At 34.9% G+C, this 65,309-nt stretch overlaps 12 protein-coding genes across 15 annotated transcripts in view; 9 read left to right on the top strand and 3 right to left on the bottom strand.

The window, feature by feature from the left end:
• The first annotated feature begins 64 nt into the window (after window positions 1-64).
• On the top strand, window positions 65-1,884 carry LOC148578863 (uncharacterized). The gene is made up of 5 exons (XM_088503235.1): window positions 65-338; window positions 408-565; window positions 659-735; window positions 847-1,309; window positions 1,393-1,884. Exons 1-5 carry the CDS (start codon window positions 65-67, stop codon window positions 1,882-1,884), a joined length of 1,464 nt encoding a protein of 487 aa, XP_088359361.1.
• A 7,565-nt stretch (window positions 1,885-9,449) lies between these two features.
• On the top strand, window positions 9,450-11,116 carry LOC107640712 (PLATZ transcription factor family protein). The gene is made up of 3 exons (XM_016344216.3): window positions 9,450-9,542; window positions 9,788-10,171; window positions 10,452-11,116. Exons 1-3 carry the CDS (start codon window positions 9,534-9,536, stop codon window positions 10,833-10,835), a joined length of 777 nt encoding a protein of 258 aa, XP_016199702.1. The 5' UTR covers window positions 9,450-9,533; the 3' UTR covers window positions 10,836-11,116.
• A 6,639-nt stretch (window positions 11,117-17,755) lies between these two features.
• Window positions 17,756-20,319, top strand: LOC107615351 (uncharacterized). Its single transcript, XM_016317423.3, has 7 exons — window positions 17,756-17,889; window positions 17,980-18,337; window positions 18,426-18,716; window positions 18,805-18,863; window positions 18,951-18,987; window positions 19,084-19,155; window positions 19,583-20,319. The coding sequence occupies exons 1-7, from the start codon at window positions 17,790-17,792 to the stop codon at window positions 20,229-20,231; spliced, it is 1,566 nt and encodes a 521-aa protein (XP_016172909.1). The 5' UTR covers window positions 17,756-17,789; the 3' UTR covers window positions 20,232-20,319.
• A 7,333-nt stretch (window positions 20,320-27,652) lies between these two features.
• On the top strand, window positions 27,653-29,299 carry LOC107640704 (uncharacterized). The gene is made up of 2 exons (XM_016344210.3): window positions 27,653-28,615; window positions 29,126-29,299. Exon 1 carries the CDS (start codon window positions 27,775-27,777, stop codon window positions 28,393-28,395), a length of 621 nt encoding a protein of 206 aa, XP_016199696.1. The 5' UTR covers window positions 27,653-27,774; the 3' UTR covers window positions 28,396-28,615; window positions 29,126-29,299.
• A 4,625-nt stretch (window positions 29,300-33,924) lies between these two features.
• Window positions 33,925-34,548, top strand: LOC148578862 (uncharacterized). The gene has a single exon (XM_088503234.1). It carries the CDS (start codon window positions 33,925-33,927, stop codon window positions 34,546-34,548), a length of 624 nt encoding a protein of 207 aa, XP_088359360.1.
• Window positions 34,549-43,199: 8,651 nt separating this feature from the next.
• On the top strand, window positions 43,200-45,744 carry LOC107640686 (protein NUCLEAR FUSION DEFECTIVE 4). The gene is made up of 3 exons (XM_016344193.3): window positions 43,200-43,826; window positions 44,010-44,899; window positions 44,986-45,744. The coding sequence occupies exons 1-3, from the start codon at window positions 43,503-43,505 to the stop codon at window positions 45,473-45,475; spliced, it is 1,704 nt and encodes a 567-aa protein (XP_016199679.1). The 5' UTR covers window positions 43,200-43,502; the 3' UTR covers window positions 45,476-45,744.
• Window positions 45,745-45,835: 91 nt separating this feature from the next.
• LOC107640695 (uncharacterized) lies at window positions 45,836-47,258 on the bottom strand. Its single transcript, XM_016344202.3, has one exon. It carries the CDS (start codon window positions 46,915-46,917, stop codon window positions 46,054-46,056), a length of 864 nt encoding a protein of 287 aa, XP_016199688.1. The 5' UTR covers window positions 46,918-47,258; the 3' UTR covers window positions 45,836-46,053.
• Window positions 47,259-48,056: 798 nt separating this feature from the next.
• LOC107640672 (calcium uptake protein, mitochondrial) lies at window positions 48,057-50,512 on the top strand. The gene is made up of 7 exons (XM_088502199.1): window positions 48,057-48,556; window positions 48,647-48,714; window positions 48,797-49,020; window positions 49,137-49,220; window positions 49,363-49,570; window positions 49,698-49,994; window positions 50,083-50,512. Exons 1-7 carry the CDS (start codon window positions 48,271-48,273, stop codon window positions 50,287-50,289), a joined length of 1,374 nt encoding a protein of 457 aa, XP_088358325.1. The 5' UTR covers window positions 48,057-48,270; the 3' UTR covers window positions 50,290-50,512.
• Window positions 50,513-50,642: 130 nt separating this feature from the next.
• LOC107640679 (protein ALP1-like) lies at window positions 50,643-52,245 on the bottom strand. Its single transcript, XM_016344186.3, has one exon. It carries the CDS (start codon window positions 52,204-52,206, stop codon window positions 50,905-50,907), a length of 1,302 nt encoding a protein of 433 aa, XP_016199672.1. The 5' UTR covers window positions 52,207-52,245; the 3' UTR covers window positions 50,643-50,904.
• Window positions 52,246-54,273: 2,028 nt separating this feature from the next.
• On the top strand, window positions 54,274-57,617 carry LOC107640661 (uncharacterized). Its single transcript, XM_016344171.3, has 11 exons — window positions 54,274-54,753; window positions 55,140-55,262; window positions 55,355-55,451; window positions 55,538-55,573; window positions 55,734-55,921; window positions 56,006-56,108; window positions 56,204-56,385; window positions 56,488-56,565; window positions 56,637-56,739; window positions 56,819-56,912; window positions 57,001-57,617. The coding sequence occupies exons 1-11, from the start codon at window positions 54,449-54,451 to the stop codon at window positions 57,366-57,368; spliced, it is 1,677 nt and encodes a 558-aa protein (XP_016199657.1). The 5' UTR covers window positions 54,274-54,448; the 3' UTR covers window positions 57,369-57,617.
• Window positions 57,618-60,134: 2,517 nt separating this feature from the next.
• PHOX3 (Octicosapeptide/Phox/Bem1p (PB1) domain-containing protein / tetratricopeptide repeat (TPR)-containing protein) lies at window positions 60,135-64,123 on the top strand. Of its 3 annotated transcripts, XR_015902614.1 has the most exons (4): window positions 60,135-60,503; window positions 60,804-62,942; window positions 63,046-63,286; window positions 63,755-64,123. XR_015902614.1 is itself a non-coding variant. In XM_088502200.1 (2 exons), the coding sequence occupies exons 1-2, from the start codon at window positions 60,893-60,895 to the stop codon at window positions 63,192-63,194; spliced, it is 2,199 nt and encodes a 732-aa protein (XP_088358326.1). In that variant the 5' UTR covers window positions 60,158-60,892; the 3' UTR covers window positions 63,195-63,396. The 3 variants fall into 3 exon arrangements, 1 of the variants encoding a protein (XP_088358326.1); XR_015902613.1 differs by having other exon boundaries at window positions 60,135-62,942; XM_088502200.1 differs by lacking the exon at window positions 63,755-64,123 and having other exon boundaries at window positions 60,158-62,942; window positions 63,046-63,396.
• Window positions 64,124-64,407: 284 nt separating this feature from the next.
• LOC107640645 (uncharacterized) overlaps window positions 64,408-65,309 on the bottom strand; it is a 6,802-nt gene continuing 5,900 nt past the window's right edge. For both annotated transcript variants that reach the window (XM_016344156.3, XM_088502201.1), the window contains 2 exons: window positions 64,995-65,141; window positions 64,408-64,913 (listed from right to left, as the gene is read on the bottom strand). In XM_016344156.3, the coding sequence (XP_016199642.2) occupies window positions 64,729-64,913; window positions 64,995-65,141 (332 nt within the window). In that variant the 3' untranslated portion in view covers window positions 64,408-64,728. The remainder of the gene's footprint in view (window positions 64,914-64,994; window positions 65,142-65,309) is intronic.

Below are 65,309 nucleotides of genomic sequence, written 5' to 3'. Positions count from 1 at the left end.
TAGAGCTGCAACCCAAACCTGGACCCTTAGTAAACTAGTACCGAAGCTTAGAAAACACCCTACGATGAAGCATCGAGAGGTTTATGACTGGTTTGTCAGAAAGTGCAACGTGTATCTCAATAGCACATGCATTACAAGAGCTTTGAAAGCTGCTAGGAAAGTAGTGGAGGGTGATGAGATAGCACAATATGGGTTGGTGTGGAACTATGCCAATGAGTTGCTGACTAGCAACCCCGGATCCACAATACAAGTAGCTGTTATTCCCATGCCTCAGAGTACTCCCCTGTTTGATCATTTCTATGTTTGTATTGATGCCTGCAAGATGGGGTTTAAGGCAGGTTGTAGACCCTTAATTGGTCTTGATTGAGCATTTTTTAAGAAACTACATGGGGGTCAAATTTTAACAGCGTGTGGACAAGATGCTAACAATCACATCTTTGTGATTGCTTATGCGATTGTCAATGTCGAAAACAAAGACAATTGGAAGTGGTTCCTTGAGTTACTGCACAGGGACCTGGGAGACTACAGAGAGAACAAATGGTGCTTCATTTCAGACATGCAAAAGGTGAGAATGTTATTAACTCACGATAATAAAATGTTAGGACGTATTTGATTTAATGAATAACATTTAAGGACCAATTTGATTTAATGAATATAGATGTGGGACTATATTGATTTAAAATCTTTTCGTGTGTTTGGTTCCTTGCAGGGTTTAATACCAGCTGTTCAGGAAGTGTTTCTTAGGGTACACCATTGATTCTGCGTGTGGCATTTGTGGCGCAATTTCTCAAAACAATGGTCAAGCACTGAACTAAAAGATTTGGTATGGGAATGTGCTCGGTCAAGGACAACAAATGAGTTCAACCGAAACATGAACAGAGTTAAGCTAATCAATCAGAAAGCTTGGGAATATCTCGATAAATGGCCTAAGGATACATGGACAAAGGCGCATTTCAGTGAAGTTCTAAAGGTGGATAACATATGCAACAATGCTTGTGAGTCTTTCAATGCAAAAATCAAGCATGAAAGGAGCAAGCCCATCCTGACATTAGCTGAGGAAGTTAGAAGAATCATCATGAATAGTATTGTTGACAATAGGAAGAAGTTACAGAACTATCAAGGGATTATCCCCCCTGTTCAGCAGAGTAGACTTGAAGCCATGACAACGTTGTCTATCCACTGGGATCCTCAATGGTTCAGAGATGAAAAAGAAGAACTCTATGAAGTTCATGGCTGGCCAACTGATATGGTGGTTGACCTGGGAAAGCACACATGCAGCTGTCGCTTTTGGCAACTCACAGGTAACAAGGTCAACAGTTACTTATTTTCATCTACATTCATGCATGATTCTTAAATAATCATTTAATTGTCTTTGTAAGGGATGCCATGCAGGATAAGAATGACAACAGGGCTGAAGAGTATTGTCATGACTGGTTGAAGATGGAAGCGTATAGGAAGACTTATTGTTTCAATGTCAATCCAGTGAAAGGACAGGATCTGTGGAAAAAAACTCCACACCTAGCTCCAGTCCCACCACCATTTAAGGCCAAGCCTGGAAGACCAACGAAGAAAAGGAAAAGGGACAAAGATGAGCAACCAACTGGGTCAAAGACAAAGATAAAGAGGAAGCATAACCCTATCAGATGCATGTATTGTGGTGAGATAAGACACAACAAGAGAAGCTGTGCAAAGAAGAAAGTTATGGAAGCTGAGGAGCATGCCAGGCAGCTGCAGCTGCAACTAGCTGTGGTTTCCCCTGCTGCAGATGGGGCTAAGCCTGAAGTAAACTCTGTCCCAGATGAACATAATCCAGCTCCAACAATGATTGACATTAGCCAATCTGAAAGCATTCCACCAACCCAAGATACACAACAGGTTGTATAATAACATCTCAACTATTAAACATATGTGATTTCTTTTATAATCTAAATCTAACAAATGCATCTGCCATTAAATTATGTAGGAATAAGTCATAGCTAGGCCACCCAAGTTACAGGTCATTAAAAGGAAAGCCAGACTTAGGTCCTCTCCTAAACCTACTGTAGCCGCACCAGTGGCTATCTCTGCTGAGACAATCAAGGGGACTAGTTCAGCCACTGCTAAAAAGTTAGCCAACTTTATGACCTTCGTTCCTACTCCAGGCTTCAAGCCCCCAAGAAAGACTGATAAATGACTTTGATCGGTGTTGAAATGTATTCTGCTTGAATTTTTTTTTTGTGTGAGGATACTTTATGTTTTTTGCACAAGGCAATTGAAGTTCCATATTCAACATTATGGTTATCTATGTAATTGAAAGTTGTACTATGCCCTTTTATTTTGGTCTAGCCTACTTTTTAGGTTTGTATCCTCATGTAAAACCTTATGACTTTGCTGTGATTTTTATCCTTAAGACAATGTGATATTTAGCCTTCTATGACAACTCAATGTTTAAGAGTACTTTGACTACTGATTATATTCATGCCTTAATACATCTTACTGTAACAGTGATTCGAATTGGTTTGGAATATTTGATGGATTGTGTTGTCTTAATCTTAAAAAACCAAATGCAAACATCTATTCTCATTCAAGGCATTCATCTCATTACACCATGACATATCAACAGAATTTGGTTTACTTGGAACTACATAACAAACAACAAAGGATCACATTAATGACAACTACCACAAACATAAAAACTATTAACAGTTTCAATGCTTTAACTTCAGCTTCCAAGCAGCCCAGTCTCCATGCCACCTTCAACCTCCATTCATCATAGTCACTTTCAACCTGCAGCTCAGCCCCATAATCTTTCTTTGTTCCACCTTCGGCCACCCATTCATAGTCATCATCGTCAACCCACTTAAAGTAATTGCACTAACTGCCCTTCTTCAAAAATCAGAAAACAAAAAATTGAAAAAAACCCAACAACACATTTAACTTCTTCCACAACACTCACTCGGTACCTTGAACATGCACGGAATAGTCTATATGGGTTCTCTGCTGTTAAGGGTGGCAAGCGGGGAAGCCCGTCCCTCCCCGCTCCGCCAGAAGCCCGCCCTTTGGCGGGCTGACTCGCCCCGCCCCGCCTAGTGAGGCGGTCCCAGAATCCCAATCCGTCCCGCCTAACGGCGGGCCGGCAGGCTGGCAGGCTAAGCCCGCCAAATATCATTTTTTTTTTACTTTTAACTATTAAATAATATATATAAATACATAAAAAAATCTCTTCTGTTTTTTACTTTTAACTATTATAATTTCTAAAAATATAAACAAATTATAATTTTTATATTCACAAACATTAAAGTCTTTGTAATTATAAATATCTAATAAACATAATTATAAACCAAGTTTTCATCCAAAACATAATTATAAATATTTTTTCCAAAGCAAAATAAACATAATCCAAAACATAATTATAAATATTGTCTCTAAAACAAAATAAACATAATCCAAAACACTCAATTTTCATCTTCATTCTCTTGTAAGTTGGGTTGGGGGATGTTGGATTTTGGCAAAAAAAAATTGTAAAAATACCTCTTGCCAAAAAAATACTAAGCTCGGCGGAAAATCCCGCCCCGTCAAAGCCCGCCAAAGCTCACGGTTTAAGTGGTGCGGATTAGGCAGGCTTTTGCTATTTGGCGGTCCCAATTTTCCAGCCCAACCCGCCTTTTTTGGCGGGTTACGCGGGTCGGACCGGCGGGTTTAGGCCCGTTTGCCACCTCTATCTGCTGTCCTAGATTTTTTTATCGCAGCCTTTAACCCACAGAAACATTATTCCTCATGGATTTTCCTCCTGGTTCACATTGAAGCGCTGGAACCATTACTGGCGTTCGACGGAAACGACACACCACCGCCACGGCCTCCATCGTCGCCCCAAACCAGCAATTTCAACACTTACCCAGGCATATGACCCTCTTATTGTTGAATGCGACGTATTATCATCGAAATTAGGATTAAGTTTCAAATACTGAGGGATTGATTTGAACTGTTTTTCCAAAGTTACCTTATCAGCAATAGCTTACGACACGTTGGCCTCTGCCACGGTGGCAGCTAACGTCACACGTCAGCAGACGTGAGCCAAGTCATCAAGGGAGTTGACGGAAGGACGAACGTGATTAACTCGGGTATCTTTGGGGGACTCTTTTGATTAAGTTTATCGTTCGGGAACTAAAATGGAGATTGAGGTATCTTTCAGGGATGATTTAGAATATTAACTCTTATAATTAATATATGTATTGCCCACAAACAAATTAGGAAATTAAAATAATTTCCTAACAATCTTCCACTTGAGTTATATTCTCTCATTACCTTAACAATCTGGTCCGTCTCATTCTTTCGATCTTTCTCAACCAAAGCCTTCTATATCCTAGCGGCTGAATTGTAACTCTTTTGATGGGGAAAGAGCAACAAAAGTGAATTTTGGTATATTGGGGACCGAAACCTCTGAAGGCACTATTTATATTTGAGCATGGTACCTATTAAACCCTAAAATCCAAATAAAATAATATCTAAAGTCTAAAAGATAATATTTCTAAAATCCAAAAAGATAATTATCTAAAGAATAAAAGATAATATCTAATTTTATTCTTATTTAATTTCAAATTAAAAGTAATTATGACTTATTCAATTTAGTATTTATAACAATAAATGAAATTATCATTATATATGTTATTTAATTTAAAATAGCATAATTTATAATTATAATTAATATATGTATTATCTACAAACAAATTAGAAAACATTAATCACATCGTTTGATTTATATAATTGATTTGACACAGTGGAATAAAATTATATTGTTATTGATGTTAATTTAAAATTTTTCGTTTTCATTTAAGAGTTTAATTGAGAGACAATATTTATAAAATTGAGTCTAATTGTTATATTATTAGCTAATTAAAGTGAGAAATTGAGCGATGGACGTATGGGGTATTGAGAAAAAGGAGAGGGTGGTGCATGTGACTGACATGTGGAAGTGGCAAAAGGGTATTAAAGAAAGAGTGACAGAGCGAGTGGCGAGGTACACAGATCCCCTCGTGCGGCTCACCCGCTGACCCACACTTTGTCATTCTCTCCTTTGACCTTTGACCGCCACATACACCTATCTACTATAGAGACCCTAAACTTTTTTTTATAGTAAAAATTTATATACAATTATTTTTATATAAAATTGTTAATTAAAAATAATTATATAATTTAATATATTTAATTAAATTATTATTTAATAATTTTTAATTATTAATTTTATATAAAAATAATTATATATAAATATTTATTTTATTTTAATATTTATATATAATTATTTTTATATTAAATTAATAATTAAAAATTATTATTTAATAATTTAATAAATAATTAAATTAAATAATAATTTTTAATTATTAATTTAATATAAAATTAACTGGACGTTAGTTTTCATCTGTAGTTCTGTAAATAAATTCTCACCGGGAGAATTAATGTAATCATGTACATACATTAAATTATGTGCCTAAAATTATTCTATGATTTATAATCACTAGAGAAGTTGGGTTTAAGGAGAAGGGGACGATGAGTCCATTAACATAAATGTTAAAATTTGTAAGGTTCTTGGATACCTTGCACGTGAGGTCCTCTGTTACTGTTAGGATCATAGATACCATTCTGCTTTTCGTGGCACGTGGGGGTGACAATTCTTTTCTTTTCTTTTCTTCCATCATTTTTTTTTTCTGTTAACGTAGAGTTTGTAAAAATCTACACACTATATTTTGCTTTGGAGTGCTAAGATATTAAGCATTCAGATGCAGTGTCCTGCTTCTGTTGGTCGGTGCTGATTTCATTGAAACTGTTCTGGAGTTATGGTTAAAACTTAAAAAGTCCATTCATCACTCCCATTAATTATGGATTTCTAGTTACGAGGTTCATAGTTCATCATCATTAGGATCAAGTTCCTGCAGTTTTTAGTGGCCTGACACGCTTATGTAATTTTTTTTATCTATTTAATTTCTAAATTAAAGACGGTTCATAAAATTTATTTAATATATTTTCCCCCTTAACTTCAACTAATGTGTTTGTTTCTGAGAACATAAGACACTAAAAATAGAATAGGATAAGACATTAATCAATAAAAACACAAAATTTTATATTTTTGTATTCTATTTGATAATAAACTAGAACAAATTATAAAAATTTAATTTATTCTTATTTTTTTTCATTCAAAATATTTGAGATGTAAAATATAATTATAAAAAATTAACAAAAATAATGAAAGAAAAAATAAAAAATAAGTTGTCTTTTGTTAGTGTCTCCGCGTCTTTCCTATTAGAATGGACACAAAATACACTAATTTAATGTCTTTGGACACATTATCTCTATCCATATCTTTCCTATCAAACACGATTTTGTGTCTCTGTGTCCCTGTGTCTTGTCTCAGTATCTTGTCTCTGTGAACAAACACAGCTTATGTTAGACTTGTTACGGTGTTGGAATAAAGTCTAATAACTTTTAAATAAATACTTCAAATAAAAATAGATAAACTAAGTTTAAAATATTAGATAATTAACACTTTCTCCTTGTTTTTATCTTATATTTAAATTAACATTAATTAAATTTTTTATACTAAAAATAATATTAATCCCTGACATTTCTAATTATATTAATAAAGGAACACTATATGGGACATTTGTTTATCATAAGATGAACTCACAGCAGTAAAACGAATTGAGACTGCAAAAGTTTGACGATCCACATTTTTGAATTAGTATGACTTTTGTTGCTGCATAAATCATGGCTCTAGAGTTATTATGTCCTTTGCAGTAAATACTTTTTGTTTTCTTTCTCTACCAAGCATTGGGTTAGATACTTTATTTGAATTCTTTTTTATGCATGTGCTAAAGTAAAAAAGGAAAATGGGAACACAGATAGGCATAAAAAAAATTCAAAATATACGATAGAGGGATTTTCATAATTGTTATTAACGATTTTGTTGAACTATACCAAGAAATTAAATATGTGTGCACCAATGTTAATTGATACATCAATACTATATATATAAGTATACTATTTCAAGTTTACAATTTTATAATAATATCCTTTTAACAGTATAAAACTTCTGAAAGCATTCTTATTCTCTTATTCTTCTTCAAATATTACTGACAAAACTTTATTAACAGATCTATTACAACTTTTTTCCTTTAAAATAAAATTGAATATTTTAAAAAGTTAACTGTTTACAAAGTCGGTTCTGTATTCTCAAAGTAATAGTGATAATAAAACTGTGCAGCAGCCTCAAATTGAGTTTAGAATAATGAATAGTGGTGAAAGCTAAGCTTAGGAGCTATATATATATATATGGTGAACATTCAAAGACAAATTAAACTGATGAATAAACTTCATTTACTCAAAGTCCAAAAGTGACACTAAGCATATATAGTCAGCTCTCACGCCAAGGTTAAGGATCACGTGAACAGGATCTACAAAAACCATGTGGGCAAGGTAAAGGAGGGAGGGTAAAAAGGGAAAATCACAAAGATGAAAATCTCCTATACTATACGGCTATTAGTATTTCAGAGCCCAAGACCAAGTCTTGGTTATTAGAGTCTAAAGTCACAACACAACAAGCAAAGCTCCTCAAAATTAGCACTAAATTAAGCCATTAAACAATTTGTGTCATTAATTTTGATGGCTAGTAGTGCTTAATGAGTTGTGCCTGTCTTGTCCACTCAAATGCTTGTTTGTTACCACTACTAATGCAGTTAATTATTGACTTGCTTAGTGATTTGTACTATTTAGTGGAGTGGTTGATGGACTATTTAGATTTTAATGTTGGCCACATTTGATTCCCCAAAAAACATGGGACTTCATATGATTCATGTCTTGTTTCCAGATTTTTGCTCTGCCTCTTTAGCCCATTCTGTCATTCCATATGCACACCACATATATACCACTATAACATTCATTTTTCTCTTAATAATTTTATTTTGAATTCAATTCCTATATTATTGGTCCCACCAAATGGTTGTTATTAGTTGTTAGCAGAAGCAACATTTCATGCATGATATGATTGATAAGGCGTTTTGTATGTTACATAGTCATAATAATAAACATGTATTTTTGAGTTAATGTCATAATCAATACCAGGAGTATATAGTAGTGAACAGCTTGGTCGGAATTGTTGTCCAATTAACTAACTTTCTTCAATTTTAAGTTAGAATTGAACTATGCTCAATAATATTATTACTTTAGTCTTCTTGAAACTGCCAAACTGCTTCTATATATATATATATATATATGTCCTTATCCCTTCATGAAATTACTTGATGATAGGGTTGCCTTATTCTTCTTTAGATAGTTCTTAGACAGAACCATTTTAACTTTTACTACTTATTAATAAAGGCAGAAAAACAAAAAAATAAACATTTTTGTAACATAATAATAAGTCAATTTGAAATTCTGAAATCAAATTAAAGGGAAGTTAAGTGCTGTATGTATATCTCTATGGTCTGATCTCATTGCTTAGCTTTGAAGTATGATTTATGCAATAAGCTAATAAGGTAGTGATCAGTTATCAGGGATGTAGAGAAATCTAACATTAGCACAAAGGAAATTGAAGGAAAAAAAAAAGGTGTTTGGAGAAAAAGGGGATGACTCCAAGTTCTGTTGTGCTTTGTCAACTAAAATGTCTGGTTTTGTTTAATTTTAATTAAATTTCTGCTAAGCAACTAACCGACTCCTTAAAGTATTATTAATAAGGCAAATTCAATGATTCCATTTACACTACACTATTATTATTATTATTATTATTAACCTCATTAAGTAGATCTAATCACCAAGTAAAAATAAAAATTTTTCTTCCACCATTCTATTTTTTTTCTTCCATTACAAACTTTGGATTCAAATTCTAATATGAGAGGTAACATGTGCCGAATGACTTGGATCAAAGATTTGCAATATGAAATCATGTAAGAGAGAAAATAAAATAAAATTACAGCAGTAACACCTTTAAAAAAACGCCTACATAAAAGACTAAAATTAGTATTAATATAGGAGTTGAGGTATATAGGTAGGTATGTGACAGCACTGTATTAGTTGCACACCACAAAAAGAAAATAAAAATGATATTTCAAAGTCCAAAAGCAAGTTGCTATTAGCAACTGGTTAGTTTTGTTTCCAAGGCATATATTGAATCAAAGCCAAGGAGGTGAGGATTATTAATAAACATAAAATAAGTAGTGAGTATTGGAATTGGAGCTTGTTTAGGGAGAGAGAATAGTGTTTAATTTGTTTAGGAATAGAGCTCTTAAGCCAAGGAGATGAGAGCAGAGAGAATAGTATTAATAGTTTAATTAATTTTTAGAGAGAATGGGAGACACAGAAACAGCGCCCACGTTCCCCCTAATTTCTTACCTTAATTGTTTCTTTAATTTATGATATCATATCATAATAAGCCTCTTATTATTTACCCTATAAATATAAAAATGAATCTCTTGTGAACCTCCACTCCATAAATACCTCTTTATCTCACTGCTGCTCACCTCCTTCTCTTTGTCCTCTATCTTTCTGATCACACACCTTATAATTTGATGATCATGGTAGTGTGAATAATTCTCCATCCCTATCTTGTTAATTAGTAATTGAATTGTAAGTGTAAATTCACGTGCAGTTATCTTCATGTGAACCTGATATTTAAGAATAGTCAGATGATTTGACAAGTTTGACTAAATTATCATCTGACGATTCTTAATTATAAACTTCACGTGAAGGCAACTGTACTGGAGTTTTCATTGGAACTGTAATATATAGTTTGAATTAATGAGATATGTGTTGAATTGAATAGGGATACAAGCCTGCATGGTTGGAAGCACTATACAGAGAGAAGTTCTTTGTGGGATGTTCGTACCATGAGAAGGCGAAGAAGAACGAGAAGAACGTGTGCTGCTTGGATTGCTGCATAAGCATATGTCCACACTGCTTCCCTTCTCACCGCTTCCATAGGCTTCTTCAGGTTCGCCGTTACGTTTACCATGACGTCGTCAGATTAGAAGATCTTCAGAAACTCATTGACTGCTCCAACGTCCAACCTTACACCATTAACAGCGCCAAAGTTGTCTTCATCAAGAACAGGCCTCAGAACCGCCAATTCAAATCCTCCGGCAATTACTGCACTTCCTGTGACCGTAGCCTTCAAGAGCCTTTTATTCATTGCTCTCTTTCATGCAAGGTACCCTACAAAACTCAGTTGCAGTTATCTTCGTGTAAAGTTGATAGTTGAAAGTTATTAGATAACAATTTAGTCAAATCAGTCAACGACTCTCAACTGCACCTGAGTTTTTACCTAATTGTATTTATGTATTTGCACTTTGTTAGGGTTTGTATATAGTCAAAATTCACATGCAGTTGTCTTTACATGAAGTTAATAGTTGAGAATCGTTAAATAATTTGATTAAATTGTGATTTAATTAAGATGTGAATGAATGAATTACCAATAATAATGTGTGTAGGTGGAATTTGTGCTGAAACACTACAAGGATCTATCACCATACTTAAGGACATGCAAGACCCTACAGCTAGGTCCAGACTTCTTGATCCCACAAATTCAGGAGATGGGGGAGGAGGAGATGACAACTACTGGAGGTTCATCATCAACAATTGTGGACAGTGATGAGCCAATGAGTTCTTGCTATTCATGGGGTTCGTCATCAGGATCAGAGAACATGAGCATGGGTTGCAGTACTGATCAGAACATAGTGAGGAAGAAGAGGAGTGGATGGAAGGTGTGTGCAAGGCTAATGACAAATTCCAGCACCAACAAAGTTTCGGATGAAGACATGGCCACCAGTATCAGTAGGAGAAAAGGCATTCCTCATAGATCTCCTCTATGTTAATTAGTTTCTTTTAATTACCACTTTTATGCCCCAACAATAATGGGGAATAATTAAAGAGATTACTTCTAATTACTAGTATTAATTTTATGATATCATAATTTTGACTCGACTACTCATGTTGTTCAAACTCTCGAGAAATTGAAGTGTTTTTTTTTTAATCACTTGGTCGGGGGTTTTGTCTTAATGGCATCACGTGATTCCCAATTCCAAGTTATGGTCTGTACATTTTTTTACATATCATATCCTATGGTCATAATAATAATGTGCTACTGGTTAAATTCTGCTTTTGACTTACCCCAAACAACTAAATTTCAAAATAACAACAAAACTTGTAAAACTGAATAGTACTATTTTCATTTTAGCCAACGGTCCTTTAATAGCACTGCTCATATTTAGAATTCCAAGTGTTGAACTAAAATTAGACGACAAAATAAGATTGATCATACAACTAGAAAATCGAAAATAAGAAGCACATATATACTTTCTAAGTATAGATGGGAAACAAGTCAATGACACGAGAAAGATGTGTGTAAGTAATGATGATGTCCATACTTTAACTTTCTCTAGTTTGGGAACTAAGCAACCTAAGGTGAGGAATTATTCTCCTTTCATCGCAAGAATAAGTCAATAATAAACAATCCCATTCCTAAAAAGAACATAAATTCTGCGAAATTTCTGCACCTTACTGCCACTGTAGCCGCACAAAATCTGCCACAGCCAGCGCAACCTATATTCACTACTAAATTCTCAATATTCCAAAAAATATCTAACATTTTTTTTGATATAGTGGAAAAATACGCTTTTTTAATTTGAATATGGAAGCAAAAGAAGTGTTGGACTCGCGTATGGGGAGGATGGGTGCTTCACCTTGTTATGGGATCAGAGGAAGCAGAACTCGACCTGCGAGTTGTGTTTCTCAAAATGTAAAAAAAAATTATCCATAATAAGAAAAATAGAGGGTTCGAATTCCACGTTTCAGATTTCAAATTCCATCCGCTGCAAATCGGACCATGCGATTTGTGAAGCAAAATTTTATGATCAAAGAATTCGTATGGTTCGAGTTGTGTACTCTGAATTTTTTCAATTTTTTTTAACACAAATCGGAGGGTCCGATTTGTGTACTCCCACCATTTTAAAAATCACCAAAAATTACCATGTTAAAATATATCACTCATTTTGTTTCCATATCAAAATTTTTTAACCAGAAAAATATCTCACATTCAAACATCAGTTTGTCACGCATAGCGATATTCAGACTATAAGATAATGGTCACGCTCACGCATAGCGGTAGGAGAATGAATCAATTGGTCCGAGATCGAAACTCCATTTAAATGTTTTTTTTTATCAACAAAAATTTTATCGATGGACCACATTCCATGAGACCGAGCTGAAAATTGGGCCAGCTCATTGTTCGTCGCGTACTGAGTTATTGGTCTGATCTTTACCAACAAACACTGTTATTAAGTATTCTGAAGGGGCTTGGTTAGAAAAACATGAAAACGGGCCCAAAGCCCAAAAAAAAGCTTACGACCACAGTATACACCCTTATTTTGGGCTTTGACCCTGTCTTAACACAGACTAAAACTATGTATTCCTATGACCCAAGAGATAATGCCAAGGAAATCCATCAGTATGCAAGAATATTTTAAAGAAAATCATTGTCTCAAGTCAATTTACATAGACAAAGAGAATTGGATTTGGTGATTACCTTTTAATTTCTAAAAATTATATTGAAAATATAAGTTTAATTGCAAAAATGGATCTAAATTATTCTTAAATAGATGTTTAACATTACTCTAATCCTTTGAAAAACAATATTGAATGAAAAGGTAAAAACATTTATTTATTTTTATTATATGCGTTGAAAATGAATGTATAATACATTAATACTACTTTCTAATTGAATAGTAGAGAAAAAAAAAAGGAAAAACCAGTGTTAAGAATCATCAAAAACTTTAATTAACAAAAAAATCAATTATATTAAAATTATTAAAAAGACTAAATAGATATTATATTAAAAAAGACCAATAAATAATATTTGAAATGATAAAATTATTCTATTATTCTCTTCTCTTCTTCCTGTTTCTTGTTCTATGTTTTTTCTTCCTCCATCATCTTTATTGCTGTTGTACTTTTTCTTTATCTTTGCCGCCATATCTTTTTTATTTTTATTGGCTTTATCTTCTTGTGCACAGATGTCTTTGTCATGCTTAGTTAGCTATGTTCTGTCTTTGCCACTACTGGGACTCTTTCAATAAATTCTTCTTCGCTCTTGAGTTCTCCATAAATCTACTTTCTCAAGTATACTATGTAATTTTTGCTAAAATTACTAACTTTTTTTTACGTTATGGGATTGGATGAATGCTGTGTTTTTATCATTTGTTTAAATTTAATGGAAGTACCTAGGTTTACTTGATTGTCTATGATAAACAGAATGAGATATCACCAAAAATCTATATATATTTCATTTTAATCTTATTTTGCTATTGTAAAAAATAAGTAATTTACTTTATTAAGTACATTATCCGTTCGCCTTGGTTATAAATTAAAACAGGCATTTGACTCAAATTTAAATTAGCATTTAGCTAGTGTTCCAAAAGATCCTTTGTGTCTTGTGCTATATTAGGAGAATTTAAAATTTTCAATTTCATGTTCTACTTTTTTTTGTATTAATAATCTTTTATCCAAATTAAAAAACATTATCTTACTTATGAAGTTTGCATAGTTTTATATTTTGTCTAATATGTATACTGGATTGTAACTTCATAGTTTTGTTTTTAAAATTTAGAAAATGAAAAATCTTTTAATATAAGAAAATTCATTCCCAAATTATTTTTATGCAGTCCAATGATATTCCATACACTAGATAATTATGACTGTATCAACTGTAATTCAGATTTATTTTATGCTTGAAAGATCATTTTTATTTATATATTGTTGAATAATCAATTATAGTATATACTTTTATTGTTAGCCTAATTGTTTTATTTTGAGTTTAATAGAATTTTATTATACTCATTATCAAGTGGCTCTTCACTCTTATTTATTAATTTTTTTATTTTTATCTTATCTTTATCTCTGAGACTTAGTTGTTATGCTAATAAGTTAGAAAATTTTTGGATAATATTTTAAACCAAAATTTAAGCTCAGCCAATTATAAGAAATGTTAATTACACAACTAGCTCAAAGATTTAAAGTAAAGCTCTTGGTCTTAAATGTGAATGAGTTGGTGGCCATGATTTAAAGTTAACTACTTAATAAAAAATGCTAATAAACTTTGGCAGTAGCCAATAGGTAGTATTTTCTTTAACTTCAGTAAAACTCTAAACTTTAATTACAGCAGGTATTTTATTAGTAATGTTATGCTCATTTTCTTTTCAAATTATGTAGATACGTATGCATTATCAAGATATGTCAATGTCATACTTTCTGCAATGAATTCCGAAGATTTTTAAGTAGTTGAGTTTAAGCAAGGTGATGTCAAATCAAAAAAAGATGATATTGAACATGAAAAATTTAAACTAAGGCATACTTAACTTCAACATTAACTTCACTCGAATAAATTTAATGCACTGACATTATCTACTTGTATAGAAGTATAAGAAATAGTAGTATAGAAGTATTAGAGTTGTCTAACTTTAGTTAATACACAATTATTCGTTGGATCTTTGACTCAATGAAATTATATCAATTAAAAATATTTATAGAAAGGTGTTCTTTTTTTTGAGATTCTTTTGTTTTATTTTATTAGTTTTTGTTCAAAATTAGAAAGATATTGAATTAGCATTTATGATAAACCAATCATTATTGTTACATATAAGGATCAAGAGAAGCAATTTTATGTGAAAGATAAATAAATAAGAAAAAACACGAGTAAAAAAACTTACTGATAGTAAATTAGAGATTAGAAAATTCACTAATAATAAACCATTGTGATAGATAAAGATATGTAAATAAAGATTTTGTTGTGATAAAGATGATAATATAGATGACCACTTATGACTTAGACGACTTAATTTTTTCATAGTAAAATGCCATGTTATCAAGAAAAATTACATTTAATAAAAGAGAAAAAAGAAAACTTTGTACATGTATAAATAGGGATTTGTTCTGAAGTAATATATACACAACAATAAAACACTCTCCTCTCTCTTTGTTGTCTTCTCGCAACCCGACGTTTGCGAGATTACTTACTCAAATTATTCGATTAAAAACAAAGTTTTTAGAAAATCCAATAAAAACAATTCGTCTTAATAATGCTGGTGAATTCACTTCCCAAGCCTTTGATGCTTATTGTATGGCTAACAGAATAAGTGTTAAACATCCAGTAGCTCATATTCACACACAAAATGGGTTAGCATAATCACTTATTAAATGCCTTCAGTTAATTGCTAGACCCTTACTTATGAGAACAAATCTCCCAACCTCGACTTGGGGCCTGCAGATCGAGCATACAAAAAATGAGATCTTTATTCATCAAACAACATGCACAGAAAAGATCTTGAAAATATTTTATATGGATAAGTCACATCCATTAAATACCCCAATGATCGTAAGAACTTTGGATGTAGAAAATGATCAATTCCGTCCTAAAAAAGAAAATAAAGATATCATTGTTCCTGAAGTACCATATCTTAGTGTCATTGGAGTGTTAATGTATTTTGCTAATAATACACGACCTGACATATCATTTGCGGTGAATTTACTAGCAAGGTATAGTTCCTCTCCAACCAGAAGACATTGGAATGGAATCAAACAAATTTTTCGATATCTTCAAGGAATAGTTGATATGGGTTTGTTTTATCCATATGAATCCAAGTCACAATTAGTTGGCTATGCAGATGTTAGTTGGCTATGCAGATGTTGGATACTTGTCTGATCCACATAAAAGGAGATCTTAAACAAGATACCTATTCACATATGGTGGTACAGCTATATCATAGAGGTCCACACGAAACAGACAATAGCGGCAACATCCTCTAATCATACCGAAATACTAGCAATTCATGAAGCAAGTCGCGAGTGTTTTTTGCTCAGGAGTTTGATCCAATATATTCTGTCATCATGTGGACTGATTGATCATAAGATAGCTCCAACTATACTGTTTGAAGACAATACAGCATGCATTGCTCAACTTAAGGGTAGATACATCAAAAAGTGATAGAACAAAGCATATTTCTCCCAAATTTATCTTCACTCATGACCTTCAAAATTAAGGAATAATTGATGTCCAACAGATCCATTCAAGTGACAATCTGACATATTTATTTACAAAGTCACTCCCAAAATCCTCTTTTAAAAGATTGGTACATCAGATTGGGATATGCCGATTCCAAGATATTAAATAATGTCGACAAGAGCGGGAGACTGTACTCTTTTTTTCTTTGTCAGTTTTTTTTCCATTGGATTTTTCTTGACAAGGTTTTTAACGAGGTAGTTCCCATTACAAAGGATATTGTACTCTTTTTTCTTCACTAAAATTTTTTTTCATTGGGTTTTTCTTTAGTAAAATTTTAATGAGGCATAATCTTAAATGGTCATCCGAGGGAGAGTGTTGTGATAAAGATGATAATATAGATGACCACTTATGACTTGGAAGGCTTAACTTTTCTATAGTGAAATGCTATATTACCAAGAAAAATTACATTTAATGAAAGAGAAAAAAGAGGACTTTGTACATGTATAAATACGGGTTTGCTTATATAGTTATATACACAACAATAAAACACTCTCCTCTTTTTTCATACACTATTAATAGTTTTTCTCTCTGTGTTACTATATATAAATATATGAATTATTTTTATATTAATTTTAGAGTCTTTTATTTACACATTTTTATTTTATATTTAGTATATCTTTCTTATTTATTTTACAACAAATTTAAATATAATAAAAAATATATTTATAAAAAATAAATAAATAAACAAATCACCTAAAAATATATTTGTCCCTCCAAAAAAGATTTGACTTTTTTTAAAATATTATAAAAATTAATTATTTTAATAATTTTTATATTAACAGTTTTTTTAATAATTAAATCTTTTTAATGATCCTTTATAATAATTAAAAAAATTAAACTGCTTCATTAAGCAGTCAATTAAGCAATCAATTAAATAACAGTTATGGCTTTTTGACGAACTTTAATTTAATTAACACGGTTTCCTTTTACATTTACATTGTATCTTACTTCTTAAATAAGAAAAAAAATCAGATATTCCTATTATCTTCTATTTTAAAACAAGTATCCAGTATATAATAATAATAATATCGGTAATATTTAAAATTATGACGATTAAAAAAATTATTGAATAAATGAAGATACGAAAGATATTAATTATTATGATACATATAAAATCAATAATATTAAATATATACTAAAATAAAACACTAATATATATATATTCGTAATATAAAATATAAATTAAAAATCAATTAAATCATATATAATAAATAAATATATAATAAATAATTGAGAAAATGACAAATAGATCCCTGATTTTTTGTTCTGCGAACATTTTTATTCCTGATCATTGAAAAATACTTTTAAGTTCATGACCTTCACAAAACTTGGACGGATCAGTCCCTCCACCCAAATGTCTCCATCAGGGATTGATCCGTCCAAATGTCTCCGTCAAGGACTAATTCGTCCAAGTTTTGTAAAAGTCAGGAACAAAAATGTCTGCAAAACAAAAAGTAAGGACCTATTTGTCCTTTTCTTTAAATAATTTGATAATTGATTTCTGTAGCACCGAAAGTTGTCAAAATAAAAGAAAAAAGTTTGGAAATTTGTTTTTAGAGTAGCAAGTTTCCATGATCGTATTATAATTTGTAGCTGGTCCCGTGTTTGAATTGAACCCCCCAATTTTGGACACTGAAAATAACGTAAAGTCGTAAAGAGTCAAGAAAGGACCCGCACTGCATCACTCTCAATTGAATCTTTGAATCAATTAAACATGTTTCAATTCCTCTCATCAAACCCTTCTTTCTTTCCTCTCTTTCTCTTTCTCTTTCTTTCTTCTGCAGCATCCACCTCTCCCATGCATCATCTTCCAGGTTTGTCTTTTCTTCCATTCTTTAATTATCATCTCATCGATCACATTCTTGTTCTTTCATTATCTATTACAAGATTTTCTCTTTCTTTAGATGAAAGCGTGGAGACAAATGAGACGGTGCTGAATAAGCATGGCAATGGCGGCAACACTAGCACCACTCTGCTCCTTGCTCCCCACAGAACTAACCGACCCGATATCTTCAACCATTTCCAACCTTACACTGCTGGCTGGAATCTTACCAATTACCACTATCTTTCGTCAGTGATTTCAAGTGCAGTTCCCTTGATTGTAGCAGCTGTAGCATGGTTGGTCGTATTTGGGGTTTGTTTACAACTCATCTGTTTCTGTTACTGCTGTTGCCCTTCTTCAACTCCTCCTCCTCATGCCTATTCCAAATCTGCCTATGTTTCCTCCTTCATCTTCCTCTTCTTATTCACCATTGCAGCAATGTATGTATCACATTCTCACTCTTATATATATATGCTTTGTGTTTCACTTTGCTTTCTTGATATATGTGTTTGTTTTTTTTATTGTTAGAGGTGGATGCTTGATCCTCTACAGTGGTCAGGGGAAGCTTCACGAAAGCACCTCACAAACACTGCATTTCCTAGTGAATCAAGCTCACCTCACTGCTCTGAATCTCAGGGAGGTCTCAGATTATTTTGATACAACTAAGCAGGTTGGCCTTGCTGCTGATCTATCATTCTTGCCGCCGGATTTCGGAGACCAAATCGATCATGTTAAAACCAAACTCACTAGTGCTTCTCTTCTTCTTTCCAATAAGACTGATCACAACTCACACAACATACAACAAGGATTAGACACAATGTAATCATAATTATAATAATTAACTATATGTATACCATTTTATTTGTATATTTATAGATAATTAACAAAGATCAGCTATGGCTTGTAGGAGATTGGCTCTTATCATTGTTTCTGCTGTTATGCTCTCTGTTACATTTGCTGGGTTCTGTAAGTTTGCTTAATTCCTTATTATTCTGTAAGGTTGCTAGCTAATGTTTGATTATTAATATGGGAAAGTGTTTTACTTTTATGCAGTATGTTCCTTACTTGGGATACAGTGCCTTGTATACTTGTAAGTTCATTGACTGTTAGTCATTATATTATATTGAGCTACTTTTTTTTATTGCATTTCAAATCATGGTTGTGTTGAATTCTGTGGTGGTTGCAGCCTAGTAGTTATTGGATGGATTCTAGTTGCATGTACCTTCATACTTTGTGCTGGATTTCTGTTTCTTCATAAGTATGTAATGTTCCTCTGATCTTGGCTTTTGAATACCGTGAAAACTCATGTGCAGTTAATTTCACATGAAGGTCAAATCATTTAACGACGAGGAATGCTAGGGGGCCAGCAATTTTTGTGAATTGTAGCCATCAAATAGCCATCAAGATGATTTTAATGGTGTGAAATTGGTGTAAGATTTCATACAATAGCTCACTTTTCTTTGCTGGTTATACGCTGGCCAGAATTTAACAAAGTTGCTGGTCCCCTAAACTTTTCCTTTAACGACTTTCAATAATCAACTTCACGTGAAGTTAATTTCACATGAAGGTCAAATCATTTAACGATCTTCAATAATCAACTTTACGTGAAATTAACTGCACGAGTTTTTATCTTTGAATAATTATTCTTTATCTTAATAGGAATAATAACATTACATACATAACAGTGTGATTGGGGATACATGTGTTGCAATGGATGAGTGGGTGCAGCATCCAACTGCACATACAGCTCTGGACGAGATTCTTCCATGTGTAGATAACTCAACTGCACAACAAACCTTGCTAGGAAGCAAGGTTGTGATTGGTCAAATAGTTGATGCAATAGATCTCTTCATTTCGGATGGTCTGAATCAAGACCTTCCATTACTCGAATTCAACCAATCGGGTCCTGAAATCCCTCTTGTGTGCAACCCATTCCACAGTTGCAACAACCTCCAACAAGTGACATTGCAAGATGCCAATGCTGTGTGGAAGAATTACACATGTGAAGCTTCTTCATGGGGAAGGTGTGTGAGTGTTGGTAGAATGACTCCAACAGTGTACACACAATTAGGGGCATTAGTGAATGTGACGTATGGTTTATATCATTATGGACCGTTTTTGAGTGATTTAGTGGACTGCACTTTCGTCAGGGAAACCTTCTCAGCCATAACACACAATTATTGCCCTTCACTAAGCTTGTTTACTAAATGGATTTATTTTGGATTACTGCTGGTTTCTGTAGCCGTAATGTTCTCTTTGATTTTGTGGATCATCTACGACACACACCACCGCCATCGTCGCTACACCAAAACCATGCGTTACATTGTCAGATAGATATCTCATTCTTCATCCTTTTTAGTACATGTATCAATTATGTAAACTATAAAATCATAGTAATAATAAAAAAATGTTAAATGATTAATTTTTTTTATTTAAACTAATACTCACTCTCTCTTTTTTTTTTTTTTTTTTTTTTTTTTTTTTTTTTTTTTTTTACTTTAAAAATGTTAGCTGATTCTGTTAGTCATACAAAACAAACTTACACTTAAATCGGTCAATAATGGTCAAATCAGTTAAAAATCAGTCCATTCTAAAAAAATTGGTGAAATTTAATCTGATTAGGTGAATATCCATTTAAAAACTAATTGATACAAATTTAAACTCTATTTAAGGATTTGTCTTTAATTAATAGGTTGGTGACTTGCTGCACGAAATTTGAATTGGGATTTAGTTTTGATAATCATGGTTAGTCTTGTTCAATATTTGGTCAAAATATTTTTTCGCAGGAGCTCCATTTAAGGGTTTGCCGCTGGCAATGGATTGCTGCATGCACAAGGCGGGATTCAAACCTCCGACACTTGCTTAAGCGGACTAGTGAGCTAACTACTAGACCAACCCAACTTGGTTATGAATGATGTGATTTGATTCGGATGTGAAACAACTAGTGGTCTCCACCAATTAAATAAACCTGTTATTGAACAAATAAAATACCAAGAATAACAAAGAATTTGAAAGCCCAACATAGTTCTTTATTTTGTGGACAGGCTCAGGCCCAAAACCAGGTCCGAACAGACCGAATCCGCAACCCAACCGGCTGAATTAAGAATTTGAAAGCCCAACATAGTTCTTTATTTTTTGGACAGGCTCAGGCCCAAAACCAGGTCCGAACAGACCGAACCCGCAACCCAACCGGCTGAATTTGAAAAAAAAAATGACGCCTCTTCTTCATTCTCCATGGCTGCCGCTGCTGTTCTTCAAAGGAGGAGACCACTACTCGTCGCGCTCGTCGCGCTCGTCGCCTCCTCGTCTCCTCCTCGCGTGGCCCGCTTCCTATCGCCGTCAGCAGTTGTCTTCACCGAGAAGCCCAACATAGTTGATGAGAATATGAAGGGATAGTCATGTTCTGTAATATTAATGTTAGTAGTTGGGTGGTTGGTTAGTGTTAGTGTGGATCGGGCTATCCGGCCCATACGATGACCAAAAAAAAAAAGGAAAAGCCCTATCTTATTGCTGCATCTTGTTGCTGCTTCATTACTTGAAAGGTACCTCAAAAATTATAAAAGTCCCTTTGAAGACTTATTTGGACTCATAAGCACAAGTAGATATATCCAAGTAGCCAATCCACAATTAATTTGACCAAAATGTCCTCTCTCATCCCATGCATTCACCACACACTTATCACTACCCAGCTTGTGCAATAATCAACCATGATGGTGAATTTAGATATGTTGATTCTATCAAGGTCGAATTTTTATGTTGTGATTGTCATTATTATGCGTGTGACTTAGAGAAGAGATGGCATTATGCCCTCCATATATCATTTAGGTGGACCACTTTGAGATGAACTTAAGACTAGTCAAAGAAACCCACTTCACTGAGTAGCTTCCACTTGCTAACTTCTATATACGAATATTTTCATCTAAATTTTCCTCCACTCGGCAAACTGTTTCAATTAATTATATATTATTGGTTATAATATTGGAAATTTAAAACTCCGGCTGATATCTACTGAATCAAGAAACGCTAACATGCAGTTAACAACATAACAGGGACGGATACCAAAGGGAGCGAGTAGCATCATCGATTCTTCAAAAATTTTAAAATTCTATACTTATATATATCTAAAGAAATAAAAAATATTATATGATTTAATAATTTTATATGTATTATATTTATATTTTAATTTTTCCACTTAATAAATTTAATATTATACATTCAAATTTTTGTATTTTTTAAATTAATTTTTATATACTCATTTTTATATCTATTTTTAAAAAAATTGTTTGCCTTTATAATAATATTAAAATATTAAGATATTTAACATTATATTATTATATAGAATATTAATAATAATTTATATAATTATATTTTGATAATTACATTATGCACTTTAGATTTAAAAAAAAATACATATTAAGTCTAAATTATTTTTATATAATAAAAAAATAATTAAAAAATTTGTGTAAAATTTACCTGCATATTAAAGTTTTTACATCTGTGTTGGAGAAGAAGACAATGGTGATTACAGTTGGTAGATATATTATATAATTTAAGTGCAGCCGGTTCCTATAGGTAATGTCTTGGTGGATAAGATCATAGCTAGTAATTTTAGTATTGAAAAAAATTGGACAGATCAACTAACGCTATTGGTGAAATTAGCCAACTAATTCACTTTCTACTCGGCACGTCAATTCTAATGACAGCGACATACACAGCTCCGTTATATCAATGTTTCACTGTTTAATTTGTCTGCATGTTTCCATCAACGTCTCATTTTCATAAGATAGAAGAATTTTCTCATCAAACAGAATTAGATGCAGGCCTATTATTTATTATAATAATTAACATTAGATAAGATCCATGATAAGACATTAATTTTAATTAATATATATGCCAACTTGCAGTAGTACTGTCTATACAAATACTTTAATAGAGTTCCTCTTGTGGACTAATAACTTTTTGGACCAAAAAACAAAAGGAAATATAATCTTTAATTATATTAGTCTAGATGTTTAGCACAAAGAAGCTGCTTTTGCTTTCTTTCTTTTCATTGAAGATTTTGCTCTCTCTTTTTTCTCTACATACTAACACGAAAAGAAAAGCAACACACCAAAGCGGGAAAAAATATAAAGGATAGATATGTGTAGATATGATATATATGGTGGGATTCTATGTTGTATTATTTCAATTTACACATGATGATCACTTATTTTAGGATCAAACTACTCATAGGTTGATCAAGAATGGGAAGTGACTCTTGTTAGAACTTGCTTACAACGTAACCATACATCGTTTAGAGATGGTGTGAGCCCACTAGTGATTACTGATTATTATAAAATAAGGTAATATATGGAGAATATGATGATTCTTTTTCTTTTTCTTTGTTTATTTTTAAATTAAACTGCACATATATATTCCTTGCATGAAGAAGCGTAGCAGCTAGGGAATCAACACACTAAATTGAGTGGAGCAGCATGCACTTGATCTCAAACCTATGCAAATCACCAAGAATGTGGGACCCACAAGTTCCAAACTTATTGCATCTGCTCTACCCTACACTTATTACCACCACACCTCACAACGCAAGCTTTTCACTTTTCAATGAATATAAAAAGAGTAAAGTATTATTTTTGTCTTTAATATTTGGGTAAGTTTTAAAGTTATTCTTAAGATTTCAATCGTCTTATTTAAGTTCTTAACGTTTCAAAACTGACTCAATGTTATTCTGTCATTAGGGATTCGTTAATAGAATTAACGGCGGGACAAAATTAAAACGATTTTAAAACGTTAGAAACTTAAATAGGACGAAAATGTTGGGGACAAAAATGATATATAGAAATAAATTTTAATTTTATCCTTCAATAATATCAATTTTTTACTATATATAGTATTCAATTATTTTTTAATCACATATAAGTAAATTACACTTAATCATATTACTTTCATTTTAAATAAATTAATTTTTTTTTATAATTTTACTCTTAAAGATTTTTAGTTATTATGAAATGTTTGTAGAATGATTAGTATATAAACTTGTAAAAAAGAAAAAATATATATATATACAATAAAATATAAATTATACCTTTTGTCTCTAATATATTAAAATTCTTTAAAATTATAAAAAAAATAAATTTATTTAAAATGAAAGTAACGTGATTAAGTATAATTTATTTAGATGTAATTAAAAAATAATTGAATACTATGTATAGTAAAAAATTAATATTATTGAAAGATAAAATTAAATTAAAATTTATTTTTATGTATCATTTTTGTCCCTAACATTTTCGTCCTATTTAAGTCCTCAACGTTTTAAAATCGTCTCAATTTTGTCCCGCCATCAATTCTGTTAACGGATCCTAACGGCAGGATAACATTGAGTCAATTTTGAAATGTTTGGGACTTAAATATGACAATTGAAGCGTTAGGGACAATTTTGAAACTTACCCCAAACGTTAGAGACAAAAACAATACTTTACTCTATAAAAAATAAGGCGTTTAATTTTCACTTATGTAAATCAAAATAAAATAAAGGTTAATATTTTAGAATTTAAATAAACAAAATATTCTATAAATAGTCCACTTAAAATGTTTTATAAGGAGATTATTTCGAGATATTAATAACCATAAATAAAACACTTAAATTTTAACAGAAGACATACATGGCTCTTCATCAAATCGTATTTTCTGTTCCTATGATTGAAACATATGAGATGCTACGAAAAATATTTACGATCATGGAAAAAGGAAAGTGGCTTCAATCATATCTGATCTCAGATTTCATTTTACTATTATTCAATGGACTAATCTATTCAATTATTGAATGATAGCAGAATAATTTTAGACGTTGTAGTATATATCCTTTGTAGCACAACAAATTAAATATCAACTTCGCTTTCACATAGCTTAGACTCACGAATTAAAGCACCAAGAATAATGGCAATCTTTCATACACATTCTTATACGATCTATGATAGAGATCTAATTACTATTACTAGGGTGGTTTAATTTTACATTATTCAAAATGGGGAGACATTCACATGATGCTCCTATGTTACATTACATGATGGTTGGAATTGAAGCTTACACGTGATGGGAATTCTGAAAAAATTCGTCTGTGCCTCATCATCATCATGTGGGTTTAATTAACTTTAAATTAATTAATTAATTAATTAATTCATGATTAGCAACAAGACTAGCTAGCTAGGGTGAAGCAAACTAATAAGATCTCCAATTTTGTCCCCCTTATACAAAAAGCCAAAACATATCGAATATATGTGGTTTTGGTTTTGGTGGGCACGATGCGCCAATAGTTTTTCAATAGATTCAGAGAACCTTGGAATAACTATAGCATCAATTGGCCTGACACCTCATCACTTACTTTGGCAGGCAATAATTGCAATAATACGTAATTAATTTGTGTAATTTACATGATAGTTAGACGTAATTTAGAATTTAATCAGAGAAAGTCTAAGTAGCCACCATTATGAACTGAAACTTAGGCCTGAGAAGTGGTGAGTCATCAGTGATCACATACATTCACAATACAGTCACACTGCCGTGGGAACTGCGTGTCATTCTTGTTTTCTAGTCCATTTAACTTTTTAATTATTTTTCCTCTCTCAGAAATGAGAATCTTCCAAATTGAATGGTGGGCACAACATTATAAACATGGAAGGAAACTTTCGGTCGTATGATCATATTATCATGCAACTTGATGTTAATCCATCCAATTCCATCATGACCTACTACAATGTGTGCAATTCAACGTTTTGCAAACTGATCTTCATCTTAAATAAGAGCCATCCATGACCCCATGTGTTCACTTTATCAAATCCATCTCCTTTTTAAGTGGAGGAGGTTGGTTGGTCTTTGCCTAAGAAGTGTCCTAATAACTCCTAATCCCTAATAACTTCTTTATTTATTATATATAAAAGCGACGATTTAAATTTATTTCTTTCAATATCATAATTCATATTTTCAGAAAATAAAAAGAGGTCATAATTTGTACACATTGTCACAATTGAGCAAAATGGGAGGTAGTTTGAGTTAGCTTATATTGTATGTAGTTGATTTTTTAACCGTGAGAAGGAGCTGTTGAACAACTAAAAAAAGTTCGAACCCATTTAAGAAAAGTTGAAACGGAAGCAAATCAGCTTACTATCTAGAATAACCATTCGAGTACTAGGATAATAAACATCTTCTCAAAAGAAGAAACTGATTTTCAGATTTACCAAAAATTGAACTGTTAACTTTTTGGATTTATATCTCTAATACTATGTTATGATACCACTCATTTCAAAAGTTTTAACTGATAGAAAAATGTAACACTAATGTTATATCTCTAATACTCCATAAACCTCCATTGTACACATTATACAAATATTCCATTGGCTCCTTATATTTTTTCTTTTAAAATAGAATGAAAAAATTTGAATTTAATTAAGTCAAATTATACAACTTTAGAATAATTAAAAAATTACAAAAATAAAACTATTCATGGTGAAAACAAAAAATGATTAATCAACTCCCACAATGAGTTTTTCAATAAGCCTTATAAGAAGCTCTGGAAATGCTGAATAATTATTTGAACAACCAGTTACATTTACATACCATCAGTGTTAATATTGACATATTTAAAAAAATAAAAGATATAAAATAACGTATTAATACTTTTTCTTTAGTACATGTATATGAATTCTATAGATCAAAATAACAATATTATCCGCATACAAATTACCACCACTTCATATCATCATCATCTCAATTCCAGTTACTACGGTACTACCATTAGCAATTCTTAATTTAATCACAAATTCAATCAAACAAATTAATAAACAACACGAATCATTAATAAACATGAATCAAAATCATTGATATTTTGCGAATAATTATCGTGAAATGACATGTTAAGGTGAGTAACTATTTTTTGATATATAGACATACATGGGTATGTTCTGGAAAAAGTGGCAGCGGATTAAGTGATGGGTATACGTGGCGGATAGAGGATTTTGTGGTAGGGCACTGAAATATGAAATTGCAAAAGGTGTCAGTGGATTTGAAATAGTCCTAATATTATTATGGGCAGCCCACAGCTTTGTGGGAGTGAAAGCCGTTGGATCAGAAATTCAGACGGCTCATTCTCCTCAGGTTAACTAACTCAACCCCCCTCTCCTCTTTGGTTAAGGTTACCCTCCCCCAATTTCACTTTTTTCCTTTTCCCTTTTGCATCCCGCTCCTTCCATTTCTTCCTCTATTAATTTATTAATATCTATAAACTACTTATTAAAAATTGATTAAATATTGCGTGGAAGAAAACCCATCGTCTCATCATTTTCATTTTGGAAACCGAACAAAACTTCCAAAATAAGCCGTGTTTAACGATTAACAAAAGAAGCAGCCACACGGAAATCCCCACAAAACAAGAAATAATCTAGCCTCTACGGACCCGCATGTAATAACTACAGAGTAAATATCCAAACCAGAAAAAAATTATCTCGGAAAATCTTACTCTCATGCTTAATTTGTTAAAATTTGTCCTTTTCGTAAATAATTTTTAAAATTTATAACATCTTAAATTAAATTAAAATAATTTTTAAAATTTAAAATATTATAATAAATATTAATATAAAAATTAAATTTAAATATCAGCTTTTATTTTTTTTACTTTTAACAAACTAAATCTTATTCATTATCATTTCCAGCGCTCTCCAATCCAAATTTTCCTATAAATACATAGCTCGAGTAAAGCTAGGTTTGCCCAACTAGCGAGTCGAACCCGCTTTTTTGAGAAAGGAAAAAAAAAAATCCCTCTTCTCACTTCTCTCTTTCTTCTTGTTTCTCTCTCGTTCTAGCTGCTTCTTCTGCAAAACAGAAAAAAATGGCGGTAACTTCTAGAAAATCAAGAGCACCAGTGCTCCGATCTCTCTCACCATCTCCTAGATTCTGCAACAACAATTCCCACTCTCCATCATCTTCTTATTCTTCCTCTGGTTTCGCTTCTTCCAGTTCCAGTTTCACCTCTCGCTCCACCACCTTCTTTCACCGTGCCACTTCTCCGACACGTGTCAACTTATGCGGACCCTCCTCCGCGTCGGCCTCGTCCGTTCGGTTCTCCCTTGACCGGTCGATTTCTCCGAACCGTTCCATCTCGGTGGCGCCTCGAACCGGTGCTCCGACGACCGTGAAGAGACAGGGCCAGCAGAAGCGGACCTGCATGTGTTCTCCCACTACGCACCCTGGCTCCTTCCGGTGCAGCCTCCACAAAGGATTCTCCGCCTCATCGCATGCCGCGGCGGCGCCGTACTCGCCGAACCGTCTCAACGCGCGTAGATCCGCCATGACGAACTCGCTCGTTAGGATTCGAGGCGTGGAAGGAGATCTCGTGAAGCGAGCTCTCTCGGCGCTTATTAGACCTTCATCGCATCAGCAGCGGAGGAGAGGCGACTTCCACCCGAGGCCTAGCAGGCTCTCCGTCATGTCCAAGGCCGATGAGGAGTGAGAGGTGCTTTGATCCTCTGAAAATTTTGGCTGTGGAGAGCCTTCTGGTTTCTGAAAGGTGAAGTCATCGATTTATCGATAACTGCCATGGACGTCGGACGGACGGTCGCAGGAGGTAGCGGATTCCGGTGAAATGGCTCGGTATCGAAACTGCCGCTCGTGCGTGCGTTTCGCAATTCCAATCAAGGAGTAGTGATGTGTATATACATAATATAGAACATGTATGAATCAGTGGTAGCCATTGATGGCGATTATTTGAGCTGCTTTGACCTGATTTCGTGAAAAATCAAAACAATTTTTCATTAAAATAAAAATAACAACTATGTCCTAACTGAACTTTCTAATTAAATCCAGTCAAAACCTTGACTGATGTGAAATTATTGTTAGGCGTCGTTTTATTCTCCGTTCAATTTCTCATCTTAGCCGTACTCATTATCCTCCATTTTCCCCTGCTATTTTCAATTTTCTACGTTGCGTAATGTCTGTCAAACTTTTCTTCATGTGTTCTTTCCGTTATACTCCGTCGTACGTTTTTCGTGTGTATTATGTCCCTTTATCTGCATTTGGTTTGCTTGTGAGTCTCTGAGGATCGATGCGTTTTCTGTTTATATCTTCTTTCTTATATTATGTCATGTATATATGTTGGTTGGGTTTTCGTATTTATAAATTTGATTTATTATTTTGTTTACTGCTGATGTATTTATTTATATTGATTTGTGTTCGTTTTGCAGTGAATATAAGATTTGATGAGATGGATATGCATAAGGATGAGGATGTAGAAGTTGACGGTGACGCATCTTCTATAGGATGAGATGATGATTGATGAATGGCGGTTTTGAATACGAGTATATGATATTATACTCTATTAGACATGGGACAAAAAAAAAAAAAATAAATCAACAAAACGAAAGATATCATTTAAATACCCTAAATAGATCACTGATTCCATGGAAATCTATGGATGCTTAAACTATCGGTTACACCTTAATTTCAGAGACGGAGAAGACGATGTTTTAAAATGACATTTCTCATGAGTGAAAGAAAAAAAAGGTTTTTTAATTGGAAATTAAAAAAAAAAAAAAGTCTCCCATCCTCCACCACAATCTCTCCGGCAAATCCAGGACCAGCCACTGCCTCCTTCTGCAAAGCCATCAGATGGTAGGACAGGAGTGAAAATATTATTGATTGTTATGGATTTGTTCTGAAATTGAAGGGATTAAACGGATATATATAATATAATAATATATTTATGTATAAAATATATGATTTTTTTTTAAATATTTATTATTTCAAATTAGTGAAGCTTTGAAAATCATATAGATTTTATTATTTTTTTATATATATTTCATCTGTTTATTGTCAAATTATTTTAGACAAGTCACCAAAAAAATTATTTTAGACTAATTAGATCAAGCTGGCCTATTCGATTTTAAAATCTATGATTACAACACAAATTAACCACATTATTAGTTGTGGACTTGTGGTCTTGTTTCAAATTTCAAATGTGTCTCTCCTAATCGATCTAAGCTAGGTAGAATAACGATTCAAATTCTCTAAACATCGAGTATTTTGGGATTTTAATTATATTTCTAAGTATGAAAATAGTGGTAAAAAACTAAAAATTGAAAAGAGTGATACTAACACATATTTTAAATATTAATTTTTGTTTTATACGCAATCAATTTCAAAATGTATATGCAATTGGATATATCCGGTGGCATTCCAATTAATTAAGCAGTTAGTATAGTGTATGGAAATAAAATAGAAAAATATGCAAGTAAAAGTCATCGGGCTTAGTCTATGGGGATATATTGGAACAAACTATGAACGAGATATGTATAAAGAGAGGAGTTAGGAGAAATTATTATTGGCCCTTATGGCATCCAAGGGTCATGATAACTGATTAGTCAATCAGTTAATTAGGAATTGACAAAGAGTCAATGATGCCACTTTCCTACGCCATATCATCATATTGCAGTTGCAATGCAAAGCCTCTGGATGATGGCCCCCCAAATTTTCATATACATTCAGTTTATTAGTCTTCTAATTTTTTATGAAATTTTATTTTATATTTAGTTTATTTTTTCTTTTGTCCCTTGGGTTATGAGTTACAAAATGAACATTATCCATATTCAGAATAATCATCCGGGTACTAGGGATAATAAACATCTCATGTTATAAAATCACTCATTCCAAAAACTTAAATGGGTTCACCAAAGATCAAACTCTTGACCTTTCGAATCTAAAACTCTAATACTATGTCATGATACCATTCATCCCAAAGACTTATGCTGATGGAAAAAGATAACACTAATGGTTATATCTCTAATACTCTCTAAATTTTCATTATCCGCATTGTACAAATATTTCATTGATTCTCCATACTTTCTCTGTATAAAAATATACACAATTACTCTTTAAAAAATCTCTCACAGCAATATATCCAAGATTCTCCATAAAGTAAAAAAGAAAAGGGGAAATAGAAAGAAGAAAAGAAATTAAACATACAGTAGCTAGGAAAATAGAGCAACGAAATGGGTCCTCCAAGTCATTATATATCCATAGTGCTAGCTTGGTCGCACTATAATCTTAGCCTTTGAAAAAAAAAACTATATGTACGTAAGCTGATCAAATTAAAGGAGTGATATATAGAGGATAAGCAGATAAGGTTGGTGAGCTTGCGAATGTGACGTTTCACACTTGCATTACAACTTACAAGGATATCATAATACCACTAAATTTGAACTTAAGGCACTTTAATCCCTAATATCTATATATATTATGTGCAATGTATATATGTGTCCTCATTATATATTCTATGCTTCCTCTATAAGCATCATTGACTTATTTGAACCTAATCTCTTAATTATTAAGAGTTAATTAGGAGTATAATATAACGTTAACTAAGATGCCATGTTTTAAAAACTAATATTAAGAAATAATCGTAGATAATAAAAAATTATCAAGAAGACATATTTATTGTAGTACTAATTTAATGCTAGGCAGTAACTAGTAACAGACTAGAAGTAGACTTATTTTACATGAACTTCATCAATCATCATATATATGGGCGCCGCCTTTTTAGATTAAGAAAACGTAGAAAACAGAAACTGGGATCTAAACATTAATTTTGTTATAGCAAATTAAATGTATATGAGTTCAGTTTGGGATGGAGCCATCTCAATTAAAGTTTCAATTTCATTTTCAATTAAACAATACTCCAAGAAGGCAAGAAAGAAGAATCAGATAACTTTTATAGGAACCTGACTAGGTGACCTTCTTATTTGGCCATTTTCATCACAGAACAAACAAATTTGATAGGTCCCCCTCACCCATCTCAGCTAAAAATACAATTATAACCTCAAAAGCTAAGCTAATTACGTTATGGTATATAGGTATCAAATTAAACATCGTATATATATATATATATTACAATAATACTAGGGAATCAAGATGATTTCAGCCAAAAATCAGCTAAATGCCTCTGGATAAATCTAAAATCTCTACGTGGATGGTGTTTATGCTAGGTATTAGGATGTTTTTTTTCTTTGTAAATTGGATGGTTCTGAATCTATTTTCTGATTTATCATGTTTTAAGCATTTGGAGAGAGAAGGGGGTGAAGAGACGGAAGCTAATTGAATCAATTTCCGTGATTCACATTACAATGATACTGAACATATCTCCTCCTAATTTGAATGTGGTGAAATATTTAATAACTAATATTTTAAATTATAAATAAATAAAATTAATTACTATATCTATAATTAATTAAGTTATTCCATTTTTGGCTAATTTGGAGTTAGTTCCATATACTTTTCCATTATTAAGGTGTGTATAACTATATTAATGTTATATATACAATTATATATGGGAGATGTTCATTGTGTATGTAATGATATTATTGGTGTTAAAATAAAATTAAAGAAGGAAGGCTTAATTAAGTAATTAATTAATTTAGCTTCACCATAGTCCATAGGGACCGGGAATCTTAATTCTTGAATAATATATGTAGAGGTAGCATGTGTTTGATATGAAATTGAATCCAAAAGGATTAAAAATTTTGGGATGATCAGTGATCAGGGGGTAAAGGTGGTTGGGGTGGTCCTATATATATATGGTGCTTGTGGATAGGTGGGGTCCTTGTGGAGTTTCGTGTGACAAGACCATGTGACTAGGTACATAACTCATGGGGTGCTTCTTGTTTGGATATGACGATGTTTGTGTCTTTCTGCTGTTTGCACACGATTAAATTAAATAATGGATAAGGGTAAATAGGATCCGTTTTGTTCTTTATGCTAGTATGTTGTATGTTGCATGAAGTGGTGTCAGCAATTAAAGGAACTCGCCCCTTTAATTTTGTCCATTAGAGGAGGATCTGTTTTTTTGTGAATTATTGGGACCAAGAAGGTTTTGGAGATTTAACTTGGATTATGATTAACAAGAGGCTTATGTGTGTGTTTGTATATATATTAATATATAGACCTCACTAAGAATGTTATTGATTTAGGAATGTTTTCATGCACACTAGGCATGTTCAGTTTAGAACAACTTTTTCTGTACTTTGATATAGTGTTAGTTCCCTAACGTTACTCATTATATATCATGTTCGCTTTTAACAAAATACATATTGAGTTAGGTGACTATTTGTATGAAAATGTTTGATTATAAAGATAATAGTAAAAAATAATTAGATAGTTCGACACTTAATTAAATGGACTATTCTTAGTAGTTATTGAATTAGTTAACGATTTTTTTATCAAACAAACTAAAATGCCGTTGCGATGTGTGATTTGTGAACTTTTTTTTTCTGGGACACGTTGTGAACTTGCATGGGAATGAAGAACTCAAGAACAACCAGCCAGCCGTCCAAGAAGATGACAAAATTAGAACCTTTGGGTGGGAAAAAAGAGGAATGAAAATGGATTGTAGCTTCTTTTATTTTTGGGTTAACAGTGGATTGAAACTTTGGGGTTCAGAATATTAGCAAAGGCCCAAAGAGAAGATGGACTTGTGCCAGGTGTTTAAACCCAATATATATTCAAACCATTACTTTGAAGTCCCATGACAAAAAAAAACTTTGAAGGCCCAATATATGGTCATTGTTGGAGTTATATGACAAACAATTCCATGATCTAGCTCTGCCTAGGGAGCTCTTTTCTCTCAACAGGAGAGTACTCATAGAACACACTCATAGAACACCAGGTTCTTTTCCAAAAGGGAGTGTTTTTAATCTGTTAAACCTTATAAACCAGACCCTCACACCATACTTATATCCATTAAGCCATCAAAACTCCGTGTAACCTGAAATATACAAAAACCAAAAGATTAGCAACCGATAATATGAACAACATAGAAAGAAAAGTTATCAAGCTTAACAAGTCGAGAGAACTGGGGTACAAGAAGGATTGTTTGAATATGGTGGAAAAGATAATAAATGAGAAAGAGGTAAGCTTCAAAACATGTAAAAATACGTTATTGGAAATGTGGAAAAATTCATAAGGAATTGCAGTCACTGACATTGGGCAGAAGATGTTGTTCAGCTTTAAAGACAGGAAGAGAGGGTTGCAGATGATCCAGAATGGTCCTTGGAATGTCAGAGAAAATCTAGTCAATCTCAGATTATGGATGGAGGGTGAATCAGTTTTTGAAGTTGATCATGACTTTATGGAATTCTGGATTCAAGTTCATGGCATTCCTCTTGATCACATGAATAAGGAGACAGGAATCTTGATAGGAGGAATGCTGGGGGTTTTGGCTGAGGCTGAAGACCTAAAGGTGAATGGCGTTCTTAGGAGATCATTCTCAAGGATCAGAGTCAGCATCAATATAACCAAGGCCTTGCTTACTGGCTTCTGGTTAGAAAGAGAAGAGATGCCACCATTATGGGTTTTCTTCAAATATGAGAGGCTGCCGAATAGTTACTGCTTTAACTGTGGAATATTAGGGCATGAGAAAAAAACATGCAAGAATCTAACAGTTATGGCATGCTGGGACCTAACAAAGAGGAAGTACTCACCAGGACTAAGAGTCAGCCAAGTACGACCAGTTTCAGCCATGGGAGGAGAAAGTTCAAAACAACAGGGATGGAGGGAAGAGGAGGAAGAGCAGGCGCGTGTTCCACACAGTCTTAGAAGAGAGAGTGATGCGAAATGAAACACATAAGAAAGCAAGATTAGGGCTGAACAAGGTCTGCAGCAGGAATTCAGGAAAGAAAGCGTATGGGAAAACCAAACAAGGAGAGAAGAAGAAATGACTGAAGCAGGGGAGCAGGTGGAAGAAGTATGAAAAATCCCTAATTTTCAGGGATATGAAGATATGCAGCATGATTTAAGGGCAGCTCACAAGTTTAAAAATGTGATTAGAGAGATAAGAGAGAGGTATAATGAATGGGCTTACATCAAACAGGCCCAAAAGGGAGAGAAGGGGAAGGAAGTTCAGGAAGTGGGTATACATGGGCAAAAAAAGGATGTTGGGCCCAATATTTTGGCAGATCAAATACAAGAGTGGAATGGAAGAGAAAACATTTTTGAGATAGATGGGAGGGCTGGAAAAAATGCAAATAAATTAAAAGAAGCTGGGCTAACTCTTTATGCAATAGAAGAGGGGGAAGTCAACAGCTACAAAAAAGAAGATTGGAAGTGTGCCCAGAAAAAAGAAGGAGAAAAGAAAACTATAGGTCAGCAACTAAAAAGACTCATGACAGCCAAGAAGAAGGAAAAACATGAAAATATTGATAGGGAATGGATAAACGAGGATCAAGGAAGGATAAAAAGAGGTGATGGAGAAGAAATATTTAGGAAGATTTCTATGGAAGTACAGAGGATAGAAAAGGCATTTGTGGAGCAGCAAAAAAACAGGGGTGATAACGCCTACTATGTAGAACTAGCAAGTGATGAAGATGAAGATGAAGATGATGGGAAGAAAGCTCCTACTGAATGATGGGAAGAAAGCTCCTACCGAATGGGAGACACAATTAGCAAAAAAGATGGAACTGGAGCTGAGTTTGAAAAGGAAAAGAGAGAATAAACATGTGCTAATGCTTACTAATGAGGAATGGAAGGAGGATCAAGAGGTCAGGATGCCTAAGAAGATAAAGAACAACAGCAATACACTGGAAAGAGGGGAGTATGACTTATCTCTGAATGCTTCTAGTCAGTTTAAGGGATTACAAATGGCTAAGGAGGCGGGCCTTAGCATGCCCCACCCTCAGCCATGAGTATCATTAGCTGGAATTGTCGGGGAATTGCGGCTGGCCCGACAATATCCGAATTATATAATCTATGTAAAAAAGTAAAGCCGCTCATAGTGTTTCTTATGGAAACTAGGGCTAGGCAAGATAAAATGATTAGGATAAAAAGAAGGCTTCATTTTGATAATATGTTTTGTGTAGAACTCCGGGGCTTGTCCAGTGGGTTATGTTTGTTATGGAAAGCTAATGCCAATATTAATGTTTATGAGTGGTGTGACAATTTTATTAAAGCTAGGATTAATATGAATAATGATTTGAGTTGGCAGGGTATCTTTGTGTATGAAAATCCAGTTTTTCAAAGAAGAAGAAAACTTTGGAAGGAACTCACGGAAAGCAATATGAATAGGGAAGAACCCCAAATCTTTTTGGGCGATTTCAATGATGTTCTAAGTCAAGACGAAAAGGTGGGCATTCATCCGCAACTTAGGATCTATTTAGAAACCTTTAGAAGATTTGTGGATGATAATGGCTTAATAGATGTGGACCTCAAAGGGAGTAAGTTTACATGGTTTAGTAATCCAAGAAATAACATCATCACTAAGGAAAAGTTGGATAGGGTAATGGTGAACTGGAAATGGATGCAAATATACCAAAATGCTATGTTGAAAGCTTCACCGGCTATAAGTTCGGATCACTGCACTTTAATTTTGAAAACACAGTCGCTGGTCCGGATAAAGAAAGAATTCATGTTTGAGGCCTTTTGGGCAGAGCATGAGGAGTGTAAGGAAGTAATCAAGCGGAGTTGGCATTTGGAATTAGTTTGTAAGAAAGAGAAATAGATGCAAGAGGGAGTTAACAGAATGGAGTAGGAGGAAATTTAAGAGAGCAAACAAAGAAATTGAAAGAAAGAAAATAGAACTACAACACATTCAAAAATCTGATATGTCAGAAAGTGAACAGAGGAGAGCAAATGAGCTGAAAAGTCAAATCTCAGAGTTATGGAAGCAGGAAGAGAAGTATTGGGGACAAAGATTAAGGCTGAAATGGTTAAAATGGGGAGATAGGAATACAGCTTTCTTTCATGCTATAACGATCCACCGAAGAAATAGAAATAGAATTGATCAATTGAGAAATGAATCAGGACAATAGATTCAAGGAGAGGACAATATAATGAGACTAGTGGAAGGATATTTTACCAAGCTGTACACATCTATTGGGGCCAAAAACATGGAGGAGTGCATAAGAGAGATACCTAGGAGAGTCACTAGAGAGATGAATGAAGAATTGATGGCAAAGATCAAGGATGAGGAAATAAAGGAGGCAACCTTCAGTATGGGGGGCTTAAAGGCGCCGGGCCCAGATGGTTTAAATGGGTTATTTTTTCAGAAACATTGGGATATATTGAGTAAAGAAGTATGTGGAATAGTCAAACAATTTTTTGAAGAAGGTATCATACCGGAAGATTTAAGTGAGACAACAGTTGTTTTGATTCCCCAAATTAGTCAACCAGAAAGCTTAAATCACCTTAGACCCATAAGTTATTGCAATTTTGTGTACAAGATTATAACTAGGGTCTTAGTAGGAAGGTTAAGAAAAGTGTTATATGATATCATTTCTCCGGTTCAAAGTACTTTTGTGAAAGGTAGACTTATACAAGATAATATAATTATAGTTCAAGAAGCTTTCCACAAATTGAGCAAAAGATTTAGCCATCAAATTAGACATAAATAAGGCATATGACAGATTGGAATGGAATTTTTTGGAAAAGGGTCTTGGAAGCTTCGATTTTTGTAACGAGTGTGTTAAGTTGATGATGAACTGTGTGAAGAGTGTTAGTTATAGGTTCAAGATAAATGGAAAGTTGTCCAAAAGAATCGGTCCTCAAAGAGGGCTTAGATAGGGAGATCATCTATCACCCTATCTCTTTATTTTGGCTACTGAAAGCTTTACTATACTCATGGAAAAGGCTGCGAGAGATAATCTAATTTCAGGAATTAGATTAGCTCCCACAGCGCCGCCTATCACTCATCTTCTATTTGCTGATGATTGTATCATTTTTACAGGGGCGCAAGAAGATGAGATCTATCAACTCATTCAGATTATAAACAAATATACAGAGGCATCAGGACAAATAATCAACACTGAGAAGTCCGGGTTGATTTTTGGAAGTCAGTTACCTATCCAGAGTAGGGTGAACATAGAGGAGATCACGGGCATGGTGTCGTGGGAAGACCCCAGAAGATATCTAGGACTGCCAGCGAGATGGAAAAGATAAAAAAAATAAAGCACTGGAATGGATAGAGGAGAAAATACTAGATAAAATGCAGGATGGAAAGAAAAATTATTAAATCAAGCTGGTAAGGAGGTCTTGATAAAAGCAGTAATACAGGCAATTTCAATCCATGCTATTAATGTCATTAAATTTTCAATATCCTTCTGCAAAAGAATCGAAGCAGCAACAACCAGATTTTGGTGGTCGAATAATGAAAAAGAAAGAAACATTCATTGGAGCACCAATTAGCCTAATTAATAGAAGGGATCATTTTGTCTGGCCGTATAGGAGCGATGGAGAATACTCAGTTAGAACAGGCTACCACAACGCGAAGGAGGAAAAAGATGCCATAGAGGAGAGCAGATTAAGCAAAGCATCAACAAGTCAGAATCTGCGAAAGGTTTGGGAGACAATTTGGAGGCTATTGGTACCACAAAAGGTAAGAATGTTCTTATGGAAAGCAATACACGGAATTCTGCCAGTAAATGCTAGCTTGTATCATAGGAAAATAGCAAAAACATTGTTATGCAATATATGCTAGCAAGCGGATGAAACTGTTGAACATGCATTATTGTTATGCCCATGGACTAGAGCTGTGTGGTTCAGATCTAGCTTACAAGTTTTGCCTACGGTTCATAATGTGACATCTTTTGGGAGTTGGGTGATGGATACAATTGAAAAGATCAAAAGGGAGACTGGGAAGGACCAGAAAAATATTTTATGCAAATTGGGATGTGTGTGTTGGTGCATATGGAAAGGGAGAAACTAGCACATATTTCAGCAATCACATGTCAAACCAGAAAAAGTAATATTCACTTCAGAACATCTAGCAGCAGAAGTTTATAATGCAATTGAGAAAATTAACAATGAAAATATATCAGGAGCAGGCAGGAGCACAAAGAAGAAGAGAGTTACCTGGAGGCCTTCGCCCAAGGATTGGTTAAAGGTGAACACTGATGCGGCTTTTCACAGGAAAACATGCATGGCAGCTTCAGCAGTGGTAGCCAGGGACTAGTGAGGAAAAATGGTCTCAGGGTTAACAACAACTTTCAAGTCAACATCATGTTTAGCAGCAGAAGCTCAAGCATACAGAGAAGCACTCATTCTTATTAAAAATATTCAGCTAGAAAAATGCATAATAGAAACAGATTGCTTACCTCTGGTTCAAGCAATTAAGGCAAAAACTTCTTTGGCAGAGGCAGATGCAATCATCAGAGACATTCTCCATCTGCTGAATGAGGCTCCAGACGTGGGAGTTACCTGGACTCCAAGAGACGGCAACAACTTAGCTCACCAACTGGCAGCAATGGCAGCGGGGAATGGATTCCAGAGGCAGTGGATCGTCAATCCACCTGCTCAAATTAAGAATACAATCAGAACAGAAGTAGGGTTCGCAACACTTCAGCAGGAGCAAAATATACAGAATCATACCAATTTGGTTCCAATTTCAACAAGCCATCAAAGACAACACAGAGAAGAGATTTTACCTGGGAGGGTGGGTGTTGAACCAGGGGAAAGTGAAGAAGCTGGAGTGGATGATCAGACTCGAGCATTTGTAATGCTTGGGTCAGAAATTGGGAGCTACAACGAACCAACAGAGACAGGGAGAAGGACCCTTGGTAGAAGTCGCTGGCAGCCTCAATGCAACTAGGGAGGTGCCACGGGAGGGGACGATAGGAGTTACCACAGGGCAGGAGTAGGACTTTCCTTAGAGAAATGGGCAAAGCACCTCAGGGAGAACAGAACCACTTGTGCTTTGGAGCGAGGAAGCAACAAGCCAGGGGAAGCCCAAATGGCCACCATTGAAGACGAGGAGCAGCCTTCTCAAAGCAGAGGACACACAGCTTCGATGACCTTGAGAAATCAGCAGCTGCAAAATCTGACTGAAGCCACTTATGAGGGTCTGGGAGCTCGTTTCATTCACATGCAGCAATAGGCTCAAGCTTTGGAAGATCTTTGGTCGAAGGTGAAGGAGAAGAAGAGAGGATCGGGGTCGGTTTGGGGTGAGTCTCTGTGTGGTTAGTTCTTCGGGTCGGGTTAAGTTCTGATTGTGTGGGCCGGGTCGTTTCTTTTGGCCTTAGGCCATGTCCAAAAAAAAAAAAAAACAATTCCATGAACTGAGTGACGGCAGGAAATGTTTGGGAGGTCAAGAGATCTAATTAGGCTGCTCTAGCGGACATCTCCACGCTCCAGGTGACAGTGCAGATAGCTGAGGCAGAGCTTGGCATTGAGGTAGAGAGGGGACACCATGGTTGCTGCATTGCCGGAGGAGTTTGCTAAGGTGGACTGCTCGCCGGATCAGCAGAGGAGTCATAGTCTCCGAGGCAGCAAAAGTAATCCGAGCTAGCGTTGGCCTTGGAGTCGGAACGGTATGGTCGGAGTTTCGCGGTAGAGCTTGAGTAGGGATAGAATGCACTTTCCGGCGAAGCTTGCACCGAACCAGAAGGCGATGTTGTTGTCTATAGGCATGGGGGTGAGTGGCCAGGGGTCGGGCTTGTATGGTGAAGATGTGCAAACGACTACCCCGAACGTAATCGTCGCAACTGAAAGGTTGTGATGAGGTGTTGTAATCAAAGCGATGAAGTGCCTTTGCGGAACTGGATTGCTGATGCTGGAAGGCAGAGGGTGTGGGCGGCACCCTTGAGGTTACAGTTTGCCTGATGTAATGGACACGATTCGACTGCGGTGTCGCACCAACAACTGAAGAGCCATGATGCCGTCACTAGTGCAGACGATAGTCGTGGGTGAATTTATTCAGGTTGTCACGGCTGCGCCACCATGCTGAGGATTTGAAGCTGCTGCTATGGTTAACAGGTGCAGCGCCTTTCGCACAATGAGGATAGACGTGGGTGTGTTTTGGGTTTTGTTTTGGACCTGGGCTTTTGTTGGTCCTGGTCGTCGTCCAAAAAAAATAAAAAAAACAATTCCATGATCAACTAATTTGGTCGAGTGGTCAGTTCACTCATCCGTTTAAGTAAGTATTAAGGATTCAAATCTTACTTTATATATGTAGTAATTTATTGACCAACAACAAACTCTTTGTTTCACGACGAATTAGTCTTTGACCTATCAGGATAGACGATACCGTGAAAAAAAAAATTTCAAGACCAAAAAAATATGACTTAAACAATTTGTTAAAAGTTGACTATTTTCATAAAGTTAGTAGCAAATTCCATATAATATTGATGACTGAATTCCAAAAAGTATTTAGCGTATTGTCGCAAGTTGCTTGGAACCGTGACATGTCACATTAGACCTTAGGCAGTGTTTGGTTGTTGTCTCAAAAAAATAGAGACATAGACACAAAGACACAAATACACATGAACACAAAGATACACAAATTTTATAACATGTTTGGTGATAGTACACAAGACACATGTATTTAATTTAAAAGTCCATTTTATCCCCAAACTAAAACAACTCAAGTGTTAAAGATAAAGGACAATGGTTGGAATTTTAAAAAATAATTAGGAATAGAATTGAAAAAATCTGTGTCTCATGGGTTGTGTCTTAGTATCACAGTTTGAAAGAGATACACTAAATATATGTCTTTTATGTGCATCTATGTGTAACCGTGTCTTTTAAAATTTTATGTCTCAGCAAACAAACGGTGTACACGTACCACCATGTCCATGTCTTTGATGGACATGGACATTAACCAAACAGAGCCTTAGTGTTTGTCGGAGCGGTGGGATGTTACTTTCTATATCATTTAATTTAAGGTGGACACACACTTAACACTTGGTATACGGATCTTGCTTTTATGGATTTCATGTTTATGCAGATTTCTCCTTTTTTCGTTCTTCAATCAATTCCTTCCCAAACTACTGAAACAACCCTATCTCCCATTCATTCATTTATTTACTTTTACACTCCTAAATTCAATAACACTGCTACTCCAATTAACTAAAATTATTTTTTCTCATTTATTTCTTATCCACATACCATTTCAAAAATATATGAATAAAAGCACTAATATAATGAGTAAAAAATGATAAAAAACTATTACTACAACAGATATTATTATATTATAATAGAAAAATCTAAAATCTTATAAAAAAAATTTCGACTATTAATTCTTTGATGTAAGACTATTTTTTAAGAGAAAATGACAAATAGGTCCCTGACCGTTTGCCCTGCGGATATGTTTGTCTTGGACCATTGAAAAATACTTTTAAGTCTCTAACCTTTACAAAATTTGGACGGATCAGTTCCTGACGGAGACATTTGGACGGATCAGTCCCTGACAGAGGCATTTAGACAAAATGACTAATTCATCTAAATTTTGTGAAAATCAGGAACTTAAAAGTATTTTTCAATAGTTAAAAACAAAAATATTGACGAGGCAAAATGTTAGGGACTTATTTGTCCTTTTCTCATTTTTTAAGTATCGGTCTATGAAACTCAATTTATATGTAATAATTTGTAGTCCGATAGTAAAAAATTGAATAGTTGAAGAACAAGTTAATTAGTTAAAAAAAGTTCAATTGTTCCTTGTACATAGAATAACAATGGCATGGTGCTACTATTGGAAGAGTCGTCTCTTTCTTAAACTGTTGAACAAAAATTAAAAGTGGAGCCGTGGAGGTTTTTCATTTTTCATATTCAATGATGCGCATCCATGTCTCATGTTTTCAGCAAATAAGAACACATTGAAAAGTATCTACCGAAACCGCAATCGTTTTCACCATTATTTTCAACGCATGACATTTAACATAGACTATGCTGCCTGAATCAAATTATAACCAACTAGTTAAAAAATAGAGAAAAATTTAAAATAGTCCCTAACATTTATTTTAAAAGACAACGAAGTCCTTGACAAAAAAAATTTAATCCGATTTATGACAATTATCTCGAAGGGACAACGAGGTTCCTGTGCCAAAAAAAGTCAATGTTATTTTTTTTTTACACGGAGACTAATCAATCAAAAAAAAAAGATCAAGACCAAATTTAGTATTTTTTTTTTTGGATATCGTTGTCCTTTCGAAATAATTATTAGGGACAGATAGGGTATTCCCTCAAAATAGAGAAAAATAAACTGAGTTGGCTTATGCTATAGTTAGTTCCTAGAGTTTCTCTTCTCGCAACAAAACAACTTTGAAATATAATTAAAAAAACGACGTTTAGAGGTAACAAGGTTCTCCGAAAGCGAGGGATATTTTTTGGTACTCAAACGTGTTTGTGATACTCATTATTTGCTGAAAATGTGGCTCTCAAATGTATTCTATGGTTTTCAAGTAATGAATTATATATTAGCTGAATGTTAAATTGAGAGAAGCATTTATATGAAAGGAAAAAATGTACTATTAATATAATGGTAAATCATATTTAATACGTATTTTAAGAGCATGCAAAAATTGAAAGCAATTTAATTACCTAACTCTTCTCTTTTCTAATTTGTTTAATTTTTTTTTGTTGATTTTATGGTGGAGTCTGGAATGGAATAATAATAAAGAGAAGAACTAAGACTAAGTTGCACGTTGTGGCGGAGTGAGAGTCACATAAAGTAATGGAAAATATTACTATTACATAACCCTCCCTCGGTCCCTTACTCCACACAACCAAACCAAACTAAACACTTTGTTGTGTTGTGTTGTGTTGTGTGTGTTTCCTCGTTTGTCTGTCTCTTGAGCTTCAACAACCACAATGGTGAGCTTGAAAGGGGGAACAAGGCCACCATGGGTGGGGCTGGGAGCTTCCGTGTGGGTTCAGGTGGCATCGGGAAATGGTTACACTTTCCCGCTCTATTCCCACTCTTTGAAGTCTGTCATGGGCTTCAACCAGCAGCAACTCACTCTCCTCGGTGTTGCCAACGACATCGGCGAGAATGTTGGTATTCTTCCTGGCCTTGCTTCCAACCACTTCCCTCCATGGCTTCTCCTCTTCATCGGTGCTCTCTTCTCCTTCATTGGCTACGGCCTTCTCTGGCTCCCCCTCAGCCACACCCTCTCTTCTCTTCCCTACGCCTTGGTAACTCTCTCTCTTTCTTTCTTTCACATTTTTTTTGTGTTAGGTAGAATATTCCTTAGTATCTTAAATGGAGAATCTTTTTATATTTTTCTTGATTTCATTATTAATTAACATGTAATCTTAGATTAATTCAATCTGTTGATCTAGGTCTTTATTATTATTGTTCTATTGCATGTGTTGCAGCTATGGTTTTCCCTGGTTGTTGCAACCAACAGTTGTGCGTGGTTAACCACCGGGATTCTTGTAACCAACATGAGGAATTTCCCTATCAGCAGAGGCACGGTGGCCGGAATCCTCAAAGGGTACGGCGGCCTCAGCGCCGCCGTCTTTACTCAAATCTACGGGATAGTTCTTCACAATTCATCCTCCAATTTCCTCTTGTTCCTTGCAATTGGTATCCCTGCTGTGTGCTTCAGCATGATGTTTCTTGTTAGGCCTTGCACTCCACTTTCCACTGAAGATTCCAAAGAGAAAGGGCATTTTCTGTTCATCCAAGCTTCAAGTGTGGTATTGGGTTTATACATTCTTGCCACAAACATATTTGGTGACATTCTCCGCTTGAGTAGTGCACTTTCCTACCTCTTGGTGGCTCTCATGATTCTACTCCTCATGGCTCCACTTGCTATCCCTATCAAGATGACACTCTGTCCCAAAACAGGATCCACCCGATCACAAACACCTAATGCCTCCTCAGAACGTTTGGCCAAAGAAGACAACACCGAGCCGCTGCTGGCGTCTTCCTCGGCCAGTGGCCTCGGAAGCTTCTACGACACGGATCCCTCGGCCGAGGTGGCAATGCTTCTGGCCGTGGGCGAGGGAGCCGTGAAGAAGAAGAGAAGGCCTAAAAGAGGGGAAGATTTTAAGTTCACAGAGGCAATAGTAAAGGCTGATTTCTGGCTACTGTTTTTCATTTACTTTGTTGGTGTTGGAACTGGGGTCACTGTAATCAACAATCTAGCACAAATTGGCATTGCACAAGGTGAGGATGATACCACTATCTTGTTGTCCCTTTTCAGCTTTTTCAACTTTGTTGGTCGCCTTGGTGGAGGAGTTCTTTCAGAACATTTTGTCAAGTGAGTGCAAATGTGGAATTGACTATTTTTTCTTTTCTTATTAATGATGTGACGATACATAATTGAATATCCGTGGTGTGGTGCAGAACGAAAACAATTCCGCGCACGGTTTGGATGACATGCACTCAGGTAATGATGATGATCCTATACATCCTGTTTGCATATGCTATCAATGGGGCCCTATACCCTGCCATTGCACTTCTTGGAATCTGCTATGGAGTGCAATTCACAGTGGTGATTCCAACTGTGTCTGAGCTTTTCGGTTTGGAGCACTTTGGGATGTTGAGCAACTTCATATTCATGGGGAATCCACTTGGTGCATTCCTCTTCTCAGCACTTCTAGCAGGTACTGTGTATGACAATGAGGCTACAAGGCAACAAAGCATGGGAATCATTCCTTCAAGTGCTTCTTGCTTGGGCCCTGATTGCTTTAAGATCACATTCCTCACACTTTCTGCTGTTTGTGCTGTTGGTGCCTTTGCTGGTACCATCTTGGCTGTAAGAATTAAGCCTGTTTACCAAATGCTTTATGCTGGTGGTTCTTTCAAGTTACCACAAACTTCTTCACTTCACTAATTCAAACAAAGATACACCTGTTTCCTGCTTCCCGGACATCATCATTGATCTACTACACAAACTACTTTTTGCTTCAACAAGTGTGGCCCTACTTCATCACTAGTGTATTTTGTTATTATAAAGTTTAGATGAATTTCGGTGTATGTTTTAGCATGCATGTTAGGTGGTCTCATTACTAAGAATTGACAAAGTTAAAATTGATGATCTTTATATGTACTCATAGGTGTGAATGGAATTTCTCTTAATCTATTATTAGATGCATTGAACGATGGACTATTGAGAATCGAGATCTGAAACTTTTACTTTAACTTTGTAAGATGGCATCATAGTGGAATCGTACTAGGTTGTCAGACCTTGCGAGAAAGTGAACAAATTTTTGAAGCATTCCCATTAATAATTAATTAAAGGAATTAAATGGATGTATATAAACAAGTGGTTTGAGAACCACCAAGAGAATAGATACAAGAAAATCACGACATTTAATATGATATAATTACTATATGATATAATTAGAATAATATAAAATCAAAAGGTGTTGCGGTCACTCACCAAAGTAAAAAAACAAACACAAAAATAAATCAAGTTGGTTTCAGATCTTGAAACAGTGTAGGCCAGAGAGTATGATCATCAACATCATCATCAACGTCAAAGTCAAAATCAAGCTTGTCACCGGGACTGAAGCCCAATGGGCTCTCATCGGGCTCAACGAGCCTACTTGCATCGGAGTTTCTAAGTATTGGCATTCTTGGGCTTCTATTCTCAGCCATGAGCCTTGCATCAAGAGGCCCAGACAATCTTGGGCCTCTTGTGAGCCTGCTATCCAGCACAGGCCTAATCGCAGACGAAGATCTCAAAGGGCTTCTATTAGTGTACACCATCATCCGGTCGTGCATCCTTCCATCCAACGGTCCAGATAGCTTGATGGCCTTGTTAGCAGGCGCCACTTTCTCGTGCATTCTTCCATCCAACGGCCCTGATAGCGCTATGGTCTTGCTTCGGTAAATCGGAGGCACCGGCAGTGCTGGCTTTTCCTTCTCTTCCTTCTCCTCACTGGCTTGATTCCTCATCACCATACCTTTCCATTTCCCTTGGTGCTCTATTTGCGGCGGTGGCTGAGGCATGTTCTTGAGGTTGACATCGTGGCCGTGAATCACAAGCTTGTTCATGCACTTCCTGAGGCATCTCTTGAGGACGGCGGAGAGCTTCTTGTTGGGACGGAGCGGCGGAGGCGGCGGTGGTAGGAGGTCTTGTTGTTGTTTCTTAACTAGCTTGAGAATCTCGAGCCTGTGCTTGGCAATGGAGATTCCCATGCTCTGGAGGAGCTCGTGGTTGAAGTGAGTGGCGTCTTCCAATTGGAGCTCGTTGCGGGCGAAAGTGAGGCCATAGTCGTAGATGAGAGAAGGATCAAGGGTTGTTCTTGAAAGCCAGGAGAACCAGTCCATGGATATGATCTCAGTATGTGATGGATATTGTGATGAGTATTTATTTATGTTGGTTTATGAGACCACACTATACACTTAATTGGTTTGTTTCATAATTTTAATGCAATTTGGATGGTAGTTGAGAGTGAGAGCGACAAGAGTGTACAATTTATTATGGCGTAAGGATATATAGGCTTACGCTCACGGGCATAGATACTGCTATGACTATGAGTAATGTAATCAGAATATTACTGCAGATTTTTAGAACCAACATGGTAGTTATGACGCACACAGCTCAAGAGGGGAATAATTAAAAACAAACTAACGCAGACCTAGCTAGGGGGTGTGGCAATTTGGCTAAATTTGTAAGAGGACAAGAATGAGGAAAGTGGTTAGTGGGCACGGAATGCGATAAGATGCTCCTATCCTGCTCTCTGCTCTTCCTCCCACTTGGACTTATCTCATACAATATGGAATTGGTCAGCAATGAATTGTGGAAAATGTGGGCGGGTCTTTATGGTAATAAAGGATACAGTTAGATTAAGAAAATGGCATGGCTAAAGGGGCCCAATAAAATGGAGTAGTTAATGCAAATCAATTTGGTAACCTACTACCCATGATCTAAGCAGAACTTTAATGTACCACTTACCTACTCCCTTCATTTATACAAACACCACAACATAATATAATGAATGGTAGCATTGTCTCAACTCATAAGAGGAGAACATGAATAGAACAAAATAATATGCAACATATATAGCATGGAACATTTTTACATTCTCACGTAAAAATATTTTATAGTGTGTGTCAAAGAAGAGAGAGTATTGCGGGAAAGGGGCAGTGAACGAAGTAAGTGTGAACTGGTAGGGGCAGGTTACTACTTACTACTACCCTAATTCAAAACAATTGATATATTATATGTTTCACATCAAAATTCGGCTGCACATGTTGTGGTCCATTCATCACCATCCATGTCATTGTCACTAATTCACTCATTTGGAGACACTACTCTGCAATTTGCAATTTACTTCAGCTTATTGTCGTTACTCGTTAGAGTAGTGACAGCTGTAGTTAGTTGTAAGTTTCTGTTGGAGATTAACTAACTTATCGCTGATTTCACCGGTGCTAAAGTTAGACCCAATAAAGAACTGACTATAATTAGCCAGAAAAATAAGTTAAGTCTAAAGGACCAAAAAAATAATCATGTTGAAGAAATGATAACCACTAACCAACTTTGGCAGTTGCAAAGGAACACAACGGCCACAAGTTTTGGCGCGTAATTCGTAGGGACCACAAGTTTTGGCACAAAACACACGCCTCTCTTTCTGTTTCAGTTTCAGTTTCAGTTTCAGAGTCTCAACCCGCAACATTGCCATGTATTCTCGCACCAGAACGTTGCCATTATCTCTCAGGCTCAGCACAAGGACTCTGTGCACCCAATCAGAGAGCTCCACGTCATCATCTTCGAGGCCCTTGGCTTCTCACAATAACCAGTTTGAATCTTTTCTTAGATCAATAGCTTCTGGCGTTGTGCTTCTTGGAACCAGCTTAGGCTATTGGTATTCCTCTTCTTCTCCTTCTCTCTACTCATTCGCCGATTATTCACGCGACGATCAGCTCCAGAAGAATCATGAGAACAAATCCAAGTTCTTGTTCAATGGTAATCTTTCCCTATACTCTCTTCATGTTTCTTGGGACACAAGATTTCGATGATATTGTTCTTTGGATTTCTCGTGTTTATCTTTTACAGACAGCTACAGAAGAAGAGTATTCTTCAACTATGAAAAACGTATCCGCTTACAGAGCCCTCCAGAGAAGGTAATCATTTCACTTTTTTAGTCTTTTTCATTGTGTTTCTTCGATGATCAGTGATGTTGATTCTTATTCATTTAATTCGCAGGTTTTCGAGTACTTTGCATCCATCAAAACTGCGAGTGGCGAGGTTTATATGACACCTGCAGATTTGATGCGTGCTGTTGTTCCGGTGTTCCCTCCTTCGGAATCAAACCGTGTTAGAGAGGGCTTTCTCAGAGGGGAGCAGGTTCCTGGTACATTGCGGTGTCAACCCTCTGAATTCTTTATGCTCTTTGACACTAACAATGATGGAGTCATTTCTTTTCCAGAGTGAGTATTCTGTTCTGTTGTTATCACATCTTCTTCTATGCATGAATCAATCTCGTTTGTTCAGATTTCAAGTGCTGCTAATTTGGATAACAAATCCATTTCTTCCTCAATTACAGGTACATCTTTTTTGTTACTCTCCTCAGCATACCAGAATCCAGCTTCACAGTCGCCTTCAAAATGTTTGATCTTAACAATAATGGGTAGGATCTTCTTCCTTCCTTCAAGAAAAAATGTCACAATCATAATGATTATACACATATTGTTACAATAACAATTGATTTTGTCCACTATCAATGATATCCTGCTTTGTGCATCTGAGCTCTCTAAGGATCATGTTAACAGGGAAATAGACAAAGAGGAATTCAAGAAAGTGATGGCTTTGATGCGATCTCAAAACAGACAGGGGGCTAGCCACAGGGATGGACGGCGCCTCGGCATTAAAAGTTCGGTGGAGGAGGGCGGTATATTGGAGTATTTCTTTGGCAAAGATGGAAATACTTGTTTGGAACATGGAAAATTTGTTCAGTTCTTAAGAGACTTACATGTAGAGGTATGTATGCTGATCATAATATGATTTCACAGCACATTCTGAAAGTTTTTTTATTTGGACTGCTAAGAACTTTTTATGATTAGCAAGAAACACCTTGCACTTCACAACATACAATTTTGCTTTGCAGATCTTGAAGTTGGAGTTTGCTCACTATGACTACAACAGAAAAGGAACAATTTCAGCCAAAGATTTCGCACTTTCCTTGGTTGCAGCTGCTGATATCAATCATATAAACAAACTGTTGGATAGGGTGGAGGAAATGAACGATGATTCGCACCTCAGAAACATAAAAATCACATTTCAAGAGTTTGAAGCCTTTGCAGAATTGCGCAAGCAGTTGGAATTCTTCTCCCTAGCCATATTCAGCTATGGGCAAATTAGTGGAGAGTTGACAAAATCTGATTTTCAGAGAGCAGCATCACAGGTACTAAAAACTCCCTTTTATACTGAGTATCGAGCATTTCCAATGATGAATGAACAGACATCTTATGGCTAATGTTAAATTGATGCAGGTATGTGGCATCACTATTACAGATGCAGTTGCTGACATAATTTTTCATGTTTTTGATGCTAACCGGGATGGAAACTTGAGTGCTGATGAGTTTATTAAAGTTATACAAAGAAGAGAAAGCAGTGCAGCACGTGAAGGCATGGGGAGTTTGTTATCTTGCTTTTGGAACTGTGCAACAAAGCGTTCATCAACTAAGCTTCAAAGTTAATGATGAATTAATCTAATTAAGCATTGCAATGAATTCAACCATATGAAGCAACACAGGATGAAGATTTATCATTCATCACATGATTTTGCTGTGTACTCAGAGATGTACAGTGTTGAATTTTCATTTTTTGTCCAAGATCTTTCCCTTTGGGAATTTGTCCTCATATGATCATTTTTGTACATACTGATAAACCAGCTACTTTTAAATATTATTGCTTCTCATACTGTTTTTGACTGGAAAAATAAGTTCAGTTACTTCGGTACCTTCTCTTTTTACGAATATTATTGTTCTGCAAAGGATGTAATTGCTTGAACTTTTCGAAACAAAAAGCTTTGCAGACAGACACAACCATCTTGGCTACTGAAAAGAAGAGTTTCATACTTTTACATTCTTGGTAGTACAAAGCCTCAATAACAAGAAAGCGTTTTTTGTACTTGGTGTGCTGCTAAACTACCCTAACTAGAAAAGCAGTATCACAGTTGATTGTGATTGGTACATCAAAACTGCACGTGGTATACATGACAAAAATGTTACACATAAAAAGGGCATTGAAAGCCAACAAACTTAACGGAAGTGGTAGTCCCTACAAGGTTTTCCAGACATTGATTCATTGATTCATCCTCTCAAGTTCGCCCTACTCAAATGCATGGCAAGTGCATCCCTTATCCTCATTGCATTCTCATCCACCACTCCATCAGAAGCAACATCATCCGCTCTTTCCTTTTCCACAATTGTCACTTCTTTAACCGGCATTGGCTCGTTACACTTAATCAAGAAATTATGCAGCAAACAGCAAGTCACAATCACATAAGGCAAATACTCAACACACTCCCCTTTCCACTTCCTTAAATCAGAAAGGATCTGCCACCTAATCCTTAGCCTCCCAAAGGCATCACCAACCAACCCCATTGCACGTGCGTGTGCACAGTTGAATGCTCTTTCAGCGGAACCAAAACTATCTTCCTCATTCACCCTATTATAAGGTGTTAAAAGCCATGGCAAAAGGGGATAACACGAATCCCCCAACACATACTGAGGAATCAAACTACCATCACTGAACTTATAAGATGGCCCTTGCAACAACTCTCTGGATTCCTCAATCTCAAGAAAGAGCTTACTCTGACGCAAAACAGTTTCGGGTTTCAACGTACTAGGCCACCCAGCTGAAACATCCAAGAACCTACCTTCGGAATCCACCAATGCCTGAACCATCAAGAACCCATCTTCACCCAAAATTTTGCTTTCAATCGCGAATTTATCCAACCCCAGAACGCCGACACAATTGGGGAGCGAGGAGCTCCACCCGAAACCCACCACAACCCTCTCGGAATTAGTGCGTAGCTCGAAAAGGTGCCCTAGTTTATTAGTCACGGCCTTGCAGACCGCGAAGAAAGCGCGGCAGGACTCGGCGAGGGAGATCCCGAAGCGGCGCGCCACGGCGGCGTAGGAGGCGCCATGGGCCAGTCGGAAAATGGCGGCGGCTAGGGCGCAATCGGGGGCGATTTGGGGAAGCGCGGAGCGGAGGGAAGGGGAGAGTTGGTCGAGGAGTTGAGAGAAGGAAGGCTGGGACATGCGGAATGCATGGAGCCAGCGCGAATCGGTGTTGGCAGCGGAAAGGAAGCGGCGGAACCAACATTGGGGTTGCGGGGGAGGTAGTGAAGGTGGGAGGGAGAGAGGGTCGAAGGGTTTGGGAAGGAGAGAAAGGAATGTGGAGAGAGAGTGGGATGTGGATGCGATTAGGGATTCGAGTGCGAGGGTTTGGGAGGGAAGAAGGGTCAGGTCGTTTTGGGAGAGGAAGGAGTTCGCGGTGGCTGTCACTGCCGAGATTATCGCCGCCAGGTTCGGCCGGTTCGGGCGGTTCAGGTGGTGGTGGGATTTCTTCTTCGCCTTCCGCTTGGTGCCGCCGCTTGGTGCCATTCATTCACATTCTACTTTCTCAAAAATGTTTCCAATTAATATTTTATTTTTCTCTCTTAATCTTATCTATTTTTAACACAATTTAAAAATTTCACTTTCAAATTATTCATGGAAGAAAACATTATTAGAGATATCAAATAATCACTTTTTTTTTTATTTTTAATATTAGATTAATAATGGTGTTTTTTTAAATGGTGATCTACTGTATTTTTTTTAAATGTGGGATGATTTAATATACGGAGTATAAATCGGATTATCCGATTGTTAAGAGGTACATTGGACCGTCCGATTTTTAGGTACACAAATCGTACCGTCCGATTTTTATACTCAGACCGTCCGATTTGTGTTGAAAAATAAAAAAAATTGGAGTACACAAATTGGGCAGTCCGATTTGTGTACTCCAATTTTTTTAATTTTTTCAATACAAATCGGTGGATCTGATTTATGTACTCTAAACTTTTAAAATTTTTTAAACCCTCTCCGATTTATATAATTTCTATAATTTTTAAAAACACCAAAAATTATTACATTAAAGTATAACACTCATTTTACTTTTATATCCAAATTTTTTAGCCATCAAATAATTTGAATAATTAGATATTTACCTAGTCGCCTTTGAAAATGTCACCATTCTTCAATTCAAAATTCCATCTATCTTCTTTGCTATAATTTCTCTTCTAAAAATAACAATATGAATTATTCATATAAAAATATCTTTATATAAGAATAATAATTAAAAATTATTAAATAACATAAAATATTTAGTTAAATTATTTACTATGCTAATATTCATATTATTTTTATTAGTAGTCACCAACAAAAATATTATCTTTATTAGTACTAATAAAAACTTATATTATTATTAGGATAAATTATACAAATAAATTAAATATGAATTAATATTATACATGTTCAATTTTAATTTTTATGTTTTATTTTATCTTTATGTAAATCAAATCAATTATATTTCATAAATCGAATTAGTTAGATTTGATTTAGTAGAAAAAAATTTCAAAGTAAAACATAATAAAAAAACATAATAAATCGAATCAATTTGATTCGATTTACATGTATATACTGCAGAAGCAGTAAATTGAATCAACTTGATTCGATTTAGTACTGATACAAATTATTAATTTTAAAACATAAATGTTAATAAAAAATATTTTTATTTAGATTTAAATAAAATATTAAAAAACTCAAAACGAATAAGAATAGAAATCAAACTTTTATGTTTTAGTTTAAATTCCAAAAAATTTATATTTTTATAAATTTATGAATTTAAAACGAAACAATAAACGATTTCTAAAAATTAATTAAAATTTATTTTTTGACTCATTTAATTTAAGAAATGAAGTATAAAACTTATATTTTGATGTCGTTATACTCTAAAAAAAATCCATGTTTGAGTTTAGAAGTAATATCATCAAAGCAACAAGTTCTGTATTTAATTTTACAAATTAAATAATAATTTGATTGATATAGTATTTTAATTATTTTTTAAATTACATATTATATAAATATAATTAACTATTTTATATTGTATAACTATTTATTATTCTAGCTCTGAAAAAATTCAAATTTTAACTCCTATACCATTTTAAAGGACTATATTTTATAATAATTTTTTAATATCAAAAGTCTCAGTAATAATTTTTTAGATGCCAATAAGTCGAAAGATGATTTTTAAAAATTATATACCGTTCCGTTTTAAATTCATAAGTTTATAAAAATATAGATTTACTGAAATTTGAACTAAAACATCAAAGTTAGATTTCTATTCTTATTCGTTTTAATTTTTTTGATATTTTATTTAAATTCAAATAGAGTAATTTTTTATTGATATTTATATTTTAAACTTAATATATAATAAATAAATAATTAAAAATATGTAAATTGCGTTTAATTATTTCGATAATTAACTTTAGAATATTAGTGTAATTATTACCCTTTTTTTTGGAAGATATTCTCAAAAATCTTTTTTAGGTTTGTTTTAATTAACTTATTGATGACCTTTTTAATTAACAGAATTCATTTAAATTAAAATTTAAAACCCTAGTAAAATACAATGAATCAACCTTAATTGCAAAGGAAGCTTTCTTTCATAACAAGATTGAAGAAGTTGAATTTGTGGTGATACGGTCCACGTGTGTGCACCTATAAATACATGATACACGATAAGGAGAGAATCTTCTTATAATAATAACCTACGAGTCTCCGAAGTAGTCCAGTGTTTGATGCCATGGAGAAACTCAGAATTGGTGGAACGTGGGTTGGAGTATTAGATGTTGAACTTGACAACTGGAACATTCCCATGCTCCGTGATGAAGTTGCAAAGCGATCAAACTGCAACCCTCACTCCATCAACCTCATCTGCGCCGGCAGAATCCTCAAGGATCATGATGACCCCACCCGCAATTTGACTCAATTGGGTATCAAGAACAATGCTAAGATTCTATCCACTCGTATCTCTGTTGAAGAAGGACAATCCATCAAGAATCAAATCATGGCCGAAGAGGAACGCTCTCGCAGGCTTTCCAGGCTCAAGTACGTGTATTGTTTAACTCATTTTCAATTTATATTTTGTACTGTATCATGTATTTTATAAGAGTTACTGATTTGATGACTGGTTTTTTTAGGTGAAAACTCAAGTGAAATCGATTTTAAGTGAAGTTGATATTGAGAGTCGCCGTTAGATGATTTGACTAAATTTTTTTTATCCAACGGCTCTCAGGTATCAACTTCACGTGAAGTCGACTTTACCTGAGTTTTCACTTTTTTTTTTTTTTATGTATGGTTGGTTTTGTTATGTACTGAATCATGTATTTTATACGAGTGACTGATTTGATGACTGGTTTTTTTATGTATGATTGGTTTTGTTATATATTGAATCTTTGTTGCTCTTTTATCTAAAATTTATTACTTGCAACAAGGGCTGCTGCTACTGCACTTGCTGGAAGGCATGCTGATGGATCATTACCTGTTGAAGACTTCAACATTGAAGTTGAAGATCAAAGTGGAAAGAAAGTGCAACTTGGTTCTGAGACTGATCAGAGGTATAATTAAGCAACCATGCATAATAAACTTGAAACAATTCTGTTGTTATCTTTTTGGATTCTAAGTTCCTTGTTTTGGGTTTGGCTGGCAGGGCTGTGATGATGGGACTAATGCTTGATGCAAATGGAAAGCGCCTTATTAGACAAGGAAACTACAAAGATGCACTTGAAGTTCTCTCTATGGGAGAGGTTAGTTAAGGAAATTTGATATCTATCATTTTCATATGTGTTTTTTCAAAGCATGTTATCAATAATTCTGATCACTGTTATTGCAGGAAGCATTTTCTCTCTGTGATTCAAAAGTCCTTGAGGTCAGTGATACATTCTATTAATCTATTCTATCACTTGTTGGAAACCTCTTCACTTTTGACACTAAATTCTAGACTTGAATTTGTTGGTCTATGTATGAGAATTATTTGAGGCACTATGTATAATGAATTCAACTTGTTTGTGTGTTTTTCTTGGTTTCAGCTTATTGATAATGTACCCATTCTGCAAATAAACATGGTGTGGTGTTACTTTATGTTGCGCGACATAAGTTCGCTTTCGGAAGCTGGAAAGCGACTCGAAATGGCTAGAGATGGACTAGAGCGTGCTCATGGCAAGAACTTGCTCCGCCTCAGGCTCTTGCAGGGTGGTCGCTTTCCAGAACTTGCATTGTGAGCCATTAAACTCTGATCTCCTTCTTCTTAATTACTGCTTAGAGAAGACTATTAATGCTTATGAGTTTTTTGTATATATAGGCATTTGAGATTGGAGCTTCTTGAGGGAGTGGTGGCTTATCATAGTGGACAGTTTGAGAAAGCAAGAGTAGCATTGACTTGTGCAAAAGCAAAATTTGCTCGGGTATGAAAAAGGCCTATTGGGACTTGAGATGAATTTATAATTATAATTGAGAATTTGAACATGTATTGGCTTACTTGTTTGATTATGTTTTGCAGCTACAAGTGTCTGATGAAACTTTATCAGCTGTTATGCAAATGGGCTTCAGAGAGGGTAATGCGAAGCGAGCATTGCGAATGACCAATCAAGATGTTGGGGGAGCCATTGATCTTCTTCTTGAGGAGAAGGCCAAGAAGAGGCAAAAGCAGATGGAAGATATTGAAAGAAGGAACGAGATTTGGTTGGTTAAACTTACGCTTAACTTGATCTTTATTATTATCATTATTATTTAGTACTATAAACTTGTACCGATTCTTTCTGATTATGTTGGTGAATCTGTCAGGGAACAAAAGCAGTATGGGGTGACTCCTCTGAAGAAGCCTGTTGATATTCCAAGATTGGATGAATTAGTCTCTATTGGGTCAGAAAATTATCATTCATTTTCAGCTTTGTTTTCTTGAAATTTACTGTTGCTAATTACAATTGTGGCAGGTTTGAGAGGGAGCTTGCAGCTGAAGCACTTAGAAGAAATGAGAATGACAGTGACAAAGCATTAGATGATCTCACAAAACCTGAGACCAATTCTAATTTACAGGTTAATTACCACTACTTACTAACTAACTACATCATGTCTTAAGTCTTACTAATAAGTAATAACTGTTGTTATCATGAAGGATTATATTGAGTCAAAGAAAAGAAAAAAACAAAAACAGGATATCAATTCTGAAATTGAGAGATATGTGCAGATGGGATTTGAGAGATCAAGAGGTACTAAAGTAGTTTACTAAATGAATAGTCATATAGTTTTGATATAATATAATGTAATCACTAATTCACTATACTTTTTTGTTAGCAGTGGTTGCTGCTGTTGAGGGTGGTGGGACCCCAGATGAAATCATGCAAAGACTGATGATGCCACAATCTGAGGCAGCAGCAAACTCATCAGCATCAGCATCAGCATCACACAATGTTGCTGGTTCTGATGTTGAGAACCAAGATGTGAATAAAAATAATGATGTTGGTGAAGGAGAAGGTGAAGGTGAAGGTGAAGATGCATCATCATCATCATCATCAGATTCAGAGAGAGATGTGGAGATGGAAGATGAGATATCTGCAGACATAGCAAGCTCAGATGCATTGGCTGACTATGACATTGAAGTCAACATTGAAGGAGAAGCCATCACTCAGTACCTTGCTATGTTGGACTCTGCTCCTCCTCAGTAGCAACAAACTGATTATATACAACAATAATAAATCAATATCAGTTTATGTCAGTAGCAGGATGCTGTTAATATACATTTTTTCTTGTTATTTTTTGTTTTGGGTATTAATCATATTATTGTTCAGCATAAACAATTGATGAATATGATTCCTTTTTCATAACAATTAGGTTTGTTCCAATGTGTATTGAATCTACAGCTTGGTATTCATTATTCATATGGCAATATCTAAGATGACTTGTTTAAATCAAAATCCACACTATTTAAATCTATAAATTTCTTAATCATATTTTGAATGTGTTGTACTATTTAATTTGTCGGTTAAACAGGTTGGGTTACGGTTTGGCAAATCTATCTGCTAGCTGTGCATATATTTTTGTATGGACTAACAATTTACAAAAATGTTGTTCTTTACTTATAGGTATATAAGGAAGCAAAGCAAGGCATATGTTTTCTTTTCTTTTCGAAATTTACTCAAAAAAACTCCACCTACAAAGAACACAATTCAGGACAATTACAAACAAAACAAACAAACCAAACAGTAGAACATAGCTTTAATCACAACTTTTATCTAATTAAAGATAATCTTGTTATCCTAATTCACTGGTTTATTCTCTTCAACATTACTATTTGGATACACCTTAGACGTCAAATTGTTGCACCAATTGAGCCAATTTTTTTTTGCTAAGGATTAATCCGTCGCAGATCTGAACTTTTTAAAGTTGGCCGTGGCAAAATGCGTCCTTTTAACTAGGGCTGGCAATTTATACACTGCCCGCGGGTACCCAACCCGGTCCAACCCGTTCGGATAAGGTAGACTACCCCACCCGCTGCGGGTAGGGTAGGCTACCCGACCCGTTGCGGGTGGGGTATGATACGATCCGGGTATGCCTGTGGGTAGGGTAGGGTACGGGTTTAGGGTGTACCCTACCCCACGCTACCCATACCTCATATATAACACACATTTTATTAAAAAATAAGTATATAGTGAAGGAAATGAGAGTTAAACTCACAACCTCCCTTATATAATGACTTACAATAAGTGAACAACCACTAAACTAATTAGTAATTTAGTAATTTAGAGCATTCTTTTTTTATTTTTTATGTTATTAATATGTATAAAATTTGAAATGATTGAATTTTATATTTACTTTGAAAAAAATTGATATTTCTGCGAGTAATGTAGGGTAGAGTAGGATTTAGAACTTTAGAGTGTGAGTAGGGTTAGGGTTGAGAGATTCTCAATCCACAGGTAGGGTAGGGTACCCACGGATAGAATTAGGGTAGAGTCTAAACCCTATGCTACCCTACCCATTGCCAGCCCTACTTTTAACTAACTAACTTACTTGGTAGAGGTCGGAAGATGACTTGCCTTTTATTCCTTGCTCAGAGTCTTCACATGGTTTTGCACTTTTTATAAAGTTGTGGTTGGTTGGGTTCCACCAAAAGAATTTCCTTTTTCCTTTTTCTCCCCAACACAATATGGCTATAGTTAATTGAGAATCTTTCTAATAAATACATAAAAGTCTAATAATTTATATTCAAAAAATGTTAAATTAAAAAAAAAAAAGTGTTTTTCGTAACTTTCTAATATCTATTTATTTATAATCATTTTAACCCTAAACATAAGTTTTTAAATTGACTCATCCGAGAATTTATTTTAAGAGCTTGAGCTTACCAAGTCATTTAAACATCCAAGAGTGGATATTTTGTTGACAATGCCAATTAATAATTACATTTTTATCTTTCAAGTTTTATCAGTCCCAACAAATATATGCTCGAAAAATACAACAGTAATTTAGATATTTAAAAAATATGATATATAAAAATGAAAATGTTATTTTAATAATAAAATATAAGAACTAATTTTAATCCACTTCCAATAATTATTAATTTCAAGTTGCTTTTAATTATTAAAATAATATTTCTATATAAAAAATAATTAAATACGTAATTCTATTTAGCTGAAATCAAGCCGCAATTAATCAAATGATGGTTGATACTTTAACGAAATGATATGTGGTGCATAGCCAAATATATATTATTTTGTCTGAAAATCAATCATAGCAGAACTAGATTGGAACTTAATGAATACATTATTAAAGCATTATTGCCCATTAATACAAATTTCAGGAGAAAAATACAATCATTCGCTTTATGAATCACCAACTGCCATAATTGAGATTGAGTGATCCATATGTCTCTTTCATCACCAAAAATAAAACAGAGAAACTAAGCATATGAATATCTATAACATTTATTTGGCATTATTGTCCATCTTTTTGTTTTGGATTTTTTCTTCATAAGGTCAACTGTCACATGTTTAATCTATTATTATTCCTTTTATATTTCATAACAAATATGGTTTAAGATAATATAATAATAATTACAGTTTTACTTAAATATTAGAATAAAAGATTACGACCATTATTATTGAATTCTGCTAGGGAACTAATAGAATATTTGTACAATGTGTACAATTGGATCTAGAGCTCTGATAGCATGTCATAAACCACTTATCCTAAAAGCTTAAACTGATAGAAAAATATAACATTAGTGGTTATATCTCTAATACTGAATCGGACATCCTAAACTTCTATTATACACATTGTACTCCTTATATTTTTTCTTATTATTATTATTATTTTAAAATAGAAGTAGTAGTAATAGGGAATAAAAAAGGAAAAGAAAAAAAAAAAGGAAAAAGATTGAGGAGTGAGTTTCAGAATCTGAGTGCAGATAACAAATTGCAATTATATGATTAAATATTATTCTCCACAGCTTTGTGTGGCGTTAACGTCAAGAATGTGAAAAAACAAAACAAAAACCATTCCTTATTGCATTTACAACAAAAACATCGCAACATGTCTGGTTTCTCTTACGATTCTCCTATGTCCTTGTCTTTCTCTCTCCCTTCCAAAGTTTGAAGCTTTTTCCATTGGCAAAATCTGGGTCCTTGTTTTTTTTTCCTCTTCTTACGAGACAAGATAGCTCAATCTCTTTCATCTTCAAATCCCAGTTTTTTTTTTTTGTCCTTGTTCCTCTCTAAGTTGGGATTTGTGTTTGCGGAGAAACAAATCCTGATTTGGAGAGAAGAATGCGTTTGTTTTTTTCAGATTCCAGGATTCATGCTATTACGGTAAGAGCACAACTTTGAGATTCTGAGGTTGTTTCCTCAATTCCAGCCACTGGCATTTAGGGAATATCTTTTCTTAATTAATTTTTTTCTCATTCATCTTCATTGTACCTTCCATTTTGTGTATTGCTATGTATATACATATGAAGTTGATTAATTTGGTTGTTATATAAAGTTTTTTTTTTCTCCCTTTTTTGTATCGTTTAAAATGTTTCCTTGGCTTTTGGTTATTCTGCCAAGTTGGTAACATATGAAGTTTTAGTTATTTTTGAGAAGGGAGTTAGCTATTGTTCTTGCTTATAGGGTTGATTGGATTGAGGTTTTGGGTATTGCTGTATAAGAAAGGTGATTGCTTGGATTAGTTTCTCTACTGTTGGATTGCTGGGTTGAAAATGGGGAAGAAAAAGAAGCAAGTAGGAGAAACAAGTGAAGATGGTGGAAATCAAGGTCAGGATCAAGGGCAAGTGGGAGAGAGCAGCAGCACCAACGAATATGAGAGTGATCCTGCCTCATCTATATCCATGTCTCAGGAGTTGAAGGATGAGGGGAACAAACTGTTCCAAAGGAGGGACCTTAGAGGGGCATTGGTGAAATATGAGAAAGCTCTCAAATTGTTACCAAGGAATCATGCAGATGTGTCATATCTGAGGAGTAACATGGCTGCATGCTACATGCAGATGGGACGCAGCCAGTACCCGAGGGCGATTCGTGAATGCGATTTGGCTCTTGAGGTAACACCAAGATATAGCAAAGCTCTGTTGAAGAGGGCAAGGTGTTATGAGGCTTTAAATAGGCTGGATTTAGCTCTGAAGGATGTTAATGCTGTTGTGGAGACGGATCCAAATAATGCCACGGCGTTGGAGATCTCGGAAAAGGTGAAAATTGCACTTGAGAAGAAAGGGTTAAGAGTAAATGGTTCAGTAATTGAATTGCCTCCAGACTATGTTGAACCGATTAATGTTGTGCCGCAAGAAAACGTGGTGAAAGAGAAGGGGCGCAAGAAAAAGAGCAATAAACAGGAGGAGAAGGCTCCTGATAACAAAATTGTAGAAAAGCAAGACAAGAAGGAATCTGCAGAGGATAAGGCTGATGACATTGTTGTTGAGAAGAAGACAAACAAATCCAAAAAGAAGAAGGCTAAGGACAAAGTTGAGGAGAAGAAGGATGACATTAAGGAGGTTATAGAGGTGAAAAGTAATGATAGAACAGATGATCTACCCAAGAAAGCAGTAAAATTTGTTTTTGGCGAGGATATAAGATGCGCTCAACTACCTGCTCATTGCAGCTTCTTGCAGCTAAGAGAAACTATTTATGATCGGTTCCCAGGCCTAGGACCCATTCTTGTCAAATACAGGGACCATGAAGGTGATTTGGTTACAATCACTTGTGATGATGAGTTAAGATGGGCTGAAACAGGATCCGAGAGTTCTATCCGGTTGTATATAATAGCAGCTGCTCCTGAGCAGGATCAATTCTTTGAAAGGCTCAAAGTAAAGGTGGGGAAAAAGGCTGTTGTGGTTGATGTACCTGATGAAAGTTGTGAGGTAAAACCAAAGAAAATTGTTGGCTCATCTTGCATTGAGGATTGGATAGTTCAATTTGCCAAGCTATTCAAGAACCATCTTGGATTTGAATCTGAAAGATATCCAGATTTTCATGACCTTGGGATGAAATTCTATTCTGAGGCTTTGGAGGAGACTGTTACATGTAATGAAGCACAAGACTTATTTAACATGGCAGGAGATAAGTTCCAAGAGATGAGTGCTCTAGCATTGTTCCACTGGGGAAATGTGCTTGCATCAAGGGCAAGGAAGAAAGTATATTTAACAGATGATTTTTCTAAAGAGAACATATGCGAACGAATCCTGAGCTGTTATGAATGGGCAAAGGGAGAATTTTCCGATGCGGGAGAAAAATATGTAGCTGCCATTAAAATCAAGCCGGATTTTTATGAAGCATTCCTAGCACTAGGGCAGCAGCAGTTTGAGCAAGCAAAACTTTCTTGGTATCATGCTCTCAGTAGTAATGTCGATCTACAGACATGGTCATCCACCGAGGTTCTTCAGCTTTACAACGATGCTGAGGATAATATAGAGAAAGGAATGCAGATATTTGAAGCATCAGGAGGGAAGAAATACTTGAGTAAAGCCTTTAGTTCAAAGAATGCAAGAAGACATCTACAATACATGGGGTTGCATGTACTTGCCAAAAATATATCCTCAGAGGAAGTTGCTACACAGCAGGCAAATATGAAAGCTCTAATTAATCTTCTATGGGGTACCATGCTATATGAACGCTCCATTGTGGAATTCAAAATAGGTTCACCATCATGGAATGAAACACTGGGAGTAGCAGCTGAGAAGTTTGAACTTGCTGGAGCTTCTTCATCAGATATATCTTCGACGTTGAAGGATCACTGTTCAAATAATGCTGCAGCAGATGGTTTGTTTTCATGATAACTACATACTTTCTACTTTGTAGCTAGCTTTTTAATGGTATATGTTCATATATATATATATTTGTTCACTCTTTTTCTAACTTACAGGTCCAGGATTCAACATTGATATAATAGTACAGGCATGGAGTGATATAAATGAAACTAAAAGGTGGAAGCGTGTAATTCCGTCATTTCGTTTGGAACCCTTGCTTAGAAGGCGAGCTTCAAACCTTGATCAAGCATCTGAGCTTCCATGAGTTGCATATTTTCCTTCAAGTATCAAACAACAACAATGCCGACAGTAACTTATAGGCTGCTTCTGCACCTAAAGCACCATCGTCATCCAAAGGTAGCCGAGTGTAAAACCCTGCTGATTAAAATCCATTCTATTAATTTTGTCTAGTTGCTTGTTTTGGTTGTCTGTAACATTTGATGATGTTCATGATTTGTTTTCTCATATCTTCAAGTGTGCAGAAAAGTTTATGGCCGCAACGTGCAAAAGTATCTTGCATATTTGATCTCTCATAAGTAGCTTTAGAATATTGGCATTTGCCTTATGTGCTTTGCTGTAAATGTTTCCAAATTTCAATAAACTTAAGAGCAATTTTTTTTCTCTCTTCTTTGGGGAAAACTAGTACATTTTACACCTCTAATTAATCCAAGTTTTTTTTGTTATATCATAGCTGAATGCTGAGCAACATTGAGCTATGTGCAAGAGTGACACTGCTTACTTATTATGTTATTAATCCTCTCTATCCCTACCTTTGTTTTTCTTAATAATAGCTTTATGGTAATCCTTGGTTCAACTATTCTGCAGGTTATTTCTTGCTATTTATAAGTCTGGGTTCAGCAGTGTATTCATAGAAAAAAAGTATTGGTTTCATTCATATTACACTTACCAAGAACACAAGGTTGGCAAGTTGGGAAGATGGACTTGCAGGAATTTACCTTGTGCTTGGTTTCTGCTCATGTTACCTTCCCTTTAGTTTCATATTCGATTTATTGTTAGATTTAATTTTTGTATCAAAAGCAGCCAGAGAGAATTGTTGTCCCCCCCCCCCCCCCCCCTCTTTTCCCACCCCACCATTTTTCCTTGGTTTGTAATTTTTATACATTTGTAAGTGCTATGTTCTTGGTTGAGTTAGTCTTTATAAATGAGACTTAAACTTCTTATCTTCTCCTTTCATTACTGTGCTAAGTAACTATTTAGGATTTAAAACACTGAATTTATATATTTTCTAGAATTTGCGGCCCTAACTTTGTAGATGTAATGAGCTTTTTTTTTCTTATAATCTCGTCAATAACACAACATGCACATCTAGACCAAAGGGGAAAAAAGGGATAAATCTACACATTTCACTAACCACTGTATACACACATTGTTATATGGTTGCTTATTATGCTAAGCAAATATAAAATCAGAAAAGGGTAAAACAGAAAGGACACGAGATAAAGCTCAGATGAGTATACTTAATCAGAAACTCTGCAACAATTTTATCACATGCATTAGAACGTAGATAGCAGCCCAAATAGGCATGTACAAAGTGTACAACTGAACTGCGAAAGGAGAAAAGGAAAATGATGATTTATGTACAATTATTCTCGGGTAACCACAACATGCAAAATAAAAGCTTAATTACATTGTTGCATGCATAATAGCTTATGTACACATTTTCTAGAATTACCCACCCCCTGTAATGATCATTTATAATATCCAGAACAGGGAGATATGGATATATACAGAGAATTGTTGACAAGCCTGAGAACATAATTCTCCGATCATCTGTTGGTCTATTCTGGCCGAAAGCTTATCAAATTTGGGAGGTCAGAGGACTGAAGCTTCTTGATTTCAGCTGCAGTAACCTTGCAAGATTCCAAGGAAAGAGTGCGTAAATTCTTTAGCGGCTTCAGATACCGCAATCCCTCGTTGGTTATGCGCGAATTTGAAACATTAAGTGACCTCAACGCAGTCATCCCTGTATTTAGATGAAAATATACCAAATGTGTCAACAAAATAGATTGAAAGATATTAAATCCTAAAGATATGCAGAAAATACCAGATAGCAATTCCAAAGTTTTATCCGTCAAGTTGCAATTCTGTGACAGGTTAAGCTGTGTAAGGGAGGTCATCTCTTTTATGTGTTTTACGCCTCCATCAGTTAATCCTCCACCACATATTTCAAGGAATTGCAGGTTCTTGAAAGCTGCAGCAAAGAACATAGAGGAAATAACATTTCAGCTTGCAATCCATGTTGAAGAACACACTTGTGCAGTTCTATGATTTTTATATATGAAGTTGTAAAGTGGGGTTGAATGGGATCTCTCAATAGTATTAACTCTTAGATTGTGTTACTGTTTTGGGCTATTATAGT

This window comes from Arachis ipaensis, chromosome B1 (assembly GCF_059453495.1).
Source record: "Arachis ipaensis isolate K30076 ecotype BB chromosome B1, ASM5945349v1, whole genome shotgun sequence".
Lineage (NCBI taxonomy): Eukaryota > Viridiplantae > Streptophyta > Magnoliopsida > Fabales > Fabaceae > Arachis > Arachis ipaensis.
Note: the sequence above shows the minus strand (reverse complement) of the source record. Positions and strands in the feature narration are given on the sequence as shown.

What these genes read in the sequence shown, in the direction of transcription:
- LOC148578863 (XM_088503235.1), top strand. Translation starts at nt 65, where the DNA reads ATGAAGCATCGAGAGGTTTATGACTGGTTTGTCAGAAAGTGCAACGTG. An exon ending in TCATTTCAGACATGCAAAAG is followed by an intron (nt 566 to 658) that starts GTGAGAATGTTA and finishes TAATGAATATAG; the next exon opens with ATGTGGGACTATATTGATTT. An exon ending in GGCAACTCACAGGTAACAAG is followed by an intron (nt 1,310 to 1,392) that starts GTCAACAGTTAC and finishes GATGCCATGCAG; the next exon opens with GATAAGAATGACAACAGGGC.
- LOC107640712 (XM_016344216.3), top strand. An exon ending in ATTGCTCTCTTTCATGCAAG is followed by an intron (nt 10,172 to 10,451) that starts GTACCCTACAAA and finishes TAATGTGTGTAG; the next exon opens with GTGGAATTTGTGCTGAAACA.
- LOC107615351 (XM_016317423.3), top strand. Translation starts at nt 17,790, where the DNA reads ATGTTTCAATTCCTCTCATCAAACCCTTCTTTCTTTCCTCTCTTTCTC. An exon ending in CAACAAGGATTAGACACAAT is followed by an intron (nt 18,717 to 18,804) that starts GTAATCATAATT and finishes TATGGCTTGTAG; the next exon opens with GAGATTGGCTCTTATCATTG. An exon ending in TGTTACATTTGCTGGGTTCT is followed by an intron (nt 18,864 to 18,950) that starts GTAAGTTTGCTT and finishes ACTTTTATGCAG; the next exon opens with TATGTTCCTTACTTGGGATA.
- LOC107640704 (XM_016344210.3), top strand. Translation starts at nt 27,775, where the DNA reads ATGGCGGTAACTTCTAGAAAATCAAGAGCACCAGTGCTCCGATCTCTC.
- LOC148578862 (XM_088503234.1), top strand. Translation starts at nt 33,925, where the DNA reads ATGTTGTTCAGCTTTAAAGACAGGAAGAGAGGGTTGCAGATGATCCAG.
- LOC107640686 (XM_016344193.3), top strand. Translation starts at nt 43,503, where the DNA reads ATGGTGAGCTTGAAAGGGGGAACAAGGCCACCATGGGTGGGGCTGGGA. An exon ending in CTTCTCTTCCCTACGCCTTG is followed by an intron (nt 43,827 to 44,009) that starts GTAACTCTCTCT and finishes CATGTGTTGCAG; the next exon opens with CTATGGTTTTCCCTGGTTGT. An exon ending in CTTTCAGAACATTTTGTCAA is followed by an intron (nt 44,900 to 44,985) that starts GTGAGTGCAAAT and finishes GGTGTGGTGCAG; the next exon opens with AACGAAAACAATTCCGCGCA.
- LOC107640695 (XM_016344202.3), bottom strand. Translation starts at nt 46,917, where the DNA reads ATGGACTGGTTCTCCTGGCTTTCAAGAACAACCCTTGATCCTTCTCTC.
- LOC107640672 (XM_088502199.1), top strand. Translation starts at nt 48,271, where the DNA reads ATGTATTCTCGCACCAGAACGTTGCCATTATCTCTCAGGCTCAGCACA. An exon ending in ATCCAAGTTCTTGTTCAATG is followed by an intron (nt 48,557 to 48,646) that starts GTAATCTTTCCC and finishes TATCTTTTACAG; the next exon opens with ACAGCTACAGAAGAAGAGTA. An exon ending in TTCAGAGAGCAGCATCACAG is followed by an intron (nt 49,995 to 50,082) that starts GTACTAAAAACT and finishes AAATTGATGCAG; the next exon opens with GTATGTGGCATCACTATTAC.
- LOC107640679 (XM_016344186.3), bottom strand. Translation starts at nt 52,206, where the DNA reads ATGGCACCAAGCGGCGGCACCAAGCGGAAGGCGAAGAAGAAATCCCAC.
- LOC107640661 (XM_016344171.3), top strand. Translation starts at nt 54,449, where the DNA reads ATGGAGAAACTCAGAATTGGTGGAACGTGGGTTGGAGTATTAGATGTT. An exon ending in CGCAGGCTTTCCAGGCTCAA is followed by an intron (nt 54,754 to 55,139) that starts GTACGTGTATTG and finishes ACTTGCAACAAG; the next exon opens with GGCTGCTGCTACTGCACTTG. An exon ending in CAAAAGCAAAATTTGCTCGG is followed by an intron (nt 56,109 to 56,203) that starts GTATGAAAAAGG and finishes TATGTTTTGCAG; the next exon opens with CTACAAGTGTCTGATGAAAC.
- PHOX3 (XM_088502200.1), top strand. Translation starts at nt 60,893, where the DNA reads ATGGGGAAGAAAAAGAAGCAAGTAGGAGAAACAAGTGAAGATGGTGGA. An exon ending in AAATAATGCTGCAGCAGATG is followed by an intron (nt 62,943 to 63,045) that starts GTTTGTTTTCAT and finishes TCTAACTTACAG; the next exon opens with GTCCAGGATTCAACATTGAT.